Source organism: Euphorbia lathyris, chromosome 8, assembly GCF_963576675.1.
Source record: "Euphorbia lathyris chromosome 8, ddEupLath1.1, whole genome shotgun sequence".
NCBI lineage: Eukaryota > Viridiplantae > Streptophyta > Magnoliopsida > Malpighiales > Euphorbiaceae > Euphorbia > Euphorbia lathyris.
In genome coordinates this window covers 87023070-87095158 of record NC_088917.1, presented here as the reverse complement: position 1 = coordinate 87095158, position 72089 = coordinate 87023070, and the positions used below count along the sequence as shown (strand labels likewise).

Genomic DNA, 72089 nt, shown 5'->3' with positions numbered 1-72089 from the left:
CTTTTACGTAATTCGAAGACTTCTATTATTGGTGTAGACAGTTGTCGGACTTGTCCTTTAGCTAACGGATCAATCATGATGTCCTGTTGATCACTCAGTTTTTCTCCGATAGATACTGTCATTGTTTGCTTGCCAATTTTCATGCTGAGTCTTCTTTCACTCAGCTTCCTAGGTCAGCTTCGTTCTATAAGACTTTATTCTGAAGCAGAGTTCTCTTCTTTGATGCTGAGTTCCAATCTTCACTCAGCTTCATCTTTGTGCGTTTCTCTTTGAAGATGACTTTTCTTCTATGATGCTGAGTTGTGTTTTACTTCAGCTTGTGTAGTATTATCATGCTGTCTTTTATCCTGTCTTACTTTTTGATGTATTTAAACTCAACATTTGAACAAACATATTAGTACAATTAAATCAAAGCACTTAAATTTAATTGCCTCTTAATCATGGATTAAATTAAATGATTTTGTCAAATCAAAATCTTGTGGAAAGGTGTTTCAACAATCTACCCCAATGGGTACTGACGCTGTCCTTTGTGCTGATGAGAGAGGTAAGTCAGTGGACAGCAAGTTATATCGAGGTATGATTGGCTCTCTACTTTATCTAACTGCTAGTAGGCCTGACATTCAGTACTCAGTATGTTATTGCGCAAGATATCAAGCTGACCCGAGGGAATCTCACCTTATAACTGTAAAAAGAATTTTTAGATATTTGCAGAGCTCAGTTAATGTAGGTTTATGGTATCCAAACTCAAATGACTTCACACTCATAGGATACACTGACGCTGACTATGGACGAGATAAGCTAGAGCGTAAAAGTACTTCGGGAGGATGTCACTTCCTAGGAAGCTGTCTAGTATCTTGGCTCAGCAAGAAACAATCGTCAGTGGTCCTGTCAACAACTGAAGTTGAGTACATTGCTGCTGGAAGCTGTGTGGCCCAAGTCCTATGGATTAAGCAATAGCTAGAGGATTATGGAGTACAAACTGACATAATCGAAGTCAAATGCGACAATAAGAGTGCCATTGACTTATCCAAAAATCCAATCCAACACAGCAGGATGAAGCATGTCAGCATTCAACATCACTTCATTAGACATCATGTACTCAAAAGGGAGATCAAGCTGACCTACGTACCAACAGATGAACAGCTTACGGATATCTTTACGAAGCCTCTGGCTCGTGAGCAATTTAACATTCTAAGGGAAGCTATCGGTATGTCTAATCCTCTTCAATAAAATTCTATGTTTAATTGAATGTTGAGTGATTACCATGCTAAATTAGTAACTATTGCATGCTGAGTCAAATATAACATAAAATCACCTTATGCTGAGTAGACGTACATACTGAGTGATTATCTTAAGCTGAGTTACTAAGCACACGAATATTTCTTCTACGTAGAACTGAGCACTCAGAAAGACAAAAACGATTAATATTCTAGACACTGAGTAAAAATCCGTTGCACAATTAATGCTAGCACGCGTATTAAATAGCCACCTAGGATGACGTAAGCGCAATAATTAGAAAACACATGCGCCGAATGTGTCATAAATGCCAGGGATACCTGTCGATTGATCATCTCGATGTCAAACTGCCATTCTGACCTATCAGATATACTCAGCACTCCTATAAATAGTGGTCGAATTCCCACTTTTGTCTCTTTACACTCGAAATTTCTGGCATTCAATCTCTCTCTCTCTCTCTCTTAAATCCCAAAATCTCTCAAAATCTATCAAGAATCATGTCTGACGATTCACAAAACATCTCCGGTGCCGAATACGATAACAATCGCTCCGATGAAAACCCTCCGTCTCCTGCTCAGCAGGACTACGAAGAGACTTCAAGTGAGTCTCAAGGACATGGTCAGCATGACCAAACTAAGGGTTCCACTCCGAGTAAAAATCCTCAAGCTGACCAAGCAACTCCGTCAAAGAAACAGAAAAAGGAGAAGGGCAAGAAACCAAAGGAAAGAACCTATTCTCTGGTTTTCGATAGTGTAAGGGGATGCAAGGTCGACCGTTCCCGCTGGTTTTCTAAGGGGTTTGTAGAAGCTGAACAACCCTTTTGCGAATGGATCTCTAAAAATGGTTGGACCGAGCTATTTTCTCTCCATGAAGCCACCTATCCAGAATTGGTAAGGGAATTCTACGCCAATTTAAGAACTGCTGATGATGACAGTGACTACATGGTTACCAAGGTCAAGGGGAAGGAAATCTTCGTCAATCCTCCCTATCTCGCTACACTGCTCAAACTGAAGAATGAAGGAACTAAACTCAGGTGCACAAACGACTCCAACAAAATCAAATACCCTGTTGAGTTTTGTAAGCCCTCTGGTCACAAAGGAGAAATTACTAGCACCTGTATGGGTCAAAATCAGAAAATGGCCCACTATATTCTGACCAATTTCATATTCCCTAAGGTCAACTCCACATCCTCCGTGTCCAACTTTGAACAGTGCTTAATCTGGCACATGCTGACCTACAAGCCACTCAACATGCCTGTTTTTCTTATCGGCGCATTTCAATGAAGTACCGGCACACTCAGGCTGGGATCTCTTATCACCCGGATACTCGTGGACTACAAGGTGAGCTTGGTAGAGGAAATTGAAGTTTGGGGTACGGAAATTACTGCTGGCATACTATTCGGTTTGGCCTACGACCAACCCATCAAATCCAAGAAAGGAAAGAAGGTTGTGGTGGAAAAGGAACCCGCTGACCGCACTAGACAAGACAAAAAGTGGAAAGCTGACCAATCCGCAAGAGACATTAACACAGCTCCGAAGAAGATTCGGATTGTCTCCAGTGCGAAGAAAGTTGCTGCTGAGCAAGATAAAGGGGAACCTAAGTCGGTGGAGAAACAGAAAAGGCAAGTTGAGCCTGAGGAGGAAAGTGAGGAAACTCCGGAAATGCCCTTGAAGAAGAATAAATCTTCTGGGATGAAGCCGATCAATGCACCTCCTCTTGACTTTGTAGTCTCCGAAGACTCACACTTTATGAGAAGTCAAGAGATTGACCTTGAAAAGACTCCCACTGACCAGGAGGAAGAACTGGAAAATGCTGAGGGACAGCCTCAGGCTGATAAGCTGGGTGATGCTGAGCAAAATGAACAAGTTGATACTGACCAAGCTGAGCATCGTGCAAAGTCACCAGTAAAGGACAAGGTGGTGGAAGGCCTTGACACTGACCTCAACCTCTCCTCTGAATCCCTTGAGTCTATTCATGCTGATCCCTCTCCACAAACTAAATCCTCCAAGGAAGGTTCAGATAAGCGTTTTAAACGCAAGGCTCAAAAATCAAACCCTATTGACCTGATGGATGACTCCCCACTCAGAGACCCCATCACTAACCTTACCAAGCTCCAGTTCCAATTCATCTCAACTGTCACTGAGCCCTCTCCGAAGAAATTCAAGGAAAATCAAGCCTCTGTTTCTCAAGCTGAGGAACAAGCCGACCCTAAAACTCCCAAGGGTCCTATCTCTACCGAGCAAGTGCTCGAAGTTCCTGCTGCTCAAGACAAAGAGTTAGCAAAGGAAAATCCTGCTCAAGTCAGATCCGAACTGCCTCCACCTTCTGCAAGTACTCAGGTTCAGACTGACTCTGAGCAGGTAAACATCTCTGCTGATCCACCTCTTCCTCATCCTTCAACGCAGAATGATAACCAGTCAGTTCCTGCCACTGACCTGAATCAAAGACCAGCTGCTGACCAAGCTGGTACTTCAAATTCTGACCAGCACCAAACACCTCCTCCATCTGGTGCTAACCAAATTCCAGCCTCTGAACCATAAACTGATGAATCCTATGCTTATCTGCATGCTACTGAGTCTGGACGCAGAATCATTGACTCGGCTCAAGCTCTTCTTCAGGATATTCATCAAACTCAGGCCGATGCTACTAGGTCTGTTAATGTTGAGCCAACCCAAATCTCTTCTGTCACTCAACTTCTCACTGAAATCAAAGGTCTTAAAGACTTGATGAGTGTCATGACATCCTTTCAATATCAACAACCCAAGCAAGAGTCAATAGTGAAGCTGGATGAACTCCAGCTGATGATGGTGAATCACATAAACGCCATCCAAGGTCAACTCAATGCCTTCTCAGCTGCGAACTCGACATATGCAACCTCTGCTGAGGTAAATCAACACTTCTCCCAGCTGACCTCTGAGCTGACCGGAACTCGTGAGCTTATCTCCTCCTCCCAGTGTTCCATCGAACAGATTAGTGAAGCTGTTCGCCTACTCAATCTGAATAAACAGGAAATGGAAACTGACCTAGTCAAGACAAACGAGATTCTACAATGTACTCAATCTACCCTCAAGCAGGTTCGGTACACCAACGTTCAACGTCAACAATATGACACTACCCTGCTCAGGATGTATCATCAATCCTATGCCAAACTGACAGAATCTATCACTTGGATCGGGAAATCTCAAGAGTGTCTCTTAAGTATGCTCAGTGCCAACATTAAGATCCCCGCTGACACTATGGCCGATGGTATGGCAGTCTTCGACGGTCTTAGGGAAAGTCCGAGTCAACTCCAAATGTACTCATCCAAATTATCTCGTGCTGTTCAACAAGGAGTTTTCTTTCCTCCTCCTTCCAATCCCGATGCTGGCAAAACGAGGGAGAAAGAACGCGCTGCTGGAACTCAGCAGAGAATGGGGGAGATAACTCAGCCTGCCACCGAAACTCAGTAGAAGCATGGTTCAACTTCTGCTGTCCTAAGAAATCCAAGTCAGCAACAACGAACTGCCAAGGGCAAAGGCAAATCCCACCAAGTTCAAGTCAACATCAAACACTAGATTAAAAATAGTTTTTGACTTGTAACTTTATATTTGGCAGTTTCTATTTTTGTTATGCTGACTATCTATTTAAGCATCTGTTTATCCAAACTGACTTATCTATATGCGTTGCTTATATGCTGATCTGTCATACTTAGTTGTCCATTGAACAACAAATTAAAAACTTGTGAACATAAAGAAAATACAAGTAAAACATACTCAGCACATATTACTCTGATACCAATATGACAACTCTGATACGTATGTGCTACATTGAGTAATAACTAAATGTTCCAAGCATTGACCATCTTCTGTAAGCTGACCTAGGCTCACTTGAATTAGATCTTGGAAGGTCTAGAATTGAACTAAGTCAGTAAAGGCATGTCTTAATTTCACTCGATTAAATCTTGGAACGTTTAGAGTCAAATTGAGTCAATAGATGCAACCCTTACGGGGGAGTAACTTCAGAAGAATAAAAGGTATAGCAATCATGGGGAATCTCGATGACGAGTTCCATAATTAAATATTTTGCCAACATCAAAATGGGGGAGTTTGTTGAAACACCTTTCCACATGATTTTGATTTGACAAAATTATTTAAGTTAATTCATGATTAAGACAATTAAATTTAAGTGCTTTGATTTAATTATACTAATGTGTTTGTTCAATGTTGAGTATAATTATAAGTGAACAGAAATAAAAAGTACGACAGAAATACAAGTCAGCATGAGCCACGGAAGCTGAGTAGAACACAACTCAGCATGATAGAAGAAAAGTCTTCTTCAGAACAATCGCTTGAAGACGAAGCTGACCGAAGAAGCTGAGAAGAAAGTAACTCAGCATCATCAAAGATGAAGATCGAAAGCAACGTCTATTATGTCAAGCTGAGTATTCATAAGGACAGCACAAATGATCCGTTTACTAAAAGACAAGATCCGACAGAGATCTGCGCCAACTCAGAAACCTTGGAATTACGCAAGGATACAGTTTCGAGACGCATGGGTCAACTGGCCGTTAGCTAAAAAACGAAACTGGCGCTAGAAGACGAACCTGGCAGAAGAAGACAAGCCTGACGCCTGCTAATTTCAGACGACAAGATTGGCCTGCTATATCTGTACGCTGACCAGTGAATGACGTAAGAAGCCATTTGAATTCAACGGATACATCCAGATTCAAATGATTGAGGCATCAGGAATTCACTATAAAAGGACAAGTGCTACACTTGGATCTTTAGCCGAATTACAAAAAAAAAAGTATACATACAAAGCACACTCAAACAAGAAAAAGATCTTACACCAAATTTCTATCTCTGTGTAAAAGCTAGATTGAATTTGTATTCATCTAAAGTGTTCTTCATCTAGAAAGAACAAGTTTGTATCAATTGTAAAAATTGAGAGAGTGGTGTTGAGTACTCGGTTTTAGTACTCAGCGGTAGAGAAAATCTAGGTGTTGGGTTATAGCACTTAGTAGAGTTGAGTAGACGAATAGAGGAAGGTACGCTTGCATACTCAACTGCTTTGTAAACAGTTTGTGCTCTACCATTAAAGATCTCAGTATTGGATTGAAAAATCCTGGAGGGATTCTGGGAACTGGACGTAGGCGGAGAGGCCGAACCAGGATAAGTCTGCTGAGTAACTTCTAACTCTCTCTCAATATATATATGTATGTGTTGCTTGATTAAATTGCTCAGGATATAAATTGTATAAGCTGACACTGAGTAATCTTGGTGCTGAGTTGGAAGCTGACCTCAAGTGTTAATTCTCAACTCACAAGTAAAACGGTTCTAGTCAGCCTCTGACTAAAGCTGTCTTACATCTCTCGACCGTGATGACCTAAACTAAGTTAAGTAATTTAAAGAATTGATTTAGTCAGCATAATTAAGCGAAAAAGCTACATTAGTTCCTAACCCCCCTGGAACTAATTACACGGGACCAACATAGTAGGGTTAGCCGAAATTCTCATATAAGGGGGTATATATATCCTCTTGTATCTAAACCCTAGTTGGATAGAATTAGGTTACTTAAGTAGAGTTTTATTCTAAATAATACTCTATTAACATATATCTATATCTAAATATAATAGATAATATTTAGTTATTTGATAGGATAATAAAGATATAATCACATTAAACCTCCTAATTTATTTATCCCATAATTAATTTAACCATAACTATAATCTAATTATAATTATCTTAATAAATTAATATCTATGTATATAATGTACATGTAAATTTCGGCCCCCTTATAATGGGCTTTAAAACAATTTTAATCTTCCATCCATTAATTACTATCATGTCCTTTTTTAGTTCTAAGTCTTATGTGTGACCCACTAGGTTCTTATTGCTACTAGCCGTATATAACTATTGAATTCATTTCCCAAAATTACATTCAATCTTTGTATAACAGAATGAGTGCGCAGACTGTGAATAGCAGAACCATAAACATTCCCCCAGAGCTATTGATAGCTCTCATTTGTATAGTGTTTTTAGGATCGTTTTAGATCGTTTTCCCTTTGTTTCTATTTAATTTCAGTATCGTTTTATTACTTTTTAGTTAAAATTAGTAATTTCCTTTATTTATGGCATTTTTGGTGTTTTCATGGATTTTCAGGGACCTTTCGTGCATTTTCGAACCAGACCCAAGCCTATTGGAGCATTTTCGGATTATTCAGGGACCGTTACAGCACTTTTGGGATTCATCAGGGACCATTAGAGCACTTTTCGGAAGCCTAGGGACCTAAACGGATAAAAGCCGGAGCAAAATCATCCCTTTTAGGACATGTCTCGTCGAGACAATACCTGTCTCGTCGAGACAGGCCCTCGTCTCATCGAGACACTCCTTGTCTCGACGAGACGAGGCGGGGGAAGGCGCACCAGCGCCTTCCCCCTTGCTGAAATCCGCGGATTTGGGCCTGAAGCCCATTAAAACACTTTGTAAATGTCTGTTTTGCTCCTGGTTGCATTACGGTTTCTCCCTAACTCTATAAATAGGGAGCTAATCTTACTTTTCTGGGAGAGATTAGATTTTCAATAAATCAGAGAGCCGCTAGGGCTTCCTCTTCTCCACAATGTAGTTTTTAGCCTTTAGATTAGATTTTCCTGCTTTCTAGATTAGGTTTATTTTCAGTTTTTATTTCTTATTCAAGAACAATTGATGAGAGAAGCTCCAGATCTTCTATTTTTGTAATCAGAATCGACAAGCGGGTTTTGGATTTCTATCTCTCCCTCTTATCTTTTCCTTTTATATTCAATTGAAGATGTTTTTCCGTTATTCATGATTTCCTCCTATTTTGATTAGTTTGTCTATGAACTGATCTCCATCCAATTTGGGATGGGGATGAAATTGATTATATGAATATGTATGATTAGGGATCTAGAACCTTTGATTGATCAGTTTATGCATGCTTAATGCCTAGAAATTGTTAGGAACATGATTTATGCTAGAATGAACATTGATAATGATCAACTAGCATGTTTATGTATATAATGTGCCTAATGCCTGTGACCCTGACATTAAATAGGATTATAGATAGATGAGAACCTGACCATGGAATCGTCTATACCGAATTCGTATTAACCTGACTTCCCTAGAGACCACTAGGAATGAGGCTTTGTGGCTGGGCTACGGCTTTAGCCTTAGTTGTCAATGAACCTAATACTTTGCATGACCTAGGGTATATGCCTAATCAAGCCATCACCTGAATACATGTGAATAGGAAGGACAATACTGATCACATTAGTCTTTCACTTAGGACAATTACCTTCAATCACTGGTAAAACATAAATCTGAACTCCCTAAACCCATTCATAGGATTCAATCAAAGGATTCATCAGCCTAGGTTGTGCCATCCATTAATTCACCTTCTACCCTGTCAATTGTTCCCTTTATTTTGTTATCTTTATTGCTTTAATTCATTTAATTAGTTAAACAAAAACCCAAACATTTATCCAACCCTCTAAACAATTAGATCACTCTAGGTTGATTTACTAGTTATAACAAATAGTCTTTGTGGTCCGATCTCGTGCTTAGCACAATATTACTTGTTGCGATAGGATACACTTATCCTATTAAATGCTATATACTTTACGAGCATCAGCTATAAGAAGATAGGTTGATTCCGTATTAGGTCCAGTATAATTCAATTCTTCTTCAACTACATCCTCGAACGAATCTTATGACTATGGATAATTTCAAGTCATATATAGCGAGACGTTCATTTTACTTGTATAGGTAGATTTAACTCCGAATAGATAGATTAAATGAAATCTTCATTTCAACTCTTAATCTATCACTTTGCAAGGATTTAGAGTTAAGTCTTCCACAAGCGATCCTTGGACATATCTCCCATTTATCAGGAGTGACGAATGCTCAATCCAATATTAACTATTCTGCAATTACTTCTTGTGATACCCAACGCCTGCCTACACACACACCCCAGGGTCCTCCCTGTTATGGATCGTGTTTGAACAGAGTTAAAGTATCGCATTCCATAATCCAGAATCACTAATTAATATTCCTTTGAGTTTGAGGATTACATATACCTACTAATGCCAATGTGATGAAAGTGACATAGGATAAATCCATCCATCCTGTTATCTCAAGTCGGGTCCCCAATCCTAATGAACTCCTTCACCGTATCCATATAACTGTCCAGATATCTACATATCTGAAACTTGTGAGGTCAGATCTCTATTCATAAGAGAAGACATTATTACATGCAAGTCTCAACGGTATTATTGTTGGTGTGCCCTAGTTCTTAGGCATTGGTTCATGTATATTGTATTATGCTTTTTGATTATTCTTGCATAGATACACTATTTGTGTTACATTAATAAAGGCATTAATCTAGTTCATTTATATCTTGTGCTATAATATGAATAGAGAATCCATTGATTGATAATCGTAAAACCATATCCCAAGTCTATTCTATCATGGGAATGATTAGGACCACAGACTTGTATATTCGACGACTGTATGGTAGTAATTGATACTAGCCATAGCACTTGATAAGTCAGTTGTGAATATGGGTACATGTTGTATACATGTGACTGGATCGATCCGTCCGAGAAAACTACATGGTGGTTGTGTCATTAGTTTTCTTAAGTAGGTCTCTAACTATCTTCAGACCAGATTTCATTATAATATCAATATGGGATCCGGTTCACTTTGACATACGCCTAACAGGTCTGTAACAGGATGCTAAATACGGGTATGATTGGGTGAACAGGTGAACACGTTGGTATTGATAGTGAAGTGATGGAATTACCACTCATGTAATAGTGAGATGATATCACAAGCCACTTGATAAGTGAGATTGATAAGTGTGTGGCCACACCCTGATAAGTAGTCTACTTATCGGATTCATTAATCTACTTAAGATCAAGAAATATCATAAACAACAGAGAGGATGACAGCCGCCATGCCTTCAGTTTATAGTATCGATATCAAATGGTAAAAGAAGTTAAGAGATAACTACAGGGTCTCTGCATCTTTAGACTGCTGAAATAGTTGTATTGGTTAGGGGCAGTAATGGTTTGCTAGAACCCACTTACTGTCTGTGGGCCATGAGCCCACTACTAGCTAAGGACAGTCCCATAGGATCGTGCACATTGAACATCTGAGTTAGAACTTATAGAACGGTATATTGGAGAGATGAAATTAATTAATTGATTGACAATAAAATGTCAAGGTAATTAATTAGTGGTTGATTAATTGATTAATTGATACTTTATATCAATGTAATTAATTAATGGTTTTAGGAGTTGAGTATTTAATTGATTAATTAATTTGCGGAATGTAATTAATTAATTTATAAATTAATAAGATTGCATTCGGTGAATAATTAATTAAACTAATACGTTAATTTATTAATTAGTGTTGTTTGTTTAATTGGGGTAATTAAATTTAATCTAATTACAACTAATTGCGTAAAATAAATACTATTGGTATTTATTTAAATGATTAAATTAGAATTAGATTAATTTTTGTAATTAACCAATTAACCCTAAACCAACTAGGTTTAGAAATACACTATATATATATATATAAATTAAAACAACCAAAACCTAATTGATACATATTAATTTCGGTAGCATAGAATTTGAGTGGATTTTGATGATGCCGCCACTATCAACTAAATAGGTAAAGGATTTGGTAAAATTACGGAATCTCTCCAGTTTTTCCTCCATTCTTCGGCTAGCACCGGTTCTAGCTCAATAGCTGTTCGTGCACCTGACTACGGAGATCTTACTACCTTGTGGATTCTTCAGCCGTATCTAGAAGAGACAGTCCGGGTATGTTTATATCCCTAAACGGATCAAAAGGTTTTATTCAATCAATGGTTAACGGACAAAGATCAAACTAAAAGGGATTAGAAATAAATTTTAAACCGCAATTCCGCTGCGCTACAGTTGATTAACTGGCATTAATCCCTAACAATTATGTCAATCCCTATTCAAACATATTACTTGACTTGAGGTGGTTTTAAGTTTATTAGTTTATTATAATGTTTTGTCTCACTTCATGCTTGTATGAACACTTTATAATCACTTTAAATAAACTTAAGGATTTTCTTTAAATTGACTTATTTAGTTCTTAAAAATAATTGGATCTCCTCGTCTCGTAGGAGTCTCTCCTCGCGGTAGGAGTCTCGTGCTAGGTTATCATGGTTCGCCGATCCCATTACCGGAGTCTGCTATCAGTTTTCTTGCTAGTTTTCATCTTGCTACTGTTATAATGGAAGCTGCTCTCCAAGGATTATCACTGGAGGAAACCGAAAACATCGACTATTCTGTAGGCAGGGAGGGTACGAAACAGGGTTTACAATTACTATACGTGGGAAGATTTCTAACTGAGAGACCCGTGAATGCGGCCGCTATGAAGACTCGATTGGCAGATATTTGGATGCCTAGGCAAGGAGTTGCGATTGAGGAAATAAATCCTCACCTCTTTACATTCGAATTTTTTCATGTCGTGGATCGTGACAGAATACTCGCAGGAGGACCGTGGTCTTTCGACAATCACATGCTAGTAATGACAGCATGGTCGAAGGAAGTTCCGCCAAAACTAGTCGAGAACAACATGGTATCTATATGGGTGCAGGTTCATGAGTTACCTGCTGGCTGTATGAGTGACATCGTCGGGAGGCTATTGGGAGAGTTTATAGGCTGCTTCGAGGAATATGATGATAAAAACAACCAGGGAAGTCGTGTGTCCTATATGCGTATTAGAGTAACCATGGATATTCGGAAGCCTCTGAAAAGATTTAAAAAGATCAGAAGCTCTACAGTAGAAGTTGTCCTAGTACAATTCAAGTACGAACGACTCTGTAATGTCTGTTATTTGTGTGGATTGATAGGCCATACGGAACGGTTCTGTGAAAGGTTATTCGTAAATAATAAATAGCCGATTAAGTATGAGTGGGGAGAGTGGCTTCAGGCGCCTACTAGAAGGGGAGGGGTACCTGTAGTGTCGCGATGGTTAAGGAACTCCGGGGGAGGAAAAGCTGGTATGCCATGGAGGAGCCCTTCGATGATGAATAGTGATATAAGCAAGGAGAATATCATGCCAGGGAAGGATGTGATGATGGGGAATGGGGATCAGGCTGAGGAGGAGGTTGAGATGTTGTTGTAGGAAGATAGAAAGAGGAGGAGGGAGGAAACATAGAGGAAAGCTTTGGCAGATATATCTGGGGCAAAAGAAAGTGTGGATTTGGCATGCAATTCAGAGACGTTTTCTTCTGAGAAAGTAACGGATAAAAACATTCCCATGAACACTGAAACGGCACAGTCTGCGGGTCAGACTCGCCGATTGGCATGATTTACTTGAGCTGGAACTGTCGGGGTCTCAACAATCCCCGAGAAGTTCGAAGCCTATGTGAGTTGGTTAAATCTCACAAGCCGAATGTGGTTTTTCTTGTTGAGACATTTGTAGATAAAGCAAGAGTTGAAGGGATGAGAAGGAAGCTCAGGTTTGATTGTTGTTTCACTGTAGATGCAAGGGGTCATAGTGGGAGTTTAGCGATGATCTGGAAAGAGGAGGCAGGCCTGTCAGTTAATACATACTCGGAAAGACATATTGAAATCGCATTGAGGGATGTGGTTAAGGGGGATTGGCGGTTAATTGGTTTCTACGGATTTGCAGACCGGGGCAGGCATAAGGAGTCTTGGGAGCTATTGGGTAGAATTGGTGAGTCTTTTATAATGTCGTGGTGCATCATAGGGGATTTCACTTGCATTCTATCGCAAAAAGAGAAATGTGGAGGCCCAAGTTATCCCAATTACCTCATAAAGCAATTTTCTGATACTATCCTGAGGAATAATTTGACTGAAATTAAAATGAGTGGGAGTCGGTTTAGCTAGGAGCAAGGGAAAGGGTCCGACATGGGTCTGGGAAAAAATTGATAGAGATTTCTGATGTGCGGCTTGGTCGTTTCATTTTCAGGGTGCTCGCTTGTCTAATGTCATTGCGACTTACTCTGATCATGCGCCTTTGCTACTAGAGTTGGGAGTGGAGGAGGCTAGGCAAAAGTTGCATCGTTTTTGTTTTGAAAGAGCATGATCGAAAGAAGTGGATATGAAAGAGCTGGTTCTGAGATGCTGGGCGAAAACTGGTACTGTTTCAGTAATAAAGAGGTTGGACGCGTGCTGTAAGGTGCTTGGCAGATGGGGTTCGGCTTTCAAGGGTAAATTTAGACGACGGTTTGATGATTGTAAGAAGCAGCTGCCGGTCTTGTAAGATAAATAGGATGCTGTCTCGGTACAGCAATGGTTCGAGTTCAAGAAACAGCTGAATGTCCTGCTTGAACAGGAGGAAGTGTATTGGAAGCAGCGCGCCAAGACGCTCTGGCTTCGGGAGGGGGATCTTAACTCAAAGTAATTTCACGCGCGCATAAATATCAGACAAAAAGTTAACACGATTACAATGTTAATTGACGATACAGGATAGGAGAAATCTGATGCACTAGGTATGCGTGGTATTGTCAATCAGTATTTTGTTAACTTGTTTAATATTTCTTCAAGTGGTGATTGCTCGTCTATGAATGTGGTTCGAATGTCTGTAGATGAGGAGATGGATGAGGGCCTGGTCAGTCCTTTTATAGAAGATGAATTTCGGCATGCAGTGTTCGAGATACACCTGGATAAATCACCTAGGCCTGATGGATTAGGTCTGGGCTTTTTCCAACTCTTCTGGGCAGGTATTGGACCAGATATTGTGAAGGCATGTGTAGGCTGGCTTGATCGTAGGGAGTTTCCTGCTAATCTTAACGACACAGTTATTACATTAATCCCTAAATGTGATCATCCGAGGCGTATGACTGAACTAAGGCCTATCTCACTGTGCAATGTTCTGTACAAGGTCATTGCTAAGGTGCTTGCCAATCGGTTAAAATCTGTACTTCTGGAGGTAGTTTCTGAGTGTCAATCAATATTTGTGCCAGGTAGGTCCTTAATTAACAGTGTGCAGATTGCGTTTGAGACTCTTCACTGCATGAAAAGGAAGCAGAGAGGGGAGAAAGGGCACGTTGCTTTAAAAATTGATATAACCAAAGCCTATGACAGAGTTGACTGGGGTTTTCTCAAGGAAGTCATGGTGAAGATGGGTTTCCATGAGAAGTGGGTAGAGTGGATAATGCTTTGTGTTAGCTCTGTTAGTTACTCAGTGATGCTAAATTCAGAATTAATAGAGCCAATTAAACCTCGAAGCGGATTAAGGCAAGGTGATCCATTATCACCGTACTTGTTCATCTTGTGCTCGAAGGTCTTATCCAGGCTAATTACTACAGAAGAGGAGGAAAGTTTGATTTCAGGCTGCAAGATGTGTCCAGGAGCTCCTAGTATTTCACACTTATTTTTTGCTGATGACAACTTTCTATTTTTTGAGGCTTCTGTAGGAAAATAGACAAGCCTAGGCATAGCGGAATAATAAAATTTTATCTATTTTATCTATTTCCCTTTTCCAAGATCTGTTAACCGTTATTTCATATAAAGAGGGATAGAAGAAAATACCTTTTCTGAAGTTCTATCTACAGTTGCAAACGAAGTGCCCACAACTTCTTTTATCGAATCCGAGATCCACAGATGGTTTGTTCAACACAGAAAACAATAACCAATTAGTAATCAACCTTAATAACAAACAATCGCAATGATTGTCTCTAACGGAATCAATACGAGATCAAAGAGAGAGTTAGAAAGAATGTGAATTAGCCGAGATGGAGACGGAACGGTTCCTCTTCCCTTGTTCTTTTTGGGTTAGCCGAAATTTAGGTATAGAGGGTCTATTTATAGACTCCTCAAAACCCTAATCCTTGTTGTGTTAGTTAATTAATTAATTAGAATCTTATTCGGAATAGGATTACTAATTAGATAATTAAATAAACACTTATTATTATCTTAATCAATAACTAATTATATTTAGATAATATTACTAATCAAATTAGTAATTCAATTATTGTTAGGGATAATTAATTAGAGTTTCAATCTCATTAAAATCTCTAATTAATATTATCACATAATCCATTAATTTAATTTATAACTATAATCCAATTATAATTAATAATCAAATTAATTTATCCTTAATTACTATATAAATTTCGGCCCATGTGTAGTGTTTGGCTAATTATATTTTCGTCCTCTGGTTCCAAGTCCCATATGCGACCCATTAGGTCCTTTATTGCTACTAGCCGTATATATCCTTTGAAATTAAATCATCACGATTTATTCCAACACATACATAACGGAATACCGTCGCGAGTTGTTACTAGCAGAACCTATGATATTCCCCCAGAGCAATTAAGAAGTCAGGTTCATAACTAACGTTAACCTTTCTGCATTAGGTACAGTATAATGCGATCCTTCATCAACTATATCCTGTTGGTCAATTCCTTATAACCATGGAACGTGTCAAGGTTACATATAACGAAGAGTCTGTTTTACTTGTACAGGTTGAATTTACTCTGAAAGATAAGTTAAGTGAAATTTCTATTTCTACTCTTAACTCTATCACCTTGCAAGGATTTCAGTTAATTCGCCACAAGCGGCCATTTGGATATATCTCCCATTTATCAGGAGCGATGAATGCTTAATCTGACATTAACTATTCTGCAATCACTTCATGTGATACCCAACCCTGCTCTCACACACTCCAGGCTCCCACCTGTAGTGGATCGTGCTCGCACAGAATCTAAGCATCACATTTCATGATCCAGAATCACTAATTAATGAATGTTTAAGTCTGAGGATTAGTTATACCTACTAATACCAATGAGATGAACAGTTGACACATTTAGATAAATTAATCCATACTGTTATCTCAAGTCGGGTCCCAATCCTAATGAACTCCTTCACCGGATCCATGTAACTGTCTAGATATCTCTATATCTAAAGCTTGTGAGATCAGCTTTCTGTCTCGACAGAAAACACTGTTACATGCAAGTCTCAACAGTGATATGCCAACCCCTATAACATATCACTTGACTTGGGTTGGTTTTAAGTTTATTGATCTTGTTATAAAGTACAGTCTCACTTCATGCTTGTATGAACACTTTATAATTATTAAACAAACTTAGGATTACTTTCTTTATGAAAGATTTGTGCCTTATATATATAGTTACATATTAATGCTATATATCTGATTAAACAAATGACTAAATAAACAATTTATTCATTAATATTTATATCCTAAGACAATTGTCTTTTAGGGCACTAAACTCCAACAGCTTCTGTACAGGAAAGTCGGAAGGTAACTAGAATTTTGCATCAATATGAAATTGCTTCAGGACAGGCGGTAAATTTTGCAAAATCAGGAGTCTATTTTAGCTCAAATGTGAAATTGGAGCTCAGGAGTTCGATTGAGAATATTTTGGGGGTTACCAATCCGCTTGATACAGGACGCTACCTAGGACTTCCATCTTTGATTGGACGAAGTAAAAAGCAAATATTCAATTTTCTCAAGGATCGGCTGGCCAAAAAATTCAGTAGCTGGGCGTTCCGGTTCCTGTCAGCTGCAGGTAAGGATGTCCTGCTACGTTCTGTGGCTCATGCCTTACCTATGTTCTGTATGAGCACCTTTCGGCTTCCGCGTTCAAACACTGATGAATTACAGAAGATGATGAATTCGTTTTGGTGGGGAACAAAGGAGAATGGTAAAAAGAATATTCATTGGTGCAACTGGGATAACTTGAGTAGAAGAAAGGAGAATGGTGGTTTGGGGTTCAGGGACCTCAAAGAATTTAATCTTACTTTGTTGGGTAAGCAAGTATGGAAGTTTATTAACAGTTTTAATACATTGGTTAGTCGAATCTTCAAAGCCAAATATTTTGCTAATGTTTCTTTCCTCTCTTCCAAACTAGGAAATAATCCTAGTTATATCTGGAGGAGCGTATGGAGTTCAGTCAATTTACTGAAGAAGGGAGTGCGCTGGAGAATAGAGGATGGGACAACACTGAACACTTGGACCGATCCATGGCTAAATTCGGATCTGCAAAGAGTACCTTTATCGTAAGCTACTTCTGATAACCGGGAGGCTCGTGTTGCAGACTTATTTATCCCTGGTTCGTGGGTCTAGAATGAGAATCGTATCCGAGAGTGGTTTTCTCCATTTGAATCGGATTTAATTCTTAATATGGATGTCCCGTTCACACTACAGGAAGACCAAATTCTTTGGCATTTTAGCAGAGATGGGACGTTTTCAGTAAAATCAGCATATTGGCTTCAGTCTGCGGAGCGAGGGGCTGAAGAGGCATGGGAAGGATGGAGGAGATTGTGGAAGATTAGCGTTCCGCCTAAAATCAAATTATTTGCTTGGAAACTTGGGGCGAAATTGTTGCCGTTGAGAACACGCTTACGGAACCGACATGCCTGTACCGAAGATAACTGCATTATGTGTGTAACGGACATCGAACATAGGTGGCATTTATTTTTGGGTTGCGTATATGCCGCTGATTGCTGGACTGTTGCGGGATTACAAGCCCCGGAAGAGGAGTGGGAAGTCATTGAAGATTGGTTTCTGCCCTTATGCGCTACAAGTAGTTTAGAGGAGATTAGGCGCTATATTGTTGTTTTGTGGACTATATGGGCGCAAAGAAACTGTCAATTGTTGCAAGGAAAAACACAGCTCTCTGGAAGTAACTATTGTTGGTTCAGAGCGACTGATATCTGAGTGGAAAACAGCGAATAAGAGGCAGAGTGTTCCGTGCTCTGCGCAACTGCTAGGTGCTGACGTGAGGTGAAGCTGCTGGTTTCCGCCAGAATCAGATGGATTTAAGTGTAATATCGACGCAGCTGTGTTCGCTGAGAAGAGGCAGAGGAATAGGGGGCTGTTCTACGGGACTCACTGGGGATGTTGAGAAGTGGAAGATGTGCTGTAGCGGCTGGGAGTTTTGCACCAAAGTTAGCAGAAGCTTTAGCATTATGGGAAGGGATACAGTGGGCAGTAGAGTATCAGCATATGAAGGTTGCTTTCGAAAGTGATGCGAAGAATGTCATTGATGCGGTTAATTCAGATAGACAAGACTGGACGGAGTTCGGTGGGGTAATTGATAATATTCGAGGCTTACTTAATCAAAACCATGAATGGTTTGTGACGTTTTGTCCAAGACTAGCGAATGAGGCGGCTCACATTTTGGCCCGTCATTCTCGTTCCATTGCTAGTCCGTTTAGTTTTTCTGTTTGTCCTGAGTTTTTAAGCTTAATAGTCTGTAAGGATCGTTCTGCTATTTAATGAAGGTTTTCGTGTTGGGGTTTAGTGTCCTATAGACAATTGTTCTAGGATACAAACTTAATGTAAATGAATTGTTCTTTATATCATTTGTTTTAATGAGATATATGTTTTATAACTATATAAAGGCAATCCTCTTTAAGCACTAAATAAAGTCTAATAAAAGGAAATCCGTAAGTTTATTTAAAGTGATTATAAAGTGTTCATACAAGCATGAAGTGAGACAAAACTTTATAATAAACTGATAAACTTAAAACCACCCCAAGTCAAGTGATATGTTTGGGATTGATATATCACTGTTGAGACTTGTATGTAACAATGTCTTCTGTCCGACAGAAAGTTGATCTCACAAGCTTCATATATACAGATATCTGGACAATTACATAGATCCGATGAAAAGTTGTTCATTAGGATTGGGGATCCGATTTGAGATAACAGGATGGGTAGATTTATCCTTGTCACCTGTTCATCTCATTGGTATTAATAGGTATAACTAATCCTCAGACTCAAAGGAATGTTAATTGGTATTCTGGATTACGGAATGTGACGCTTTGACTCTGGTGTAACACGATCCTTAACAGAGATGACTCTGGGGTGTGAACAGTAGACGTTGGGTATCACAGGAAGTGATTGCGGGGTTGTTATATATTGGATTGAGCATTTATCACTCCCGATAAATGGGAGATACATCCAAGGATCGCTTGTGGAAGACTCGACTTAAATCCTTGCAAGGTGATAGCTTAAGACTTGAAATACAGATTTCACTTAACCTATCTATTTGAGTTGACTCGGCCTGTACAAGTAAAACGAACGTCTCGCTATATGTGACTTGACATCATCCATAGTCATAAGATTCAGTTCAAGGATGTAGTTGATAAAGGATCGAATTATACTGTAACTAATACGGAAAGGTTAACGACAGAATCAACCTGTCTTCTTATAGCTCTGGGGGAATGATTACGGACTTGCTAATCACATACTCTGTACATCATTCCGTTATGCAAAGATTAAATATAATTCTTTGAAAATTAATTTAATAACGTTGCATACGGCTAGAAGCAATAAGAACCTAATGGGTCACACATAAGACTTGGAACCTAAAAGAGAGATAGATGTTAATTAATTGATGGAAGCCCAATTGAGCCCAATAAGGCCCATGGACAAAGGGGGAGTCGAAATTCATGTAGTTAAATACATGAATAATTAATTTGATTTTGTTAATCCTAATTAGATTAGGATTATGAATTAAATTAATTAAGAGATAAATAAGTTAGGAGTTTTAATTAGATTATAATACTCCTATTATTATCCAATAAGGTTATTATTATTATCCTTAATATATTAGATATATAATGAGATAATAATTAGGAATTCTATTCCGAATTGAATTCCTATTCAGTAACCTAATTCTATCTAACTAGGGATTAGATACAAGAGATTATAAATACCCCTCCCCTAGTGATTTTCGAAATCCCCAAGAGTGCCAACCCTAGTGAGATTTTCGAAATCCACCTTAGTGCAAGAGAGAGAAAATTCGACACCCCTAGTTCGAGGACGAGATTTTCTACGGCTTCCTTCCGATCAATTGATTTCATCTATTTCTTTTATCCTTGATCTTGTGTTGATTAATTAGAGGCAATCTACTTTGGTTGCTATTCAACGGTTGACTCTAACTTAATCTTCCCGTGTTTTATTTCGTGCTTGGGAACTCGGAGAAGAGTTGTGGGCACTTCATTAACAACGGTAGATTGATCATCAAAAAGGTAATTCTTCTTATCCCTCTTTATATGAAATAAGGGTTAACGGATCTTGTGGTTTATGGAAATAGGTTAAAAAATTTATATTTTCGCTGCTATACCTTAGCCTAATTTCCAACATTTCGTTCTAAAAAAAAGTAACTGCCTTTATATAGTTTGAAAACTATATCTTATTAAAACAAATGATATAAAAGAACAATTCATTTACAGCTGGTTTATATCCTACAACAATTGATGTTAAGCCCAAAATATACCTAAAATATCATTAATATTTACATCAGTTTTGCTATGAAATCGTGTTATTTATATCTATTTAGAGTACTTTTATGTCCGAATATGTTTCTTTCATGCAAGGTACCTAAATATTTGGTAAAATCCAAATAGGAGCGAAAATGGATCAAAAACGAAGGAAAAATCCTAAGTTACGAGCAAAAAGACGAAGAATTTAGCGCACCGATACGAATGACAGGAACGAAGCCGGACTCGGGAAGAAAACCCCGTGTCGCGACCGAGATTCCCTAATCTCGGTCGCGACACGCCTTCTTCAGGCACTCCTCCCTTCATTTCGAAGACCAAAAATATCTGCCCCTAATCTCGGTAGAGATTCTTGAATCTCGGCAAGTTCAGATTTTCCTCCAACATCAATTTCACATGTTTTAATTCAGAAAAACACGTCCGTTCGGATGGATAGAAACGTCTCTTCGCAGCAGACACGACTCAATAAAGAGTTATTTTCAGAATCAAAGTTGGTTAGTTAGAGAGTTAGATTACTTAAGATAAAGTGCAGAATTTATGCAGAAGTTTTGAATCAGAAACGATTCAGAGTTAGATTTCATTCCTGTAAAAGCAATCTGATATACACAAATTGTTCTTAGATTTCTTACAAACACAATAGCAATTAAGTTTAGATTAAGAATTGTTCAAAGACGAGTTTATATTTTGGTAGTAGACATCTCATCTCTATTCCGAAGATTCAACGAGAAGATCAAATAGCGGATTCGACCCCGGAGCCTGACAAACTCTAACGAGGTTTGAGGAAAGGATTGACGATCCGGGACTTGAATGTCGTTTTGAATGCTTCCATGCTTCATGTTCTCTGTAAACTTGTATCAATTCATAATTCATTTAATAAAAGTTTATACACTACAATATATTTTTATGTAGTTACTTTGGTAATTGATCCGAAGTAAGGTTTTGGTGTTTTCATTAAAACGTATTTAATTCACATAGTTACAAGGAAACTTTGTTGAACACTTCAACCAGTTTGTATTTATGGAAGATATGATCGTTGGGTCGGCTTATTGGAAATAGGTATCAATATTGGTTAAGGTAGAAATCTACTCCGATCCAGAGAGATTTCTACGGTTCAAAGCCTTTTAATTGAAAGAATTTACATTTATTACACACTTATAATTTTTACAAAGTTTAAAGTTGTTTTCTTTGCTTAATGCAAACAAGTTCAACGCTTTTCTTACTTTAAACGCTAAATGTTTCTGTCTTGTAATTCAATCTCAAGACAGAATTGATTTCTAAACTTCTGACATATAATTCTAATATGATTCTCATTAACTTAATTCAATCTCAATCCAATTCAATTAACGACTATCTATAATATAAACCTAAAGACGTATTTAAACCGTATCAAAATAAATTTTTGTGAAAAAACGTTCCCTGTGGGATCGATATCTTTTTATTACTACAAGCGAAACCGTGCAATTGTGGAAATCGCTCAACAATTGACTATAGGGCACTAAACCCCAACAGGTAGATCAAAACACAGACGATTTAAACACAAGCATTGAACTCGTTTCGCCATGTTATTAGAAAATCTCGCTTTTATTTAAATTCTAAAAAAATTCTAAAAAAACGGATTTTTTTTTAAAAATGGACTCTTTCACCATATTAGTTTTGTGTAAAAATACATTTTGACAACATCACCCGACTAAATTAGTCGAACGAATCGACTATTAGAACAGAGATTCCAAACCCATGATTATACAACTTATTGATTTTAACATCTTTACCTTTTAAAACTATATCATTATTCCCTATTGTCGATTTTAGTTCTTTTATTAATAAGGATCAACATGCGTTTAAAACATAATAAATGTGAATATAAATCATTACAACTTTTGAATGGGGTATATATTTCATAATGGGATATAAGAGAAGAATAATCAATATAAAAAATATATGAATGGGATGAAATACGTAATATGTATCTATCGTTTTCCATCTCATCGCTTTTAAGGATAAACGATGGAATTAATCAAAACTCACATTTATTATGAAATCAAAAAGTTATCACCCAAGAATGTTAGATTCCCCTCGATGTATGCGGCTACAGGGTTTTCTCAGTTTCTAATCCAGCCAAGTCCTTAGTTTTGCTAATAACGAGAACTGTAATTTTTTTTTAATAAAAAAACCATACACTCATCTACAAATAAATAGACTTGTTCATGAGCTTGTTGACCCGTTCAAACCCGCCTTCCATGAATTGAGTTTGGACCTATATATTTAAAAATTCACTTGGTCCACCTCGCATATAGAATGGATTGGACTTAAGATTTATCTCAAAAGCCCGAGCTCAACTCGACCTTACCCGCCCTTATATTATATACATTTTATGTCTTTTTTTTGGAAGAGACATTTTATATATCTTCATTAGTCGAGTAAAATTATATTTATTGGGTGCTATTGAATTAATTAACTAAAATTTTGATTATTCATTTTTATAATTTAATATTATTTTTAATTAATTTTTTAATATAGATATATATTAGTTGGGCGGGCTAACCTGAGCGTGGAAAATAATTTTATATACTTGTTCCAGTTTGAACTCAATATAAATATAATGCATGCTGCGTTGAATTTCAACAAATTAATTTAGAGTGTTACTATTTACCGTCCTCATGTTACTAGTTAGTGCCCCTATTGGATAACTTTATCATTTTCATATTTTTCTTTCAAAAACAGTTAATTGGTTCTCTTTTCCGATCAAAAATGAAATTATAAAAATAATTGATGCATGACAACTCGAGAACCCCGTAAATAGATGATTATGAGTCAAAAATATTGGACGAGGTACTAATTTCGAAAAAATTATGTTAATTAGTTGAAAAAATGTCTAGCATTAGACCATGTGGTTCCTGTGACCACCTGGCCTATTGCCATGCATTTTTTCAAACCATCTATAATAAAGAAACACGTAAATTTTTCAAAATTGATATCTCATCCAATGTTACCGACTCGTTGTCATTCATTTCCACAGTTCTCGGGTTATCAAGCATCAATTACTTTCATAATATCAGTTTTTATCAGAAGAGAACACAATTAGCAGTTTTTTAAAGAAAAATATGGCAATGGCAAAAATATCAATATAGAAGCAGTAAACAGTAATTAGGAGGCGTTAAATATCAATTGACTTCATTTAACGTAAAATCCAATTAGGCACGCACGAACACTAGGCAACTAGATATATTGTGAATTTGCCCAAAAGATAATTATGTTAAGCATGGTAGAATTTTTTTGGATGCAACTCTGTAATCTCATAAAATGACTTCAGCCTGGAAATCCTTTCTTATTCATAGATTAACCGAAAGAAGCTTCAACAATGGAGGTCTTATGCATAGTTTCAATAATGGCCAGAATCAATTTTCGGCACCCTACAGAACTTCTCAAATTGAGTTAAAACTATAAAAGCAAATAATTTTGAGAAACATAATCTCTACCATATATTAATCAAATTAATCAAGTTATAACTCTCCTTAAACTCTTTAATAATCTTATTCTTTTAATACCATTTCTCCCAAATAAAGATTCACATCAACCCTTTCAAACCTTTCCTTTACTAATCCTCCTAACCCCTATTCCAATCACACCCTAATGAACTAATCATGTTACCAAGGGCCTTCACCAATCACAGGGCCTTCACCAATCACAGAGACGTTTTCACTCAAACTGGGTTTCAACAACCTATGCACTTTCTTCATCAATTGTTTAGACAACTGAGCACAACACTACCAGCAGATTGTAACAGGATCGATCAGGACTACGCCAAATCCCCGGGTGGCACCGAGACAATGGCAGCTTAAATTCCGAACATGCTCCTTGACTTCAACATCCTAAGCACTTTCTTCATCAAATTGTGAAGATAACTGAACTGACCATACTATGGACTGATGTTTAAGACACAACACTACCAGCACATCATCACATGGACAGATCTGGACTATGCCAAATCCCGTGTGGCACAGATACAAAATGACAGCTTAAATCCTGAACATGGCCAGACAAAAAATTCCAACAATCTAATTCAAATCAACTTCTTTACTTAAATATGAATTGGAAGAAAACTTAAGAAGTTAAGCCGAAACTAACCTACAATAAACAGGAATAAGGGTATTCTATCTATTCAACAAGATCATTGGTTAGTAGTAGTTTCAGTATATCACAAAAAAAAAAAGTCCAGGCAAAGTTTGCAATGGGCATAACAAAATGCAACCAAACAGTAAGGAGCTTTAATTTTTTTATCACAACCAAAAAAGTCCAGACTAATTATCTAAACAGTAATTTCTAATGTTCAACCTTTAAGTCAGGGTCGGAGTCACCGGAAAAACAGTAAGGAGCTTTAATTTTTTTATCACAACCAAAAATTCCAGACTAATTATCTAAACAGTAATTTCTAATGTTCAACCTTTAAGTCAGGGTCGGAGTCACCGGAAAAACACCAAAAATTCCATGAAAAACCGTGCAAGGAGCTTTAATTTTTTTATGCAGAAACACATAACAAATATCAATTTGGCACTCATAAATCACAAGAGACCACCACAAGCACCCCGGTGAATACTATAAAATCCACAGCTAAATTCCAAGGTGATTTGCGCAAATGCTGCAATATTAAATCACAGCCAAATACCAATGTGCCACCAAGACAAAATGGCAGCTTAAATCCCGAACATGCCCAGAAAAAAAATTCAACAATCTACTTCAAATCAACTTCTCAACACAAGTATGAATTGGAAGAGAACTTAAGAAGTTAGGCTGAATTAGCTCAAACAGGGTGAGATGTATTCTATCAATTCGACAAAAGCTCGTAGATTAGTAGTCTCATTATGTAAGAGAAGAAGTCCCAGCCAAGTTTGCAATGAGCAACACAAAAAGGGAAAATACAATAGTGTTCATGTTCAACCTCTAATCCACAGCTAAATCCTGTATTAAATCACAGCAATGTATCTATGCACTACAATAAAATCACAAAGCAGAGCAACAAACAAGGTAGAATTAGAGAAAGAAATGGAACTCTTGAAACCCAAAATATTATAATTTACTGCCACAAATGGAAGGAGAATTCAATGCAGAAAAACTAAATCAGATAAAAACCCTAAAATAGAAGGAAAAGTGATCCACAATTTTCTAAAAACATTAGATATCAAAAATAATTTTCTCAATCAAATTATCATACTTCAATCACCCTTCCTCCTGAATGAGCAACCTTCTGTAAGCCTCGCACGGCCACCAGTAGGCTGGCATAGAACTGTCTGGCAGTTTCCACACACCACCACTGTCTGGGAGTGACTGAACACGGTTGTTCTGTTACAAAATTACACAATCTCAGTTTACGCCTGAAGTAAAATAAGAAAACAGCTAGAAAATTGCTTGAAACTTACATGTTGAAACAGCCTTGGCATTTAACATCCTGCATCAAACATGTCGATCCAATCAAAATTTAATTTCTTAATCTCACAAATCAAATCACAAAGGTTCGTAAATAAACAAACAATACCATGAAAAAAGAGTTAGGAGACTGCACTAGGCGCTTGAGCTTGTGCTTCCTCTTCTCAATCTCGGCCGGAGGGTTGAGCAAATCGATATCGTTTTGAAGAACCTGCAAACGTAAGCAATGGTGGGATATTAGAAGATGATTAACAGCCGCAAAAATGGAAATCGATAACAAGATCCATTATCATCGATGAACTGACCATCTTGTGTTCTGTTAATGGTAAACCCTAGAAACCCTGCTGCGACCGCCAAAAAAAACCAGAGAGAAAGGCAATTGGACCATTACGATGAATATAAAGGAGAACAGAAGACATCTCAGCCGTTAGATCTTAAGCTTCTCACATCTAAGCCTTTCATCTTCCTAGTTCATTAAATCAACTCCAGCATTTAGGGCAATCTTTAATTAAGGTTATTATCGTCTTTCTCCTTGCTTTTATTATTATACTGATGATTTATCTATTGTATTTATGAAAATTCACACATTAACCCTTATTTTAAAATTGTAATACATTTATTCTAAAAAAAAAAATTAATAAAATTTATATATGAAAAATGTAGTAAATCGAATGTTAAAATAAAAAAATAAATCTTGTGCTTTTGTCGATTTGCAAAAACAGTTCCGTGGTTTAAAAGTTTACAAATACAAATTTTATACTTTGTGAAATTCGAAGTTAAAGAATATATGAGTTAATTTTTAGTCAAACAATATTTATGGTTTAGTTAATTTACAAAACCAACCCTTATATTTTGAGTAATTTGCAAAATCAATTTGTTTTTAATTTCCCTAAATCACTCCTTTTTAGGGTAAACTGCACAAAGCACATAACTCTTGTTTACAAACCTTTAAACCATATGGACAGTATTTGCAAATCGATCAAATCATAATATTTATTTTTATACTTTTTTCTAAATTTAATATGAAAAAAATAAAATTGTAACAAATTCAATAGCTTTTTTTTACAATTTCCTAAAGTGATTTAACATAATTATGCAAATTATGTGTTTGATAACTTTAAAAATCACTTAATTTAATAATGTGAGTTGTTATATACCGTAATTTTTTTTTCATCCACCGCACTCTTTTGACATTTATGCTCTTCTCATTTTATTTTTTTTTAAACTCAAATTTTTTTTTCTCTCTTTCTCTCCCAAGCCTAAAAACCCGAATTTGACGAAAATGGATCCGAGTATTCCCGAAGACCATAATTTCGAACACGAAGTAATCTTACTATATAAATTTAAATTAAAAATTCGTTTTTTAAATTTTAATTTTTTTTTTAAGGAATAAGCCTAAACGGATGCGCCACCCAGTTCCACCATACGGTGGAACGAGCGCGGAACCCAGTTCCACCTGATGGTGGAACGGGTGCGCCATACTTTCCACCTCGACGCCGTTGCCACCACGGGCGGAACGAACAGTTCGTCCATTCCGCCCGTGGTGGCAACGGCGTCGGAGTTCCGTTTAGGCAAAAAATAAAAACGGGTTCGCCTCCGATTTCGGAGGCGGAACCCGTGATTTCGGACATATTTAAAAAAAAAAACTTATCAGAAGATTCATTAAGCCTTTTCCCCTTCCTTTCTTTGGCGGTATGTTGTTTTAGTTCGGGTTTTATGAAAAGCTTCAAAAGCTAGAGAGGATTTGAGAGTTTTTGGTTATTAGTTTGAAATTGTGAGGAGGGCATAAATGTCAAAAGAGTGCGGTAGAAAGTATAACTTTTGAGGTATATAGCAATACCCTTTAATAATTTAAGCACTTATTTGCATTAAACGTGTTTGATAAATCTAATTTTTAGAGATAAATGCAATTATTCAACAACTTAAAATAATCAATTAAGTTAAAAATTACTTATTAAAATAAGTTAAAATATTTGACTTAAGGTTTGAAATTCATTATTTATTTGGGTAAATAATTATAAAGTCCCTGTGTTTTTACCTAACACGCTAGTAAGTCCATCATATTATTATAAGGTCCTTAAGTTTTATCTTAATCAATTCTTTAGTCCTTTCATATATTTTTATAAATGAATGTCCAAAATTACCCCTAGTTATATACATAAAAAAATTATCTTTTAGTATCAAATTTACTCTAATTAATTTTAATGAAGTTTTTGAAGTACATATAAACCAAAATTAATATACTTGAAAAAATATATTATTAATTTTCTTAAATTATAATTATTTTTTAATATAATATCTTTAAACTAACATTAAATATTATTATAAATATTTTATAATTGTTTAAAATTCATATTTTTTTTTTCTTCATTCGTAAAATTTATTAGAATTGTAAAAAAAATTTACTTCCTATTTTAATAATTTTTAAAATATTTTTTATTCATTTTTTAGTCAATAAATTTTACGTTATTAAATTAAAGTTTTATAATTATATAAAAATTATTAAATCACTTATTTTATATTAGAGTTTATATTGGAGAGATTGTGATTATGTAGGAAAAAAGAGAAAAAAATAAAAAATAAAAAAAAATAGATATTTTATTAATAAAACATAAAACAAAGGGTAATTTTGGTATTTTAAAATTTATTTAGTATAGTTTGACGATTGACCCAAGCATAAGGACTAAAGAGTTAACAAAAACAAAAACTGGAGGACTATATAATTATTTCTAAAAACATAGGGACTAAGTAGTGTATTAAGTAAAAACACAGGGACCTTATAATTATTTACCCTATTTATTTTTAGTATGTATCATCTAACTGAAATTGCAAGACGAAAATGGAAATTGATTCACTTAGAATGATGTTGATGTTGATTCACATAATATTTATCATTTTTAGTATTTTTTTCACTCTTTTTCACTCATCTAATCCCTCTGATGTTGATGTTGTAGTTCGAAAGATGATGAGTAGGGTAGAAACGAATGGAAAGGCAACGCTAACAGCACGTATAATCGAGAGAGGTGGAGGCAATTAAGGAGATTTCCCGAGCAAAGCTCATGGACTTGACAGGATGACATGGCTTTTTTATCAGGCAAACTAGGACTTCGTTGCGAGCGAGGCAATTTTGTTTTGAAATTCCTTAAGACAAGTGAGATGCCAAAAGATCTGAATCATACTCATATTACTCTTATCTCAAAGGTAAAACATCCCACTTTAGTGAAGGATTTAAAACCGACTAGTCTTTACAATTACTCATCTCATTCCATTAGCGGATATACTTTTTGAATCTCATACTAGTTCTATTTAATCCGTGGGTGCCCTTACCCATTACAAAAATAAATTACAAATTTAACAAAATATAACTTCAATAAATCATCCATAAATTTAACAAACATTCGAAATTCAAACATTGTTAATTATACAAAAGCTAAAAACATACTTAAAAATAGGCTTAAAGCACTTTTTGGCCCCTGACCTATCCGAAATTTGTGTATTTGGCTTCTGACCTATTATTTGGTCATATTTAGCCTCTAACCTATCAAATTAGATAAAATCCAACCCATATTGAATGAAAAATTAACTGTGTAGGAAAATTAATGGCAGTAACCAATACAAAAATAAGACATGACATATAAATAAAATTAATTTTCACTCTATCGAAACACTAAAAAAGTTTTTAGCATTTTTTTTACTGTGTAAAATAGTTACTATTGTCATCTCTAGTTGAAAATTAATTTTATTCATGTGTCATGTGTCGTTTTTATATTGGTGACTGATGTTAATTTTCTAACAAAGTTAATTTTCCATTCAATATGGGTTAAATTTTATCTAATTTGATAGGCCAGCGGCCAAATGTGACCAAATAATAGATGAGGGGCCAAATGTATAAATTTTGGATAGGTGAAGGGCCAAAAAGTGCTCTAAGCCCTTAAAAATAAATACTTCACTTTCATATCCAATGATAATATTCATTTTGATACATGGTAACGGGTAGCGGATACCGGAAGGGATAACATATACTCGTCTCATACCTGTCTCAAACCTTCTTACACAAAATTCATATAATCCCATTATAGTCGGGTAATACCGTGTTTCGCAAATACCCTTACCTGTTACCATCCCTAAAAGTATCTCATTAGCCTCTTAAAAAAAGACGGTCTGGTGCACTACGCGTCCCCGCTAAGCGAGGGTCCGGGGAGGGTCCCACCACAAGAGTGTAGTGGGATCAAGCCTTCCCCTGCTAAATTTTTTGGCAAGAGGCCGATCCTAAAACTCGAACCCGTGACCTCTCATTAGCCTCTTAATTTACTTAAATTGATCTATTGATCACTTGAATAGAACAAATTTCAAGAAACTCCAGCCAAGCTCACATTTCACCAAACCATGCGCTAACCCCTGCAATAGGATACCATCTATTATCAATAACAAAAATAATAGGCTTAATACATGTGTTGCCCCATTTAGTTGGTTCAAAACTTCAAATGTCACTTCGAATTTTCAAAAGTTCCAAATGACCCCTTTTTTTTGTCCAATTACATTCAATAACCCTCTATTCTTATCCAATTACATTCACTAACCCACTATTTTGTACTATTACATTCAATAACCCCAAAATTTCAATTGCCCATTGAACTTTTAAAGTTCACGTGGTAGAGTGTCTCATTTTCTGCATCCAATGAATTCTATTGAGAAATAGAAGGCTATTGAATATAATTGGACAAGAATAGATGGTCATTTGGAACTTTTGAAAGTTTAGAGGGCTTGAGCCAAGTACAGGGGCAACAGATATAAAAAAAAAAAAAGGGACGGCCCGGTACATTACGCGTCCCCGCTTAAGCGAGGGTTCGGGGAGAGGTCCCACCACAAGGGTGTACTCGGGGCAAGCCTTCCCCTACCAATATTTTGGCAAGAGGCCGTGATCTATCAGTCACACGACAACAACGTTTACCGTTACGCCAAAGCTGGGCAACAGATATATTAGGCCAAAATAATAACATCATTGATCATGTTAAAAGGGAGCTGAGCCTGATCTTTCACATTTTGAAGTACCTTATTTCACTCAAAATCACAAAATGTCTGCAAATCTCTAATCACAGTCCTCCTTTCTTTTTAACACCGATCTAACAGTTAATCACGTTATCCGTTCGTCAACGGTGCACTGCACAAGGATGAAACTGCTCATCAGTATCATGATTCTGACTAACAACTCGCACCAACAATGAAAGCCGTAATCTACATTCCGGAATTTCAAGGAGCTATTGAGAAACAATAGATAGCAGTCACGTCTCATTTAGCATACGTACTGTCTTCCCACAGGCTTGGGATATGAACTATCCTCGAAATATCTTTAATTTAACCTCCTTAAAGCATGTCCAGAAATGTAATTTCGAATATGTTGGCACCTGCAAACTACAGATTGTCATACAGAGAATGAAATGTAGCTAGCACAACAGATAAATCTTTGTGTAGCCTATGAAAAGGAAAAACTATTTTTATCATTCTGCAAATGACAGCTATGACTCAGTATCTGAATTCCCCATTCGATCCGCAAGATAGTTTAAGGTAGCACGGACATCATGTTCATTACGTAGTTAATTCGGTGAAGTCCATCTTACAATTCAGCAAAGTCTGGACAATAGACAATCTGGTTTCCTAGTAATGCATAACGGACCAGATTTCCTTTGCAAATGAACATAATAGTATATACCATTAATAAAAAGAGCAAGCAAACAGAAATTGGGAAAGAATGGTCATAATAAACAAAACAAAAAAAAAATCCACAAGATCAGAATAAAGGTATGGAATTAGTTACTTTTCTACTTAAATATAACCAGAGAAATTGCGATCCACAATGAGAAGGAATGTCTAGAAACGAAGTGCAGTGAAGGTAGCCCGCTGCTTAGGATTTTCTTCTGCAGACTGCAATTTAATTATCTTTGGAACATTTTTTCCCCTGAAACAGCAAGCAATCAGATTTCTGGCTTTGCGTAATCACATATCCAGAATCAAATTTCTTTCAAGAGAACCAAAATAGCTATCAACAACATTATAATAGGTATTTACTTGCTCTTCAACCCCATCAGATTGTTTACATTGCATATTAGATATGTTACATGTACCATTATTAAGACTCCAGCACAGTTCCCTTCCTTATTGTATATTATCTTGAGCCCGGTACTTATCTCAAGAATAATATATCTAATATGCAAGTTTTTTCGTCTTCCTTCTTTTCCCGCCAGTTTAAGAAAGCTTGAAGAGCATCCAGAGTGGTTGAGAGGAAAGCTACGTGATTATCAACTAGAGGGCTTGAATTTTCTTGTTAACAGGTTTGAATTGTTTATTTTGCATGAATGATGAAAAGGTATATCACATGCTTGTGGTGTAACATATGGTCATTTTAGTTGATGGCATGGGTCTTGGTAAAACAGTGCAGTCATTTTTTATGCTTGGTTTCCTCCATGTTAGCTTTCTATATCATATTCTTTAAACATGTGCTTGCATTTCTTTTTTTAAATATATAGCAATCATATAATGTCCTCCTGCAGAATGCACAGCAAATCACTGGGTAATACGTATCTTTGTCATTCAGTGGCCTGTTTGTTGAAGTCTTTTGCATATGCAAGGGCAATAAGTAGTTTGGAGAATCATATTTAGTAGAAATTGCAGAACAACTTCATCATACTTGACAATTAATGCTTATTCTATATCTAGTTTTATGCGCTATTGTTTAGAAATTTTGTATCTACGTGCCAATTCATTTGTTTTTTTATTATTCTCCTCTTGATTTTTTTTTCTTGGCTTCTTTTTCTTTCTATTCTTGTTAATTTCAGCTTCATTTTGAGTAAAATTTCATCTTTCTTCTCATTGGTTTGAGACTCAAAAGAAGTTTTGGCAAGGGTGGTCAATTATAGTGAAAAGAAGGTTATGGCTATGAGTATTCCTTTTTAGAAAAACCAAAATCACATGATGCAGAAAGAATAAGGAAAAAAAGGACAAAATCAAAGATTGGATGAGAAACGAGCAAAAAAGAAATTGATTTGGAGCTCTAATTAGCTTTATGATTTCTGTCAAGTTTCTTAGTCAAGATATAATGGTTTGGTGTTTGATCTACACCTTATGTATACACACATAGGGAGAGAAAACTCTAACTGGTTTATTTTTCTATAAAATTCACTTCTTTTTCTCATCACCATTCTTGAATAAGAAACTTGTCAGAAATCACAAAGCTAATTAGAACTCCAAATCAATTTCTTTTTTGCTCGTTTCTCATTCAATCTTTGATTTTGTCCCTTTTTTCTCCATATCCATAACCTTCCTTTCACTACAATTGACCACCATTGCATTAAATTCAATTGAATCTCAAACCAATTAGAATAAAGATGAATCTTTACTCAAAATGAAGTGGAAATTAACAAGGGAAGAAAAGGAAGCCAAGAAAAAAAAAATCAAGAAGAGGATAATAAAAAATGAATGAATTGGCACGCACATAAAAAATTTCTAACCAATTAATAGCGCATAAAACTAGATATAGAATAAGCATTAATTGTCAAGTATGTATGATGAAGTTGTTCTGCAATTTCTACTAATTATGATTCTCCAAACTACTTATTGCCCTTGCATATGCAAAAGGCTTCAACAAACAGGCCACTGATTGAACAAAGATACGTATTGCCCAGGGATTCGTTGTGCATTTTGCAGGAGGAATTATATGATTGCTCCATATATTTTTCAAAATAAAAAACGCAAACACCTATTTAAAGAATATGATCTAGAAAGCTAACTTGGAGGAAACCAAGCATAAAAACTGACCGCACTGTTTACCAAGACCCATGCCATCAACTAAAATGACCATATGTTACACCACAAGCATGTGATATACCTTTTCGCCATTCATGCAAAATAAACAATTCAAACTTGTTAACAAGAAAATTCATGACATCTAGTTGATAATCACAAAGCTTTCCTCTCAACCACTCAGGATGCTCTTCAAGCTTTCTTAAACTGGCGGAAAAAGAAGGAAGACAAAAGAACTTGCATTTTAGATATGTTATTCTTGAGATAAGTAGCGAGCTAAAGATATTATATGAAGGAAAATATACAATAAGGAAGAAAATTTGTGCTGAGTCATAATAATGGTACATGTAACATATCTAATATGCAACATAAACAATCTGATGTGGTTGAAGAGCAGATACCTATTATAATGTTCTTGAGAAATTAATGTTGTTGATAGCTATTTTGTAATGAAAATTAGTTATCTAAGAGGACATTGAAAATTAGTTAATGCTTCTTGATGAAGTCTCTCAACCAATACACTAGTCTAGTACTTGAGAAACTACTGTTGTTGATAGCTATTTTATAATGAAAATTAGTCGATATTTTATCGATGAAACATAAAAATTACAGCTAAATAAAAATTGATGTTCATCCTTTTATTATTATTATGAATTAATCTCTTCCAAACTTTAGTACTTTAGGTAATAGTTCGAGCTTCTAAGCTTTCAAATTGACAGTTAATTCAGCACCTAAATTGATATTTGATCAACCAGAGTGAATTAAAATGTGAGATTACCACAAGAGACTACTGTTTTTGCAATATACAAACTTGAAGCTGGAAATCTCGTATTTAACCATTTCAGCCAATGACGAATATAGGATTGCTTCGCTGGAGGCCCTAATTTTACACCTGCATGTGTAAAATTTCTTTTCCTTTTTTTTGCTAAATTCCGTATATATACGTGTTATCATCTGAGTGGTCCAGAACTTTTTCTGTACCACCGTAAAACGTTTCAAAGATATGGAATGTCTAGAAGAGAATAAGGAGAAAGGATGTGCAGTGAAGCTAACCTGCTGCTTACGACTTTCTTCTAGGGACTCTTCTGCAAACTGCAATTCAATTATGTTTGGAACATTTTTCCCCTGAAACAGGAAGCAATCGAATTTCTGGCTTTCAAACTTTGCTTAATCACATATCCGGAATCAAATTGCTTTCAACAGAACAAAAATTCAAGTCATGACTTAATTGATTGCAGGATAAATGCATATAAATAGATGGCTTACCTTTTCTTGCGTAATTCTCAGTAGCTGCAATGGTAAAATAGCGCCCACTGGTTGCCGGAAACGGTGGAAAATTCTATGGGAACCGTGAACGGGGCTTTAGTTTTGTTATGTAAAAACACTAAAAAAAATATCAATTTAGCATTAAGCACCCCCTCTTAGTGTATCCTGGATCCGTCACTGGAAGATATGTTAATCTTACCTGTTGCGTATACGTGTGTTACAGATTTATCAGCCTGCTACAATGTTTTCGTCCAATCCATAGTGTCTCAATTGATGTGTCATCTCTTCTAGCAACTTGTAAAGCTTGCTACTTTCGGGGTGTGACTTTTCACACTTACGAAATTCATGAACCATACCATCAATTTCAATAGAACTACAACCCGGAGTTTTCTTCAGTTTTTTATGTTTCATTGCCTTTCTCCACTTCAATGCATCCTTCCACCTATTCGCGGAGGAATATATGTTTGACATGAGTATATATGCACCATTCTTTTCGGGTTCCATCTCCAAAAGTTTTTCCATTACACTTTCCCCAAGTTCAACTTTTCCATGAATCTTACAAGCTCCAAGTAATGATCCCCAAACAAAAGCATCAGGTTGAACCGGCATCTTATTGATAAACTCGACTGCCTCACTGATTAATCCAGATCGACTCAAGAGGTCAACCATACAGCCGTAATGCTCTGTTTGAGGTTCAAGGTTGTAAAGCCTTGTCATGTCTTCAAAATGTCTTTGACCTTCTTCTACCAGCCCTGAATGGCTACATGCTGAAAGAACGCCTACAAATGTTACTTCATCTGGATGTACACCAACTCTCGTCATATCTGAGAAGATATCCAACGCCTTTTCGGGTTTACCGTGCATTGCAAAGCCAACAATCATGGCAGTATATGAATAAACATCTCTACATTTCATTGCTTGAAACACCTTGAAAGCTTGGTCTATGGTTCCACACTTGGCATACATATCAACAAGAGCGTTCCCGACATAGCCATCCGCCTTAATCTGATTTTTGTCAATGTAAGAGTGAACCCACTTCCCCAATTCAAGTACTCCAAGATTAGCACATGAATTCAATACACCAACTATAGTAATAGCATCAGGTTTTAATTCTAAACCCCTATTTTGCATCTCATGAAACATGTCCAATGCATCTTTGTATTGTCCTTGCTGTGCTAGCCCTGAAATCATGGAATTCCAGGAAACAACATTCTTCACAGGCATTTCATCAAACACCTGGTGAGCAAAATCCGTTTCTCCACATTTTAAATACATATCTACCAAAGCATTTCCTAGGAATACATCCGAATTGACATCAATTTTATGAAAATCAATGTATGAATGAATTTTCTTACCTAGACTCAAATCCCCCAATTGAGAACTAGCAGAAAGCACAACAACCAGAGTCATCTCATCAGCTATTAAATCCATGCGAAAAAAAGCAGCAATAGCTTCCGAAAAATAACCTAATTTGACATATCCTTGAATAAGCGTGGTCCAAGAAATCAAATCCCTAAGAGGACAATAATCAAACACCTTCTCGACAGCTTCAATGATTCCACAAACAGAATAGAGTCTAAGCAGAGTGTTACATACAAAAACATTTGAAGCAAGACCCATTTTGATCGAATGGGCATGAATCTGCTGACCCTCACTCAAAGCCTTGGATTCTGAGCAAATTTTAAGAAGGTAAGGAAGTGTATAAGTGTCAGGAAAAAGGCCTTGTAGTAGCAATTCTCGATAAACGCTAAATATATGCCTGAAATTATAAAGTGATTGCATAATAGAATTGAAGAGGTATACTTGGGTATGGTTTTGGTCGCAGAGGAATCGAAGGGAGCAAGCATAAGAGAGGCTTTCGCTGCTGGTAACAAAATCATCGTCGTGAAAGAGGGATGTGATTTTAGAGCAAACAAGGTGGAGCGGAAGTGGATTTGATTTGGTTTTGATAATGAAAGCATGAATTTGTTTGATTTCTGGTAGAGAATTGCAGGATTCTAGTGCAGAAAGTGGATTGAATTGTTGAGAATAGTTGAAATTGAAAGAAGATGTTGTCAATTTGTCCATTTTTATCATGGCGAGACAACGTTGAAGCATGATGACGATGAGTCCAGTTCCCAGACTCCGAGAGAGCCTTATCCGACTCTCTACTTGGGCATAGGGCTGTAACGGAGCCGAGCCGAGCTTTGGCATGTTCAAGCTCGGCTCGCTATAAAATTAACGAGCTCGAACCCGAACCGAGCTTGTTATAAAATTAACGAGCCGAGCCCGAGCCGAGCCCGAGCCAAGCTTTAAGCTTGTTTCGAGTCCAAAATTCTCTTTTGGACTTGGTTCATTAAGAAAATTATCTAACCATAAATTGTTTGTGAGTAAATTGTTAATTATATTTGTGAAGTTTGCTCGCAAATAACTCTTTAAACAAGCTCACAAGCAAAGTTCGTGAATAAATAAACAAGATGCTTACAAATAGTTCATCTATTACTCATTTATTATGTTTGTGAACGAACTCATCTAATAGCAAATGAAATCATATTAAGTTTAGATATTTGTGAACTAACACAAAACTATATAGTTTTCTACAAAACTAAAATTTGTTCATAAATGTTCTAATCGAGCCTGCTCGCGAGCTTTCGAGCCGAGCTTTGGCCTGCTTAAGCTTGGCTCGTTTATGAACCGAACCAGTAAATCGTGTTCACGAGCAGCTCGTTTACAAATCGAGCCGAGTCGAACCGAGCTTTTATCGAGCTGATCATCGAGCCGCTCATGAGCGGCTCTGTTCATTTACACCCTACTTGGGCATGAATGAATTCATTGTACAGTATCAACGGTCAAATTTTCATACTTATATGATGTGATTTCTTCAATGTATTTCAATATTGGTAAAAAGCATAATTAAGCTCACATACTTTGACTGTTTTAAGGATTAAGTCTTTAATCATTTATTTTTCAGTCTTTGACCATTGATTCTATTATGGATTATGCCCTTTATTTAACTTTTTCGTCGAGTTTGGACTGCATATATCGTTAGGCGATTCGGCTTGTTGACATTGACAAATAAAAATAAAAATTCCTTGACATCGTGAAGCTTTTTAAGTCTAAATATGAGACAAAAAATATTTTATAAAAATTCGAAATAACTACTTTTAATTAAAAAAAATCAACTAATATATCTAACAACAAATAAAAACAAGCGAAACGAACGGACTCTTACTTTTGTAATCATGTACCCCTCCTCTCGCCCCTTTAAAAATAACAGTCACCCACTATTTTTACTTTTTATAAGCCTTGATAAAAAAAAAACAAGGCATAAAGTTCATATGGTCCCTAAACTATTAAGTCATAGTCAATCAGTCCCTCATTCTCTTCAAATCAGCAGACGAATCCTTAACTTCAAAAATCAACAAACAAACCCATAAAAATAGAGCAAGCAAAGAACAAATCCTCCTCAAAAATCAACACTATTTTTATATACCAGGACAAAAAACTTGAGCTTCCAAAAAGAACTCATTTGTTCCAATCCCCATATATAGATGCAAATGGGACCAGGATTCCCCGTCCCAATCCGTCAGTGACCTGTCCTAGCGGGGACGGGGAATCACCGATAGGAATCCATATGAGACGGGAATGTGGATAATGTTATCCCTTATAATAGCGGGGATGGAGAATGGTATTCCCACCCCGTTAATTTCACGATGGAGAATCTCTGACGGATCCTCAATTATTTCCCATGATAATTAAATTTATACTTTAGATATTATAATTTATAACTTTTGAATTAAATTAAATGGACTTATCTTTAAAAAAAATATATATGTGGGATAAACAAAATATTAGTCAAGGACTAAATAGTAGTTTTTTAATTGTGTTTTTTTTTGATGTTAAGTACATTTTAATTGAGTGAATGGTTGTTTTCAGTTTTTAGTTTTTTGTGATTTTAATTAAGTGAATGTTTGGTATTTTTTAGAAGTTTTAGTTTTAGCATATACTGATTTTCTTTTTAAACATAAATAGTGGTTCACTGCGAGGTTAACAGGGAATGGGGAATAAGTAAAAGAAAATTAAACGGGGATGGGTCTATCCCCGTCTAACTCGCGGAGATAGGGATAGGAAATGCATTCTCCGCTCCGCCCCGCTTACATCCCTACGTCTATAACATACCTAAATTTCCATCAAAAAAACGATAAGAGAATATCCTTGTATATAGTCTTTCAACAACCATGTAAGTTGCAGTGAGATTACATGGTTATATTCGGATTACTTAATAAAAGTTAACAATTAAACACAAATTAATAGAGTAATTGGAGTAGGCGAGTTAACCTAATTATGTAGTGTGTAAAGCAAGGTACAATGTGATTAGTGGTTGTCATTCTATTGGCTCTATTATTCCTTCACATGGTCTACGCTAGGGAGATCCAATTTCACCTTATATGTTCATTATTTATGTTGAAGGCCTCTCATTAGCTCTCTCCAATTTGGAAGAAATGGGTATCATTCATAGTTGGAGTGTTGCAAGGAATGCTCCTTCAATTTCATATTTATTCTTTGCAGATGATAGTTACTTCTTCTTTAGAGCTTCTCATTCTGAGGCTTCTGCTATTAAGCATTATTTATCATGTATGAAAGGGCGTCAGGTTAAAAGATCAATTTTGACAAATCCTCTATCTCATTCAGTAAGCGTTGTCCAACCAATATCCACAAACTCTACTTTAGGCATTACCATGTTTTCTTTACCTGATAATTATCTAGGCCTATCTTCGATAATTGGGAGGAATAAAACTGACTGTTTCTGTTACATTGAAGGGATTGTTTAGTCTTGTTTGCGAAGTTGAAAAACTAGGTACTTATCTCGATCTGGGAAAGAAGTAATGCCCAAATCGGTTATTCAAGCCTTGCCCTCTTATGCCATGAGCTTGTTTCTTTTACCTGATATGTTGTGTTCTGAAATAGAGAAAATGATGAACTCTTTCTGGTTGGGTTCCGTTAGGAATGGAAAGGGTGGACTTCATTAGCAATCATGGGATAGGCTTTGTATCCCTAAGAAGTTTACATGAATGGGCTTTAGAAAACTCCATCATTTTAATATTGCTCTTTTAGCTAAACAAGGTTGGAGATTAATTCCTAATTCATATTCTTTAGTTACTCATGTGTATAAGGCTTGTTATTACCCAGATAGCACTTTCTTGGAGGTTGGAATTGGTGATCATCCTATTTATATTTGGCAAAGCTTACTTGTTGCCCAACCTTTGTTAGTCTCAGGTTCTCGTTGTATGGTGGGGGATGGCAAAAATATCAACATTTAGAGTGAACTGTGGCTCCCTGATGATCACAATTCGTGTGTAAAAAGTACTATGTTGGATGATTTGGAGATCGAAAATGTTGCAGATTTATTCGAAGTTGGTAGGTGTTTTGGGGATATGGATCTAATTGCTGGACTTTTATGCCGAGGGATCAGATGCTTATCCAAAAAATTAGTCTCGGTCGAAGATTATTGGATGACTCTAAGTACTGGTCTAGGGATGGAAAAGGTGCTTACACAATTAAGAGTGGTTATAAAAGCCTTATGTCTCAAATTGATGTTAACAATGCTCAATTGTAATCAGTTTGGATCTCGATTTGGAATCTTCATGTTCCTTCGAAGGTCAATAATCTGTTGTGGAGGTCGTTGGTCGGTTGGCTCCTGTCAATGGTTGATTTGAAGTACCATCGGTTTTTGGTCTTAAATGTTTGTCTAATTTGCTCGAATAGTATTGAGGATACCTTTCATGCTCTTGTTTGTTGTGGTACAACTCAAGGGATTTGGCACCTCTCTCCCATCAGTGACATTAGTTCCCAATTCTCTATTTTTTTTATCGATTTTTGGGTCTTTATCTCCTTCAAGCCACATTCTATAATTGAGTGTGCTGCTATGATTTGTTGGAGTATTTGGGTTAAAAGGAATGACATTATATGGAACAAAAAAAAATTCTACAACTTCTATCTTACTTCATAATGCTGTCCATTTTATTGCTAATTGGGAAGCTGCTCAAATTGCTTGTAAGCCTCATATTCCTCTTGCTGATTTGTCGGATCTTCATTAGTCTCCGCTGGCTCCCGGATGCTTAGAACTCAATGTCGATGCCGTGATTTTTGAAGAACTAGTACAGTTGGATTCAGGTGTGTCCTTAGGGGCTCTTTGTGTGAATTTATAGTTGCTACCAATGGTTTAATTGAAGGAACATTTGATGTTGCCCTAGCAAAAACATTATCTATTAGGGAAGCATTGAGTTGGATCAAGAATAAAGGTTGGAACGATATCTAAATAGAATTATATTCCCATATTGTTATTCAGCCATGGCTCACACATCACATGCTTTATCGTCTTTTCATGTCAAAGTCAACAATTGTACAGTATTTACATGCCTAACGAACTTGTTAATAGTTTTGTTCATTTTGTTAAGAGATTGGCAAACGGTTCAACTCATGTTTTGGCTAGAATTGTCTCTGATGTCTTTAACAGGGGTGAATGGTTTTCTGTCCCTCCCATTTCCTTTGTAATGCGCTTCTTACTGATTTTTAATACAATCTTTACCTTTTTTTAAAAAGGTATTGATTTAGTTTAAGTTCCCGTTTGTTTCCATTTTTCGGAACTACCTTTTGTCTTTTAATTTTAAACATGAGATAAAAAGTGTTTGGTAAAATTTCCAAACAACTACTTTTAGCAAAAAAAAAAAAAATCAACTAACATATACTACCTATTAGCAAAAGCAACAAACAGGAACATGTAAACCAAATAGGCCATAAATATGTTTGATAATGATTTTTATTAGCCACTTAAATTATTCAATTAAGCTATTATTCACTTAAATTGATAAGTTCAATTTTTTAACATAAATTCAGCACTTAACACGATGAGATGCACTACTTAATTATGTTTAAACTATTTTCTATTGTACGTATTTTTTTATAACAGATACCAATATTTAATCTTTCCTTTGTATAATAGATGCCAATACCCATTATTATGTTTAAACATATTTCCTATTAATGCCTATTTTTTGTTAACATTTTTAGTTTTCTTTTAGAATTTATATAATAGTTGAATTAGGAAAACATATTATTATTCTTCCAAAATGAAGTGGCAAAGCTACAATTTTTTTAAAAAAATGAAAGTCTCTCCTTAGCTCTTCTCCCACCTTATATTCTTCATTCATAAGGGTTTTGTAACTACTTCTCCTTAGGATCTGAATAGACATTACATATGATTTATAACAATTTATCAGTCCCATAATATATCAACATCAATCCATATCATATTTATTACCCACAAACCTCTCATTTCCTTGCGATTTACAAGTCTGATTCGCCAACCAATGCCCTCCCCACCGGAGCGATTTCATTAAAAAGTTGGTTGTTACCACAAACCTCTCCCTCCCTTACGATCTACAATTTCGAATCGGTAAGCAACAACCTCCTCGCCAGATTCATTTCATCAGAAAATTGAATATCTTCGAGATATTAGATCTTCCAAAAATGTCAAGTTGTCCCGATTCCTTACCTTTTTTTACTATTAGCTGATGTTAATTGAATATCTTGATAACTTTGATGATTTGGGGATTGATGGTTCGACTTTCCTTCTACGATGTGTTCATCATTTGTGGGTTTTCTAGGTATTTGTATATCCCCCTCCAATGAACGGGTATACAACTAGCCAAATTCATCATAAAATACATATTCTCATAAGGTTGTCCCAATTCATTACCTATTGTTGTGCTTGTTGTTCCTCCGCTGATTTTTGTTATTGCCTATGTTGTGTTGTTCTACTCCAGTCAAAAGTTGTATAGAAGAGATAAAAGAAGCAACCGAAAAAAATGGGGTAAATTACATACATGATGTATAACCTTTACATGTTATCACACTTTGGTGTACAACCTTTAATTTTGCACACTAAAATATACAACCTTCTGTTGACTTCCCACTAAAGTGTACATCAGGTAAAAATGACCGGTCAACTCTGTTAACCACTTGGTCAACATGACACCTCATCAATTTTCACTACTTAAAAATTAAATGTGATCCCTACATATTATTAAATTACTTTTATACCCTTGATAAAAATAAATTTCCCAATTCCATCTTTTCTATTTTTTCTCACATTTTCTCTCTCATAAAATTTATTTTATCATTACTTCTCTCAAACCTCCCTCCTCTCTCTCTCCACCATTTTTTCATATCCAGAACTATCTTCCTTTCTCTCTCTAACTAGCCTTTCTCCTTTTTTTAAATTTTTTTCTCCCTTCTCAGTCAACCATCTCCTTTCTTTCTCTCTCTAACTAGCCCTTTCTCTCTCTATAGGTTATTTCTAGTAAACCCATCACTTCACATATTAAAGAATTGTAGTTACATAAATACTTCCGCAGCCCTGTAATTCATTAATTAAATACAACTCTAAGCTCCTGTAATTCATTTTCCTTACTGATTTTTGGTTTTATAAGTCCTTGCTTAATAAATTCTTCGCTCTTTAACGCAATTGCTTTATCTATTTCACCAAACAAATCATCACCAGAACTCTCACCGGTTATAGAGTCCTCAGTCTCTGTAATTGCGTTAAGATACGTCGACTGATTTTTTTTGAAGTCGTCTTCTTCACTTTTCCGGGCACGATCAGCTTGGATGTATATTTGTGCGAACTTTGAAACTCCATGAGCAGAGTCTTCCGGAGCTTCGGGCGGGTCGTCGTCCGAAGGGGTAGGGTAAAATTTTCCTTGTTTGCCTACGGCGAGTGGTGGATGTGGGCGACGGGTAAAGGAAAATTGAAGTTTCGAGAGAGAAGGAATAGATGTAAGAGTGAATGGTTTAAGAGAAGGAGAGTTAGGAAATGAAGAGAAAGAGTGTAATTGCAAAGTGAAAGTGAAAGCCATTAATGGAAGGGGGAAGTTACAGAGTGGAAATGAGGGTTTAGTGTTGTGCAGGAGATGAATGAAGGGGATAAGGGGGTTTTGCATTATAGGGACCACATTTAATTTTTAAGTAGTGAAAATTGACGAGGTGTCACGTTGACCAAGTGGTTAATAGGGTTGACCGGTCATTTTTACCTGCTGTACACTTTAATGGAAAGTCAACAGAAGGTTGTATATTTTAGTGTGCAAAATTAAAGGTTGTACACTAAAGTGTGATAACAGGTAAATGTTGTACACCACGTATGTAATTTACCCAAAAAAATGACTAATAAAAGGGAAGAAGTTAGAAAAATATTTAAGGCATGTAATCTTTGTATTTTGAATTCGGTAATCTTTGAAAGGTACTATTAAATTTTATCATATAAACTTGTTTATGTAAAGTGGTGGATCTTTTTTTATTTATTAACATGGTCATGGCTTATGTTGGGTTGGTTAAATTTACGCCAAAAATGTCAACCTCTTCTGCCGTATAACCATGTATACCTTTTATTTTCATTACTTTAATATTTTTATATTCTTTTGATAAGTTTTCAGATAACTTTTGGTATATTAATTTGGTTAGAAGTATCTTTGTTGGCATAGACCAATGATATTTAGTTCATTTCAATGAACTTTCTAAATCTAACAAAAAAAACAAGTAGATAAACTGTAGGCCTAAATCATACGCATCCCCCTGAACTTGTCACTTTTAGTCATTTTGCCCCCTAAACTTACGGGACGATCCATTTGCCCCTTCAACTATTTAAAAGTGGTATTAGCAACCCCCTATTTTCATTATAATGGAAACAATTATGACATTTCTCATTGCAAGCCCCAAGGTCATAATAAAAAGGGTTATGCACTACTAAAACAAGCTAACCCTACTAAAACAAGCTACGAATGAGGTTAGTATAGACAGTACACAAGTTCTCTTGTAAAAATTGCATATACGGTTATGCACTACTAAAACAAGCTGCAAATGAGGTTACATATATCAGGCTATTCCAATACTTTCATGAACATTTGTACTAATGTTGGAATTTCATTTTGTTTCCGTTATAATGAAAATAGTGGGTTGCTAATACCACTTTTAAATAGTTGAGGGGGAAAATAGGTCGTCCCATAAGTTTAGGGGGCAAAATAACCAAAATTGATAAGTTCAGGGGGCTGCGTATGGTTTAGGCCTAAACTGTAACTTTTAGATTATTACATTAAGCTAAATCAACTTTCAATTAATTAAAGAGGAATTTGTTTTTGTAATTGTTAATTATTTTATCTGATTTTTACAAAATCGCAAAAATTTGACACATCAACGTGTTGAATTAATTGATATTAACTCTCTTTATATTCTTGAAGTATCGTCTTCTTGACTTTTTTCATTTCATATTCCATCGATTAATAATTCTGCAATAATTTTATATAGGTAGAAAATCTATGTCTATCTATCTATTTGTATATCTATATATCTAATAAAAACATAAATGAATAGTATGTCTAAAATTGGCACGTTGGATTTTTATGATGTGTCAAAATATAAAAATCCTAATTTATATAATTCTTTTTCCTCTATTATTTCATATTAGATCTAAGTTTGACACCTAAGATTTTTTAATGACGTGTCAAAATATAAAAAATCTTAATTTATATAATTCTTTTTCCTTTATTATTTCATATTATATTAACAGTTTGTCTAATTTAATAAATAAAAAATTAAAGTTTTATCTAAATATAAAAAATCATAATTTATATAATTATGTTTCCTTTATTTTTTTCATATTATATTAACGGTTTATCTAATTTAATAAATAAAAAAATTAACGTGTTGTCTAATAAATAACAATTGAATGTCATATTAAGGTATTTAAACGAATTCCTTTTAAATTCGAGTGGTGGTTACTAGAGAATTAAATCTTATTAACAAATAAAATTAATGGTCATTATTAATTATCTAAAAGGTTTTAATGATTACAATGGTTTAATTGTCATTAAACATGGATAAATTCAGTAAGATTAATTGTTCATTACGTGAATTAATTGATAAAAAAAACGTTCCAACGGTTTGTCTATATAAAAGTGATTTTTTCATTCAAAAGAAATAGGCAGTGCATCTGAAGGAAATAGAGAAAAATTGAAAGTTTTTGTTTTAGATGTTATACATTTTAATTATATAAATTCTTAGAATTTACTTAATTCCTACCAATAACACTTATTGCCATTTAGGTTTCCTATAAATAGACGTTTGCCTTCTTCAACAACATCAACATCAATTCTCCTAAGTTTGTTCTATTAAAGCCTTTCCAAATTTCTATTGAAGCCTTCTTCCAGTTTGTGGGAGACTTGTTTGTTGGTAAAAACATGGAAAAAGCTATAACTTCCAAGAAATATTGTTTATCTGATAAAATTCTTCCAGTTGAACTTTTATGTCCTCTGTGCAAACAACCAATGAAAAATGCCACCTTTACTAAATGTTGTTTCTATAGCTTTTGTGATAAATGCATCAGAGATCATTTATTATTTTCTAACTTTAATTGTGTTTGCGGGACATCTCATATGCTAACTAATTATCTTATTCCTAACGTCACTGTTAGAGCTTTGATTCATAGAATGCTCCAATCTGGTTTTACAATCCCAGAACCTGAGGCATCTGCCAATATTCAGATATTAGAGCCTCAAACATCAATATCATCATCAAAATCTACAAATATTCAGGTAGCAGTTGATGAAGAAGCAAAAGTAGTAGTCGCCCATGAGACAAGAAAGAAGAAGAGAAATAGGGGAAGTTCTGAAAATGTTGAAGCACAACCTCAAACATCTGCCATTGTTCTACCAGTGGATCCTCAGATTTCAGCATCTTCAAATGTTCATATAGCCTCAAACATTGATATCACCATCAAAATATGTAAGTATTCGGGTAGCAGTTGAGGAAGAAGCCCATGAGATAGGAAAGAATAATAAAAGTAGGGAAAGTTCCAAAAGTGTTGAAGCAATAGAGCATTACTTGTGAGTCAAATATGAGTTTGTTTCTTCATATTCAACAGATGAATCTCCAAAACTTGCAGTTTGTTTTTCTACATGTATTCTCATGCATTCAGTTCATTCTCATACATTCAATTATCTTCACACTTAAGTTCATCCAAGCAACATTTGATTATTTAATTGTTTTCATTATGTTGTGTCTAGTGTAATCAAGAACAGAAAAATGAAAAAGTAAATAGTAGTTTCAGCATTGTGTCTAGTATTTATTAAATTTATAATATATGTTTCCAATTTATTGTATTTTTTTCATTAAACTAATTAAATTATATAAAATGGTAATATTTTCCTTTTTATAGTTTTATAATTTTTCATATTATAGTTATCAAACATATTAATTACACCCAACACTTAATTTTTAGTATAAACCAAACAACTTCAGAATTTAACATTTTCGGTTATTATAATATTCAACACTTAATTTTTCAGCACTTAATTTTAAGTTTGATCAAACACCACTTAAAGTGTTGCAAAAAAAAACTCTCTTAATCCAGATTTCGTTACTAGTGAGGCGAACGAAGAAAAATTCATTATTGCAAAATCCTAAATTGTGAAGTTTGGTGTTTATTGTTGATGATAGTTATTTAATTAAACAATAAATTGAAACAATTATATCCTTTATCTCATATCTGTAATTAGCTGTAAATAAGTTAAATTAATTAGTCCAAGATCAGTTAGTTTAAATTCAAATACGATTTGTTATATCATGTATAACAACTAGATTGTTCTTTGTATTTATATTTCTCATTATCTGTAAAATACAATTAGGTGGAATACATATAATTTATCTCTTCTTTCTATCTCATACATTCTATAACATGGTATCAGAAGCTAGTCTCGGTTCTAGCTCCATCCCCACTTCAATCCTAGCCACCACTACTCTACTGCATTCTGCCTTCATTTTCGATTCGTCAGAATATACTGATAAATCCTTAATTTACATATTTATGCATGCATATTCATATTTATATTAATGCAATTTAGCTTAGTTTAGGATAGGTTTTGGAAAGATTTCACTTGTTTGTTCATGATTTCTCCAGAGATAGGTTTGAAACACTTAAAAGCTCAATATGAAGGAATATTAGCAAGGAACAGATCAAAGACGGATGAAAAGAGCCAAATTAGCGCAAAAGTATCAGTCCCAATCGTGACGCCCCAGTCCCATTCGTGATCGTGCCCAAAAGTTCACAAAAGACAGAAGAACATCTATCGCGATCGTGACAGACAGATTCGTCAACTTTGCATAGCAAAGCAAAGTCATGGACATTATACCATTATCTCGTTTGTGACCAACGTCTTCACTGCAAAAAGACATGATTCTTCAGTCTAAATACATCTCTTTCATCATGAATCATCATCTTTCTTCACCACAGGTTATGACTCTCCATGACAACACTTGAAGAGTCATCATCTTGAAGAGACATGATTCTTCATCCACTATAAAAGGATAATCCTCTCACAAAACAAACATATAGAGAGAAAAAAAGAAGAAGAATACAAACAAGATACAGAAAGAATAGCAAGGAAGATTCTACAGTTTCTAAGCTTCTATTTCCAACATTGAAAGAAGCAAGATCGAGAGATACACTTCCTCAAGATACAAGTTACAAGATACAAAGAAGAAGACGCCCAAAGGCCTGACAAACCTTACAGAGATAGTAAAAGGATTCACAACCCATATACTCTCATCTGTACGGTCTTTATTCTATGTATTCTTTACTTTTGATAAATCATTAACTCTGTCAAACACTTGTTTATCAAAATTACAATTAAATCAAAATGCAAATTATTCTATGTTCATCATCTGATTCTATTACTGCTTCTATGAATATTCTAGGGAAATCCATTTAAGCAAGACATAGGAATAGTTATCATTTTATGAAGTTAGAAGAGATTAAGTTTATAAAAAGGATAATTGTATCATATGATCCACTTGTTTCGTTTTTAATTCTTAATTCTAATTCACTACGATAGGTTGAGGAATTAGAATTATCTATCTAAAAGCATCCAAGTTATTTAATCCTGGATCGAGAGATTGGATTAAATATTTCTGCCTGATACAACTGCAGTAAGTTTGAAAGTGTTTTGGGTTTAAACTTATAAAATTTGTATGTATCCCGAGCTATGCATGGAATAGAAACTTAGGAAATATAATTTAAATATTATTATCATTCTCTCTAAACAAAACCATTTTACAAATCAAATTTATTCTATGTAAACCAAGAGAAAACAAATTTATAAGTTAAATTCGCTATAGTAGATTAATCAACGTTCCCTGTGGGTCGATATCTTTTATTACTACAAGCGAAACCGTGCACTTACGGAATTCGCCTAACATATACTATGATATCAGACAACACCTCTTCATTTGTCTATCAACCCTCTAGTCAATATATCTTCTAATCTCCATTTGGTGATCCATCCGATCATAATTCATTTGTCTCCTTATGACAGTCTGTCGAGCACTACTATGCTCTACCGCCACCATTCTCATTTGTTATATTACAGTAGCTAGGTACCCCACATCACGGGTGGTGCCCAATTCTTAGGGCAGTTGATTTATACTCCATCGTTGCATTCCTAACCGTTGTCGTCCTCTTTACCGGGATAAAATCATAGACAATCTCAACTCAGATAAGTTATGGGTCCTCTACCCCATCCACAATTCCATACGACATGTTATATATTCCTCATACCACTTTTGAACCCCGTAGTAATCACAATGAGGTATTATTCAATCACAGTCCTATTTCTAGGAATGTTGTTTTTTTGGTTCTGATGTTATTCATCACATGCCTATACCTACTCATATCTCTACAAATATTGTTGTTAATATAAAATTAACATCTTGCAATTATCATTCCTAGAAAATGAATATCACCACTACTTTACAAACTCACCGTTTATATGATCATGTTTTAAGCTCCATTCCAGCCCCACCCAAATATCTTCATGGTCCAAATAAACTAATGGATTTTATTATTAACTTGGGACACAACTGAGAACACAACTCGTTCTTTGTTGCAAATTTCGTTGATCACCCCTCGAGGGGTTTGGCCATCTTGCTTATTCTCCTCTACATTTTTAGATTCTTCCCCGTACGTTTGAGAAATCGATCGAGCTTGCCACTTTCGGCCAACTTTTCCAATCCAGTGATCAACTGCCTACAATCTCCCATTTCATGACCTTCGCTTTTGAGTTTGGGTGAATATTCGATTCACATCTTGTTATCCTCTACCCAAAAGGGCATTTCTTTCCTGGGAGTGTTAAAGGCGTGCTGCGACTTATGCCTATGCTCCCGAGGCATCTGAGAACTTTTATCCATTCGGTCTTTGTCTCTATATGGCTTGTCATTGACGGGACCATAATCCTTTTTCAGCAAGGGGTCTGGTTTATGCTCATCCCACCTAGTGTAACGTCTTGCCCGCTTTATGAGCTCTTGGAAATCCCTAGGCCTAGATGTAATAATAATGCTTTACTGAAGTCCTCAATTTCGGCAATTACTTACCATAACATCAATGGCTCCTTTGACACTGAATTCCTTGATTCGGATGGCCATGACTTGGAATTTTAAATTGGGCCAAAGTTTCTTCGGCCTGAACCATTCAGTTGAGATCTTGCATGGTCTTTCCCTTCGGTATGGAGGTTACGAAGTGATCTACAAATGATTTGGCCATCTGATTGAAATTTTAAATGGACTCAATGAGGAGTTGGTCATACCAAAAAGTTGTCGATTCTTTCAAGGTCGTTGGGAAAAGGAGGCAAAGTACTACATCTAAAGCGGTGGTGGCTTTCATGATTTGCTTGAAGTTTTTGACGTGATTGGCTGGATCTCCGCTACCACTGTACTAGATGAAGGTAGGAATTCGAAATCCCCTCGGTGTCGGCTGGCAGTGAATCGCTTTAGACAAAGGTGTGCATATGGCAGTTAGGACAAAATATCCACAATACGTGTCTGGCCTGTCTAATGCCTCCTTTCTAAGAAGCTAGGATATATTTTTCTATCTAAGTGGTTTTCATCATCCTTATTTTTTAGTTTATTTTCGTCTGAATGTTTATTCTGGTCAACTGAGGGTTTTTAGGGAGATCGACATCTGCTCCTACCTTGCTCTTTTGAATGGTTTCTCCGTCTGTTTTTGGGGCTTTTTGCTTTTTCTCGACATCGGTGAGGTGTTCTCGATCAAGAATATCTTCTTATAGGGGATAAACTTTGGGAACAATCCTTTACGGTTTTAGTGGATTCCTGACTGGACTCCGCTGCGTGAGTGAGGTTGTTTCGTAAGTCTTTTTTAGCTTTTTGTAATTGCTGTTTGAGGTCAACGATCTCCTTTTCATGAGCCGCTTTTGTGTCATCCATCTCTTTCTGCGTCGCCACTAAGTTCTGACCAAACCTTCGGGAGACTTCTTCTACTAAAAGTTGGTATTGAGGATCTAGCTTAGGGTTAGCTCGATGTCTCTTGGTTGGCCTCATCTTCATTATTCTGATGAACCTCCGGCTGGATTTTACTAGATGTTGCCATCTTTGAATGATCTGATTTATCATTATTTTACAAATCCACGCACATCGCACCAATGATAATCAAGTATCTGAACTTCATGTATGTGTCCAAACTGCTTGCCCAACTTCCTAGGTATCAACCTATAAAACAGAATCATAGGTTAGACGGGGTCAGAGTCCGGCGAACCAGCTCTAATGCCTAAGTTAATTGATGATTTAGGAAGGGTTGAAGAGTATGGACTAGTTGTGAGATAATAGTTGACGTACCATATCTTGTGACTATACCTGTCTATATTTTAGATCGAGACCTTTATTAACTACCTTATGAGCTTAGGATTTCCTTTGTCTTAAAACACTATTTGGTTCTTGATTTATCCAAGATTTTGTCATTTGGCCCCCGACCTATTATTTGGTCACATTTGGCCCCTGATCTATCCCAATTGGTGAAATTTCACCCAATTTGTATTAAAACTTAACCGAATAGTTATCTCATTGACAAGTAACGATATTTTGACACTTGAACTTAATAGATTTTAGTTTAGGATTTGTTTTTTATTTTGTTAATCTAATTAATTATTTCCACATAATGTGGCAAACAAAATTTTAAGAAATATCACGTGTCAAGTTCAAGTGTCAAAATATTGTTACTTGTTAATGAGATAACAATTCTGTTAAGTATTCATACAAATTGAGTGAAATTTCACCAATTAGGATAGGTTAGGGGCCAAATGTGACCAAATAATAGGTCAGGAGCCAAATGATAAAAATTTGGATAGGCCAGGGCCAAATAATGCTTTAAGCCGATTTCCTTTTCATGTAAGAAATCTTTGTCCAATAAGGAATCCTTTATCACGTAGAACTGTATTTATTCTCGAATATTCCTTCATTAACGGAATCGAAGCTTCTAAGGCCACTATTAGGCATGCTCTATGGTATGTGATGTACTCGTATAAGGGATGGTGCTGATGTCACATGCATTATGTCTTTTTGAATGATATTATGACCGAACCGAAAATTTTCGGTTCAGTTACCAACCAAATAACCAAATTTTTATATATATTAATTTAAAAGTGTTTAAAATGTTATGAATTATGAAATTTGAGCTTTATTGATTTGGAATTTGGAATTTGCATTTTCAAACCCAATTAACCAAATAATTACATATTACAAATTAATTCAACAATGTTTAAAACTAAAATTTTGGGCTTTCTTGTACAAATAGAAGTATGAAGAATATATAATATAAGTAAAATTACATTTTTTTAGTTAAACATTAATTTGGTTCGATTTTTGGTTAAACCAATATTTTTTCGGAATAACTGAACTGATAATCGAATACCAAACAAGGAAAAATTAACAACCGAACCGAACGAGATTATTAAAATAACCGAACCAAACAAGAATTTTGGTTTGATTATTGGTTCGATCGATTTTTGGACATTTTGCTCACCCTTAATGTCGATGGTTCTTATTTCACTAATATGCTACAATTCTAGGGTTTCAGCATATTTATGAAGTTGCTTACTATTGTATAACTATTGTTGGTGAGGTGGAGGTTGCTTGGAAGAGTGTCTTGCATTAGAGAGACAATGGTTGCTTGTTTTTTTATAGCAATGTTGCAACTTTTTGACACCATTGCTATATTTTTTTAATATAAAAAGTGATTTAATTGCTTGCTATTGGTGCATTTTCATAACAATATTTTTTATTAAAATAAATTAAACATAAAATAATGATTTGTGAGACCATAATAACAATGTTTGGAGTTGCTTGACATTATAACATTTTTTTAAAATTGATAAAAGTGATATGGATGAGAGAAAAAATAAAATATTATATTTTTGGATGATGTATTAAATTTTGATAACTTTCGAAGTTCTTTGCATTGGAGATGCTCTTAGCGCCTTGTATCAACTTACATTCTTGAGATGAAAAAATATAAAACAAAGATCTAACTAGGTTCTTTATTCCCACTAAAATTGATTGGTAGAATTCTAATGAAATTATAAGTTTATTATCATCAATATATATATATATATATATATAGTATAGTGAGACTATAGAGCTGGATTCTCTTACTTTTTTATTCTAAGGGAAGAATGGAGTTGTTCTAATTACCAAACAATATTAGAGTTATTAGATTAAACAAATTCAATTAAATTAAAATCCTAATATGTCTCTCTCCTCTTAAATACGATACAACTCTCTCTCTCTCTCTCTCTCTCCTCCTTCCCTTAAACCATTCATGACTCCGGACATAAATCGGCGAGAAGTAATTGCAGATCCTGTATTTTTTCTATGTCGATTGCTCAAAATTTATTGCCTTTTCTGTATTTTATCGATTTTTTATATCAGTTGCTCAAAATTTATTGTTCACGACTCCGAGCAGAAAATTGGTGAGAAGCAATTGCGGATTCTGTATTTTTTCTATGTCGATTGCTCTAAATTTATTGTCGGTTCTGCATTTTATTGATTTTTTATGTCAATTGTGCAATATTTATTGCCTTTTCTGCATTTTATTGATTTCTTGCATTTCTGCAATTCATAAATTTATTTGTGGATATGTTTATCGTTTGATTTATTTTCTGTTATTAAGGTCAATAATCATTTGATTTCTACCAAATTTATTGCCTTTTCTGCATTTTATCGTTGTATTTCTTGCCTTTTCAGCAATTCAAAATTTAATGCCTTTTCCGCAATTCAAAATTTATTGTGGATATGTTTATCGTTTGATTTATTGTCTGTTATAGTGATCAATATTCATTTGATTTCTTGTGTTATTGAGCTCAAATAATCTATCTGATTTTTTTTTCGGTTATATAGAGATGAAAGATGACAATGATTCTGCCTTCCAAATTCATGATTTGAGCAATAATATTATTAATTACAAAGAGTCTGACGGAGAACAAGATCTCGATAACGAAATTATAAGTGATCAACTTAAGCCAACAAAAGGAAACGAATTTGAAACATTAGATGATGTTTATAAATTCTATAATGCTTATGCCAAAAAAGTTGGATTTAGCGTTCGAATGTCTTCGTCCAAGATTAAAAATAGCACCAGAGAAATTGTTAGGAAAGAATATGTATGTTCAAAAGAAGGAAAATCTAAAAAGTTTAGTGATGTTGATGCCAAAAGGCGTCATGGTCAATACAAAGCTAGTTGTAGCGCTAAATTGATGGTCGTGAGAAATAAAAAAAATATTTTTTATGGTGAAAATATTTTACAAGGATCACAATCGCGTTATTAACCCCATCAAAAACACAATTCCTACTGTCTCATCGCCAAGTTTCATATGTTGCAAAATCATTGAATGAACAACTATCGATGGTGAATATACCTATGCATCAGCAATATAATTTTCTCCAGGTACAAGCAGGGGGGGATGGAAAATCTCGGGTGCACACAAAAGGATTTGCATAATCATGAAACAAAAAAAAAAGCGGTTGAAATTAAAAGGATGCGATGGAGATATGTTGCATGAATATTTCAAATTAGAGGTGTAAAAAAACCCTTCATTTTATTTCAAGATTGATGTGAACGATGATAAAAAAAAATTACACGTTGTTTTTGGGTTGATGCAACGATGAGACAAAGTTACAGATTTTATAATGATGTTGTCATTTTTGACACTACGTACAACACCAATCGGTACAAGATGATATTTGCGCCTATTTTAGGGGTCAACAATCACATACAAACTATTATTTTTGCTTGTGCTTTATTGAATGAGGAATATTTTGACAATTTTGTGTGGTTATTTAAACAATTTTTGGAAGCTATGCCTGGTGATGCGCCAAAAATGATAAATTACTGATCAAGACCCAGCAATGACAAGTGTTGTTGGAAATATTTCATGGTCAATCAAATCACAAAAACATATTTATATTTGATTGAATCAAAACATAGTAATCGAACATATCAAAGAAATTGATTACAATTATAATGTGAATAACATCAATAAAATAACAATTAAATTAACACCAAGGTTTAGAATAGCCTGTAGATATGTAGATTGAAGCACGCTGAATTGCGTTGTCCTTTGAGAGAAAACGGCCCATCTGCACCAAGTAATTATCAACCACGTCTCTCTCACAAGATACATTTCAATCTGCCGAAATTCTTATGTGTGACTAAGAATCTCCCGAACCGATTATTCTCGATGCTCAAACAATAATGAGTATGAAAGAAAGTTTAAAATAATATCAGAGGGGCTATTTTTGTTTATAACACAAAACAATAAGGATGGACAAATACTTTTCCAATTTCATCTTTGTAATTGTTTGACATATTAATCTATCAATTTGAACAAGCTAATATATAATGGGATTTTCGGTTGAAATGTTTGTTTAAAATGACATTAAAGTAGGAAAAAGATTAGGAAGAAAAATAGCTATTTGAAAGATTCTTGAACTAATATTTCAGAATTAGTTTTACCAAGTCAAAATAGCAATAAATAATAATAATAATAATAATTAAAATTATAATCACAAAATTCCAACATTCCCCTCATGATTACAATTTTAAAATTATTATTTTTTGAGCATATAATACCGTGTAATAGGTGATAGGTACCTTCCGGGTTTGAACCTACACTTAGTGTTAATGAATTTATCTTGAGGAAACCATAGTAACATATAAATGTTTTGAACTAGGCTCTTTAGACCAGAATAAAATTCACCACACACCACAGTATGAGAAATCATCAAGGTTCTATCGGTTTTGCGCTTTTCGGTCATGCGCACGTATCTATCCATGAGTGTCTTTAGAAACTAACCCAATTTTTCACAGTGGCGACCCCACCACCACACTCAATAGGTGAATCCTCCAAGAGTGATCTGTGATCATCACCCCGCAAATCAATGCCTTTGGACTCATTTAGAATTATGTTCTTCCTATACATCAGAGTAGAGAGCATAACACTATAGGAATGGAACTTGGAATTCTCTCACATAATAAGACAAACTTGCTCTCCCAAGTTACCAAAAGTTTCGTTATTACCTATTGAACTTTATTTTCTGGGATCGCCATATATATAAAGTTAGGTATCCACTTTGATAACTAAATAATAGGTTACAGTTCCATTCCCCTCAATTTAAAAAATAAACGTTCACTGATGCATCAATCTTTTAGCACATGTAGGCTTTGTCAATTCTTTGTTGAGCGGATCCGCTACATTGTTTTCAAACCTGACAAAATCCAAACAAATAACACTATGTGTTAATAAATGATATATTGATTTATACCACCTCCGTTTAATGTAAAATTTAAACTTACCCCTGTCATTTACTGCTTGGCTATCAGTAAGTAAGAAATAATTTCAATTTTCAAGACCCAAAAAACATCAAATTTTAACCCAAAGATTATTACACCATGAATGGCTATTATAAAACTACAGCTCTAAAGAAGCTTAAATGAACAAAGCTCATTTAGACATTTACCACCATGCTACATCATCTGAGCCGTAGCACTTCACATTTTTCAAAATAAATAAATAAATTAATAACATGAGATAATTGGAGATATAGATTTAGTGAAATTTATATATATATATATATATATATATATATATATATATATATATAATAGAAAACCTCATGTTTTCTCCCAACATCTAATTCTAGCAATTGGTTTGATTTGATGTCCACCATTTAAGCAACCTGATGGACAAGCCATAACCTCCACAAAATGATAATCACATTTCCTAACAATATTTTGCAGGTTCTGAACACCATAACAAACTGCAAATTTCAACACAACATATGCGCATCTATCTGCCATAAAATATTCCTTGAATTATCAAATAAAATTAGTGCTAAAAATTGATTCAGTAGCAAAAGCTATATGTTAGAAAATGACTCGATTATGATGAAATATGAAACTGAAAATGGGTATAACTAAGAGCATCCATTAAGCAATCAGACTGTGAGAATTTTCTTAGCATATCACATAAAACAAAAGTGAAGAATTAAGCTTTAACCAATATAATCAGTACCATAACTAGTATAACAAAGAGATAAAGCCAAATCATAGCACAATATTTATAAAATAAGTGCAATAATAACTTTAACAACCTAAGCAGGAATTGGGTTAAAACCAAAAGAGCTAAAGTATCAAGTTTTTGCTATTTCTATATCAGTAGCAAAAACAACAAAATCTATATATCAGTCTCAACTATCACACACTATAGTAGCAAATTCTACATCGGGACTAATAAATTCCATATCAGAACACTCTTAGATCATATCCGTAAACTCTTTCTGAAGCATAGTATCAACAATTTTCATGTTAGCAAACTTTATATTAGCAAATATAAATTAATTAAGAAGACAGAACTCCCTGCTCAGTTAAAACCAATAGAGCCCTTCTTAGAAAGGTCCAGATCCCCATTAGTTATCTTGGTCTCGCCTTTCACTCTTTCACTCGAACAAGTAGAATTCTCTAGTTGAGATTAGATTCATCCACCAAAGATACTATCAGATAAAATATATATAGAGTAAAAATCCTTAGAAGAAAGAACCAAGTACACCATGAGATACAGTGCAGAAAACCTTAAAAGCCATTGAAGCAGCAAGATCACGCCAAACTACAGAAAGACAATCACAAGAGAAAGGAATAGAAATTCACTAACACAGATCAACCCAATAACTACAGTATAGAAGCTTTCAAGCAATATACTTTTGACCAAATACAATCAACATCAAAGAAATAAATATCTCAGATTCAAAATTGAATCTCTTGTGATAAAAGATTTGAGAATCATTTAAAATCAAAAACAAAAACCATTGAATCAAAATTTTAATTATTTGACCCAGATAAAATTTAGAACTTGCTGGAAAATTATTTGATTGGATTAAATATAAATGGGATCAAATATAAACAAACAATTACAAAAACCTAAAAATTTTAGCTTCTAGTAAAAAAAAAATTATCATTGGATCATTTAGATTCACAGAAAAGGATCCGATCGAATAACCAAAAATTTCATTTATTTTTATCCTAAAAAAATTCGACTTAATGTAAAAGGATTTGATTGAACCAAATGTAAAGACACAAAAATTTTTCTTTCAAAGATTGTTGGAAATATTTCATGGTCAATCAAATCACAAAAACATATTTATATTCGATTGAATCAAAACATAGTAATCGAACATATCAAAGAAATTGATTGCAATTATAATGTGAATAACATCAATAAAATAACAATTAAATTAACACCAAGGTTTAGAATAGCCTGTAGATATGTAGATTGAAGCACGCTGAATTGCGCTGTCCTTTGAGAGAAAACGGCCCGTCTGCACCGAGTAATTATCAACCACGTCTCTCTCACAAGATACACTTCAATCTGCCGAAATTCTTGCGACTAAGAATCTCCCGAACCGATTATTCTCGATGCTCAAACAATAATGAGCATGAAAAAAAGTTTAAAATAATATCAGAGGGATTATTTTTGTTTATAACACAAAACAATAAGGATGGACAAATACTTTTACAATTTCATCTTTGTAATTGTCTGACATATTAATCTATCAATTTGAACAAGCTAATAACACTATTTATAATGGGATTTTTGGTTGAAAGGTTTGTTTAAAATGGCATTAAAGTAGGAAAAAGATTAGGAAGAAAAATAGCTATTTGAAAGGTTCTTGAACTAATATTTAAGAATTAGTTTTACCAAGTCAAAATAGCAATAAATAATAATAATTAAAATTATAATTATAATCACAAAATTCCAACAAGTGTCATATCGACAACCTTACCAAATACCTTCCACAGGTTCTTTTTTTTATACTACTTGCATTTGCATTTGGTTTATATACTATTTGAATGCATAGAATTCTCAACTTGCTGAACTGTTGATTTTATAATACTTTCATCTTTTTTTTATTGATGGTCCCATTGGTAGGCATATGATATTATAATATGAGATAAAAAAAATTAAATAAAGACAACAATTGCAAATGTATAAAATTTAGGCTGCCATCAAATATGAGATAAAATTATATAAAGACAGCAGCAAAATCGTTTTAAGGGAAGCCTACTACATACAACTTTTAACTTAGTGATTAATTAACCTTAATTTTTTTAACTTTGATATCAGAGTTTCGTGATATGTAATGTATGCCTTGGGAATCATGCTTTGCTGACATTTTTTATCACTTCATTTTAGTATCCATTTTTGTTGTACTTTTAAATTATGAAAGTAATTTCAGAGTAATCTTTCTCCTTTCCCATTAGAGAAAACTACTTCTTTCTATTTTTTCTTGCGGCTTGTGCATAGTATTTTGTGTACCTGCCTTAATTTAAGTTTTGTTGATGGGTGTAATGAACACTACAAAATATGAGATAAAATTATATAAAGACAACATCAATAGCATATCAGAAACAAAATGAATATCCACACAAAATGAAACCTAACTTCTAGCCTGTTTCCGATTAAAAACAAAATGCAGCAAAATCATTCTATCTCCACCTACTGTATATAACTATTTAATGACTTATTTGATTGATGTAGTCTAATAAAGATAAAATTAAGAGTTGTTCTTAGAAATTTCATACCGCTTACAATTAGGAACTTAATTTATAATGTATCTCATGTATAGTTAGGAACTTCATGAATAAATTTCTTGTTGCATTATTCACAGGTATTGTATTTGGCATATTGTGTAAATTTTCAGAAAAAAATTGGTGCAAGAAAATATGCAACACATGAGGGAAAGTTTCATGATTGCATATGGAATTCAGAGAGTCCTAAAGAGTTTGACCTGAAATGGATGGAACTTGTGGCGGAAGATGGATTAAACAATAATGTGTGGTTGGTAAACATTTATAAAATTCGGTCCAAGTGGATTCCAGCATATGTTAATCCTGTTTTCTCAGCGAACATGTCTAGTAGCCAACTAGCAGAGACCAACCACACATTTTTCAAGAAATATATCAACAAAAGCAACTCTTTGTTTGGCTTTATGGTGAGGTTTTATAAGGGGCTCGTTAAGCAATCCTAGGGGAATTGGTTGCAGATATCGAAGATATGAATTAGAGGCCTAAAATAAAAATGAATCATGAATTTTTGGATCATATGTTTAAGATTTATACGAATGGAATCTATTATATATTTGAGGATCAAATGTGGGTCTGTTTGAAGTATAAAATTGAGCTTATTTGTGAAACTGAGGATCAGCAGCTGTTTACGGTTAAAAAAATAATGGAGTAGATAGTAAAGGCCGCGAAGTTTTATATAACAAGGAGCTTAATTTTGCTTCTTATAGTTGCAGAAAATTAGAGAGCTTTGGCATCCCATGTGGGCACATATTGAGTTATCTAGCTAAATATCAAGATTTCATCAAGTTACCAGACAAATACATCCAAAAGAGATGGACTAAGGAAGCAAAAGCAGAGGTCGTGATTGACAATGGTGGTTTGATTATAAATGATGACAAAGAATTTATCTTGAAACGAAGTCAAGTAGTGAAAAGGTTGTGCAGATCTGATTGACAAAGCTTTCACATGTGAAAAATCAAAAAAAATTTAAAAGACGGGCTTCAAACAATTTGCGAGAAAATTAATAGTGACAAATTTTGAAGAAAAAATAGCTCTTAATTTAATCTTGCTACAAGTGAAACGATTTGAATCGCCTTGAACATGTTTATAATGATCCAGATAAAGTGCGAGCAAAAGGTGTGGAAAAAGACTGAAAGGAGGAAAAGAAAAGGCAATGGTGAAAGCAAAAAAAGGGAAAAGTACAAAAATAAACCTTGTGGTTACACCTGTTTTTGATCGGCACCCTTGTGGTTTAAAAGTTTATAAAATGGTACCTTGAGGTTCATTCCATTAGCAAACACAAGCCAAATTGACTAACGGTGTTAAAAGTCAAAGGGAAAAGAGTTAATTTGGTCATTATATTTATTTATTTTATAAATTAACCCCTATTATTATCTAATTATAAAAAATAAACCTCAAAATAAAAAATAAAAATAAAAAATACACCATCTTCTCCATCTTTCTTTAATTTCTTATTTTTTTATTCTTTGTCTCTCTCCTCTTTGTTAATTTATCTCTCTAAAATCAATTGAATTTTCATATCTTTCTAAATCTAATCATTAATTAAAGTGTCTACTCTCCGAACTTTTCTTCAACCCTCTTCTTCGATGAACATTGTAATACAATAATAAGCAGAGAAGACCGATCAACAACGTCATACTGAGTACTATCGGAATAACCAAAACCTTCTTTTTTCTACTTTCAGAGCCATCTTCATCCCTTTGGGAAGCGAAGGAGCCATTGGTTCTAACCATGACGAACAACGTCGAACCTGTGTCTTCATATCGGCCGAAATCCAAGCTATTAAAAAAGCCAGCAATAAGGCTTCTCATCATCAAGCCCATAGACAGAAGCTACACAATCACAATCCGATAAACAAGCATCGCCACATTTAGTCACTGTTTCAATATCCTGTAATTCGCTATCACTGAGAAATCAGGAAAGTAGTAATTCGTTTGTTGAACTGCTGAAATCCCAATCTCAGATCTAGAATTGCATTTCCCGATCACCGGCGAATTATTACCCGAGCATTAACCAAGCAAATATGTACACGAAGCATTAGTTTTGGTTTTCCCTAATTTACATATGCCATTCCCGCAAACACCTGCAATGTCGCAAGGATTTGAAAATTCAATTGATTTTAGAGAGATAAATTAACAAAGAGGAGAGAGAAGAGAGAAAGAAGAAAAAATAAGAAATTAAAGAAAGATGGAGAAGATGGTGTATTTGATTTTTATTTTTTATTTTGGGGTTTGTTTATGATAATTAGATAATAAAGGAGGTTAATTTATAAAATAAATAAATATAATGATCAAATTAACTCTTTTTCCTTTGACTTTTAACACCGTTAGTCAATTTGGCATGTATTTACTAACGGAATGAACCTCAAGGTACCAGTTTGTAAACTTTTAAATCACAAGGGTGCCGATCAAAAACAGATGTAACCACAAGGTTTATTTTTATACTTTCCCCCCAAAAAAAAAGCTAGAAAGTGCAATGCTTGCGGTCAAGTTGGTCAAGCTCATGATAAAAGAAATTGTTCATCACTTCAGTAAGAAAATTTAATGTTCTTTTTCATTCTTCTATTATTTTTGTGTATTAGTATTTGACAGACATGTATATAAGTATTTATCGAGCGAGGACGAAGATGAAGTCGAGAGCAAGTAAAATAGTATTGTTGGGGCAGTATATGGCTATAAAGTCAATTTAAAATAGGATTTAGAGATAAGGATGAGGAGTTCAAAGTCTTGTTTTAGTGCTTAAATAATTATATTCCATGTCAATTGTGTAAACGTGATGATTATATGAATATGTGTTTATTCGCAGTGTTCTCTAATGGCAGAATCAAGCTTTTAGATGTTTTTCTATATTAAACCTTCATGAAATCTAGCTGAACTCATCCCGAAGAGTATGGTTTTGTTCTGGCTGCAATTGTTGTTTGGCATACTCATAGGTGGGAGAGCCCCGGGGGTTCTTGTATATCTTTAGATGTCATACATGATTTTTTTTATAGGTATGAAATGTTTTTTCAAGTTTGCTGTTAAAAAAAATCATGTCTAAAAAAATGCACCAACTCTGCCTTCATTTAAATAAGATATTGTATAATGTTGTGGCTTCTGCTAAAAGATATGTTGCAGACTAGAAGGAGTCGAAATATAGGTCACTGCTATGCATTATGGTCGACGAGAACATGGCAAATGCAAAAACCAAAAGGGTGGTTCGATGGGAGATGCCAGGAACTAGGTATTACTCTTTTGTTTCTCTGCTATTTTTTGTTATAAAAAAATGAAGGGGTATTTCCAATTTATAGCCATGGCCCTCAAGATCGTAGAGGGACTTATGAAGTTAATTACATATTGATTCACCTATGTGGATTCCAACAACATCAATGAGAAGCCAACTAAGGTTGGGGTACCACAAATTATATTTTTTTTTACCATTGAGTCCATCCTTAATATATAAGACCATCATTTTTGCTAACATATAAATTCAAGATTACATTAGTTAAAAACATTGTCACCTGAGTTAAGATCCATTTAGATTTAGATTAAGTGCATCGAAGATTTTTTTTATCTATTCATTTTTAAACTGATAAATTATAATTCATCGACAAAAATGAAAGAAATGACTATGGGATGTAATATTGAACAAAAAACTTTTATTTTTCTTGACTTGCTTTGACTTCATCGAACATCAAATTTCAACAAAGATAATATTTTTTTATTATTCGTTTTTCTATTACAATCAATAAAAGTCAAAGGCAATAAAAGTCATCTCTAAGTATAAAAAAATGGAACACTAATACCACAAAACTTAATTTCTTAATATGAAAATCATTCAAATTTACATTTGATATAAATTGCAGACCTTTTATCTCGAGTCTAACAAAAACAATCACGGGAAAAAAACACTTGAAAGTTGATGAGTATAACTCGTAAAGTGCACCTTAACTTTATGCAAATTTACAATCTCATAATATTTTGTTAAATAATAATTTAAGTGTACAAATATATTATCATATGAAATTATAACCAGTGGCAATATTGTACTCTATCAATAATCAAGTTGATAATTTGAATATTGTAATCTATCAATAATTAGGTTGACATTCAAATTGAGACTTTTAGATTAAGTAGCGACACTTGATTAACGATAAATGAATTAGAAGAATCGTTGATTTTTTTTACTCAATCATACATTAAATTATGTTTCAAATTTAAATGGAGTCAATATTTCTTGGTTGTATGTTTCGACATGATAATACTTAATAGCTAATGACGACATGTCATATTATATTTTTTCTCTCTGTATGTCACAATTTCAAGAGTTAAAAAGCAAAAAAAAAAAAAATTAAAACGTATAATTATAATTAAAAAAATTGCTGATAAAGTTTTAATAGTATAAAGTGAATCGTTTATTATATTTAATTACATCAGTTCAATATAAATATTAAATAATATTTCATTACTTATCCAATTTCATATTTTCGTTGAAATTTTTAATGTTTTCGCAAATCGGTATCTGTGATTTTTTTGCTCTAAAACAAACCCTGTTATTTGCGTCATTAGTAGAATCAAGGCAAATGACTTGACACTGTTAGATTACTGACGTGACAGAGGGTATTTTTGGAAAAAAAGAATTTTGACTTTGAAAAGTAAAAAAGAAAGCACTTATGTTTTCTGGAATTTCATAATTTTTTGGAATTCCAGGAAAAAAGAAGAGGAGAAGAGAAGAAAAAAGAGAGTAAAAAAATCAGTCAAAAAGCGACAATTGTTTTTCCTGAAAATACACATTTCTTTTAACATTATCAACTTATTGCCTTGATTTTGCTAACGGCGCAAACCACAACGGCTATCAATCAGCGAAAACGTGAAACCACATAGTTTTTTAATATCCCTTTTTTAATAAATAAATACATTAGTCAAAGATGGAAAAAAAATATATACATTGCACGACCCTAAAGCTAGTTATGTGTGATAATAGTTCAACAATTAAGTTATCTAAGAATCCAGTTATGCATCGAAGGACAAAACATATTGATGTATTTGTTTTGAAGAACAAAACATATTGATGTTAGATATCATTATTTGCACAATTTATTAACTAATGAGGATGTAAAATTAGTTTATTCAGCGACTAAGCCTATTAAGTTGGATCAATTTGTGAAGCTCAGAAATTTGTTTGGTGTTCGACGACTCGAGGAGAAAACTGATGCTGTTTGAACATATTTCAGTTTGAGGGGAGGAATTTGTTAGAGTTATTAAATTAGCCTATAAACTTGTAGGTAAATAATAGGAAGAAATATTCGTTTTATTTGCAAGAATAAGCTAGTTTATAAGAATTGAATAATTCAAAGTTTTCATTTTTGTGTTTCCTTATTTCTCTCTTATTATGCTTGTAAGGTTTTTAAAAGCTACTTAAATCTTTTGAATAATATATCACGTATTATCAATTTCTTTTAATACTAACTTAAATATAAAATAAAAAAGTTTTTACAAAGTATATCTAAAAGAAGGAAGACACGTCGGAAAATGGTGGCTCGTGGTGGAGAGCAGGGAGGACGAACGATAAAGACGAAAACCAAAAGAAAAAAAAGACAAGGGTGGGAAAATCAGTCTCTTAGATTCTTTGAATTAAAAGGATAAAAGAAAAACATAAAGAAAAGGATTGGGATCAACCGGTCTTGACCGCTTTCTTTATTTTGTATTGAAGGTGCCCACTGAATTAGATAAATTTTTTTCTTTAACTTATAGTATCTCCAAATATTGTCCAAAATTAACATATCATATTAAAATATAATATTTTATTTTCTAACCCATCCACATCACTTTTGACAACTTTTATTAAAAAACACTCAAATAGTAAGCAACTTTAAAAGTTGACACTATAACCCAACAAATCATTACTTTATATATAATTTATTTTCATCATAAACGTTGTCATAAAAGTGGACCAATAGTAGGCAATTAAATCATTTAATTATATTAAAAAAGGTAAGCAACATTGTTAGAAGGTTACGAAAAAGTGGCAATATTGGTTGAAAATTTCAAACACTCACCATCATTTCAATAGATGATATTCTTCAAGAGTTGACAGAGTTATTACCACATCACCAAACACTCTTCTAAGCACTCTCTATTGAAAATACTTTTAAGCTCTTTTCCCAAACGACGTCGTTTGGAAAATGAGCTTAAATTAACAAAAATAAAGCGCAATCCATGAGATTTATAGGAAGGTGGAGGAGCTTTGACACTATGCTACTCTTAAGTAGCGTCGGAGGTTGTGGAAGGCATCGCTTCACCAGGTCCTAGGTTGTTTCCGCTGTTGGTGATGCCCAATGGTTCAATTTGTGTTAAAGATGACAGTATCATAATATTGGATCGTATTGTTACATATCGACAATGAAAAATAATTTGAACTTTAATATCATAAATAATGCAAATATTGAGGAAACCTCTCATATACATATCTATTTATTATCGCAAATCATAACAGATCATATATAGACATATAAGAAATCAAAATTTAAAAAATCAAAATTCAAGTATTTTATTGTACTTAAAATATTCATTATCTAAATCTATTCTAAAATTATAAGAAAAATGCAAAATCACAAATGCTCCCATGTAACAACTGCACAATATTTTTTTATAAAATGTAAAAATACCTCTAACGTTTACAATCGGAAACAATTTTATCTCTAACATCTAAAATGATGTAATTTTACCCCTAACATTGACAGCCAAAAACAATTTTACGCATAACGTTATCAATTTAAAAAATAATTCATTAAATTGTCTTTTCGGTTATGAATCTTATTATCTACATTTCACATTTGCGTCATTTTATCACTAATTAGTAACAAATCACAAACATATGCTTATACGTGGAAAAAAATTAAAAAAATATACCATATTTTGTACAAGTTGGACAAAAAAAAATCAAATATTTTACCGAATTTAAAACTATTAATTTCTAATTCTATTATTAAATCACAAAAAATTCATTTTTTTTAAAACCAATAAATGTACAAAATAAAAAACAAAATATCTATATTTTATAATGATATCTGAAATTGAACCAACCTCTATGATAAAATTGCTCTTGTTTGTTGATGTCAGGGGTAAAAGTACATCATTTGCTATTGTAATTTGTATGTTGATGTTAGGGGTAAAAGTACATCATTTTAGATGTTAGAAGTATTTTTTTTTCTTTTTTTTACATTGTCCTTTTTCTTTTATTCGGAAGGGAAATAAAAGAGAAGTTAAATGAAAGTTAAAATTAATCTTATTTAGCCATTGTTTGGGAGAGGGTTAATGGAAGTAAATGAGAGTCATGGAAGGTTAAATATGAAGTTAACCTTGTTTGAGAGTTGTTTTAGAGTAAATAAAGGTTAATGGAAGTTAAATGTTTACTTCCTCTAACCTCCAAATTACAGCTTGTTTGGATGAGGGTATTTTAAAGTAAGTGAGGGTAAGTGAGGGTAGCTAATCTTGTTTGTTTTGAGGTGTAATTGAATGTAATAGTAAGTGAGGGTAGGTGAGGTGAAATTTGGCTGATTTTCTTTACACCCCGAATTGGAGGGTAGGGAGGTGACAAATTTTTCTTTTCCAAAATTACCTTCTATGTTTTATTTTAAAATAAGACATTGTTTGGATATAAAAGTAATTTTGTATATAACCTTACCTTAACTTATTTTACCTTACCATCAAACTAAACACAATTACATTAGTAAACAATCACTTACATTACCTTCTATCCAAATACAACAAGTTATTTCATTCATCTCACTTATCTTATCTTACCTTACTTTACTTTAAAATACCCACATCCAAAGTTAATGAGAGTAACATATAGTTTTTTATTTTATTTTTTTGTTTCTGCAGAGTAAATTTAACTTTCTTTTCGCTCCATATTTAAACTCCCAATCGGAGTTAAACATTTAACCATCATTTATATTCTATAAACTCTCAAACAAAGGTTAATTTTTAACTTTCATTCCATCACTTTTCTTTCATTTCAATTACCTCCTTTTAACTCTCACCTCCACACTCCCAAACAAAGGCTTAAAGTTTATAGAATTAAAAGTTTAATTTCCTTTTAAAGGTTCTAGGCTTAATACATCATTTGCCCCCTGAACTTTCAAAGTGTCCCGATAATCCTCTGGACTTACATAGAATGTTCAATTAGCCCCATGAACTTGCATAAAATCTAATCAATTAATCACTCGTTTGCAAAAAAGGTAACTTAAATTTGAAAAATGTATTCTACGTGTCTTAGAATATTATTACATAATTAAAAAATAGAGTAAAAATAAAGTTATTGCTTGCTCAAATATAAACTTTATATTTTATATTATTATAACCGTAATACCACGATCTTGATTGTTTTACTTTTTTTTAAGACGCGTACAATACATTTTTCGTATTTAACTTACTTTTTTACAATCGGGTGATCAATTGATTACATTTTGTCAAGTTCAGGAGGCTATCAGGATACTTTGAAAGTTCAAGGGCCAATCAAGTTTTTTGGATAAGTTCACGAGGCAAATGATGTATTAAGCCAAGGTTCTAATTACTTCCAGGTTAACTTTCATTAAACTTCATTTTAACTGAACGGCGACGCGTGTGACGTGAGAGTATCTCGCCGTCGCTCGGACGAGAAACCGGAGCGTGTGAAGAGCGACTGAGAGACAGAGACACTCGAACTTTGCAACTGGAACTGGTAATTGCAATCTTGCTAGTTAACTGGCAATCTGCGGGACTTCTTATTGGATTAATATACAATTGAACCCTAATTGCTTCTTCAAATGGAGAATCCGGAAGCTGCTGAAACGAAGGTAAGTATCTTATGCTCACTCCGTCTGCTTCTCATAATTCTTGTGAGTTTTCAGTTTTTATTTATGTGAAATTCTTAACTATAAGGAACAAGCAACTGTCACTGCCGTGGATAAGTACAATGCCGAAGCCGCTGAGATTTTAGCAAATAACGCGCAGGTTTGAATTTATGATTAGCTTAGGTGCTCTCGATTATTTTGGATTTTCTTTTTCTTTCGCTAATTTGTAATTTCTAGTTTAATCTCCAAATTTCAGCGTTTGCCTATCATCCATGCTGCACCGATATATGAGCAACTGCTATCGTTGTTTCCTACGGCTGTGAGTTCCTCTGCCTGCCTTGGGCTTTTTTGAACTGAATTAGGATAGCAACTTATATAACTATTCTTTGTTATGTAGCCAATATATTTCTCATTGTCTGTCGCTACAACTGTTTGCTCTTTTGTTTGTTTTTCTTTCTTTTACATTTGTGATCTTAATGTGTAGAACAGAGACAAATCTATCTGTCAGGAGTATATAATGTTTGGCTTAGGCGGCTAATTTACCCTTTATTGATGTTGAACACAGGCAAAATTTTGGAAGCAATATGTTGAGGCGTATATGACTGTGAATAATGATGATGCTATAAAGCAAATATTTAGCCGGTGTTTACTGAATTGTCTTCAAGTTCCACTTTGGTATGTGCTTTTGTTAATATTTTCTTGTTGCAGAATTTCCAAGTAATTTCATATGAGACTTGTTTGTGGTTTGAATTTTCTTTTCCTAATGGTGGGAAGTTCTCAGAAATATTATTCTTAAACATATATCTATTTTCTGCAAACATTCTTTAGTTTTGCACCCAAAAGCTCTTCAACTCAATCTGTTCATTGTTGCTGTTTTGCATATGCTTTTTCCATGATAAACAACAAAAAAAAAAAACTTGCTAATTTATTTTATTTTTGAATGAGTAGGTTTCAGTTCTTCACTGCTAAAATTTCATTCTTTTATAACTCAAAGCAATAACTGAAAAATATATAAAATAAGGGCTTGGATCAGGTAATTGCTAACACTTAGGGGGCTTGTATGAATTGAATAAGTTTTAGCTAAAGTTGACTTGGGAAAATGAAGGGGATCATGTTGCCAATCTGTCTTTTGATGGTATAATACAAGTCTGGCCAAAGAAAAGGAAAAAGTGAGAAACTATAGTAGTAGAAATAAGAAGGAACCATAAGGGACAACCACAACAGTAAGATGTCATGAACAAGCTGTTGCTGTTTAGAGTCCTAATTAGCATTATGTTTTAGAGTTCTAATTAGAAGTCATGCATTAATTAGTTTCCATCTAGGATTCTTTTCAGTTATAGTAGTTTCTGTTTATTTAGGATTCATGCATTAATATTGATTGTTCTCTTTTCCTAATTAGTTGTTGTTCCCTATTCCTAATCAATTGCTGCCTATGCAGCCCTAGCTAGCATTATTCCTATTTTGTAATTCTGCCTCTTCTATTTAAAGGGGAGATTATTAATAAAATAGCATCAGTTGAAAATCCAGTTAAAATCTAAAGAGATAGCGGAGTTCTCTCTTAATGAGCTCCTAACAATTCTGAGATCGTTGGGTTCTCTCTTAACGAGCTCCTAACCGTTTCAACAAGATAGGTAATGGAAGGAAGACTTTTAAGCATTCCTTCCTAGAGGATTTTAGGGTGCAAGGTCCCATAACAAGATCCCAAACCCGTGTTCATTACATAGAAGAGGGAAAAGATTTAATCATGATGGCAGGAAAAAGGTTGTGATTTGGCTGTTGCACCAGCTGGTCACAAAGGACACATTGCTTTTTCCCTTCCTACTTCTTACAATTGTTTGTTTGTGTAGAGCTCTTGGTCCTAAAAGCTCAAGCTTATACTCAGGAAAAAGAAAACTCGTGCCATGAAAGTAAAAGGAGGTTCACCACCCACGATCCACCATGCATTTTTCACTATCATGTCTATAACTTACTTCACCCTGCTTTTTCTTTCATTTTGGTTTCATCGTGTTGCTAGTGTTTGCTTTGTATTTATAGGGAACTATATGCAGCATTGTGCTGCAATTTCAGTTTTTTGCTCTTAAACTTTTAAGAGCCAATTTGTGACTTTACAATAAAATGGTTCTTCATTTTTGTGTTTCTTATGTGTCCTTCTATAGAGGTTCGATGGAATATATGTAGCTAACATGCTTAGACTAGAGATTATAAGATCACTTATGGTTTTAAGTTCTTTGTGTTAACATTGAGAGAAGGTATCTCACTCTCTTGTTGGTGTTTTTCCTTATTTTCTTTTGAAACATAATTTTCACAAAAGAAAGGTTCTTGACTTCTTTAGGCGCTGCTACATTCGATTCATTAGAAAGGTCAATGACAAAAAGGGCATGGAGGGCCAAGAAGAAACAAGAAAAGCTTTTGATTTTATGCTTGGTTATGTAGGTGTGTTTTCTTTATCATTTTGATATTATGTGAAGATTTTGTTTCATATTTTATTTTGCAATTCTTTTGAACATTATGAAACCTTTATGCTCAGTTAATAATAGGATCCCGTTCAAAAGATTATGTTGCCATGTCATTTTTTAGTTATATTTTAGCAGTAACTTTTGAATTTATGCTATTTTTTAAATTTCATTTCCACCTTAATTGTATAGGTTCAATCATGAAATGAATTCCTTAAATAGAACATAAGAGAATGGAATCTAATCAAAGAAATTGTTTTTGATTTCTATTCCTTGAGCAAACCAAAGGTGACCTAAGATTCTAACTGACTTTACAGCAAAATTCTTTACATAAAGCATATTTAGAATTTTCTGTTGATTATACATGGAAAATGAAAACCTTACTCTTTCATAATATTATAAAACTAGAATTCATTATGCATCTGAACTTGAAAATAATCTTTGAGTCCTGATTGATTTCAAGTTTCGTGTTATTTGTTGTTTTCCATCTTAAAATCTCTGAAAATAACCACTGATGTGATACAGAAAAGAAAAATGTAGTCCTACTTGGTATTCATCTCTCTCTCTCATGCAGCTAGACCATTAATTGGGTGAGAGTTTGCTAATGATTTTTTTTCCCCTGATGCATGTGCTACCAGGAGCAGACATAGCATGTGGTCCTGTATGGATGGAGTACATAGCCTTTCTAAAGACGTTGCCGGTTTGTTGAATTTCTGATATCCTCTTTCCATTTTGAGCTACATACAGATGAATTGGGTGTCATTGTACTTCTATTTATTATGTTTAATTGTTTATTTCCTTATTAAGGATCACTATAATCTGTCATTTGTTTC

At 34.4% G+C, this 72089-nt stretch overlaps 3 protein-coding genes and 1 long non-coding RNA gene across 11 annotated transcripts in view; 1 reads left to right on the top strand and 3 right to left on the bottom strand.

Annotated features, from left to right (window-relative positions):
• Positions 1-25523: 25523 nt before the first annotated feature.
• Positions 25524-26356, bottom strand: LOC136204145 (small ribosomal subunit protein eS27y). Its single transcript, XM_065995345.1, has 4 exons — positions 26222-26356; positions 26026-26127; positions 25910-25938; positions 25524-25832 (listed from the first exon to the last, which is right to left on the bottom strand). Exons 1-4 carry the CDS (start codon positions 26222-26224, stop codon positions 25706-25708), a joined length of 261 nt encoding a protein of 86 aa, XP_065851417.1. The 5' UTR covers positions 26225-26356; the 3' UTR covers positions 25524-25705.
• Positions 26357-29847: 3491 nt separating this feature from the next.
• On the bottom strand, positions 29848-34755 carry LOC136202354 (uncharacterized). Of its 2 annotated transcripts, XR_010674414.1 has the most exons (4): positions 34492-34755; positions 31223-31872; positions 30969-31077; positions 29848-30314 (listed from the first exon to the last, which is right to left on the bottom strand). It is a non-coding gene; the product is annotated as an uncharacterized lncRNA (long non-coding RNA). The 2 variants fall into 2 exon arrangements; XR_010674413.1 differs by having other exon boundaries at positions 31223-34755.
• Positions 34756-34766: 11 nt separating this feature from the next.
• Positions 34767-37101, bottom strand: LOC136202353 (pentatricopeptide repeat-containing protein At1g08070, chloroplastic-like). Of its 3 annotated transcripts, none has more exons than XM_065992919.1 (3): positions 35179-37101; positions 34980-35097; positions 34767-34838 (listed from the first exon to the last, which is right to left on the bottom strand). In XM_065992919.1, exon 1 carries the CDS (start codon positions 37074-37076, stop codon positions 35208-35210), a length of 1869 nt encoding a protein of 622 aa, XP_065848991.1. In that variant the 5' UTR covers positions 37077-37101; the 3' UTR covers positions 34767-34838; positions 34980-35097; positions 35179-35207. The 3 variants fall into 3 exon arrangements, with proteins under 3 accessions (XP_065848991.1, XP_065848992.1, XP_065848990.1); XM_065992920.1 differs by having other exon boundaries at positions 34980-35052; XM_065992918.1 differs by having other exon boundaries at positions 34980-37100.
• Positions 37102-68562: 31461 nt separating this feature from the next.
• LOC136202875 (cleavage stimulation factor subunit 77) overlaps positions 68563-72089 on the top strand; it is a 19146-nt gene continuing 15619 nt past the window's right edge. For all 5 annotated transcript variants that reach the window (XM_065993833.1, XM_065993831.1, XM_065993830.1 and 2 more), the window contains exons 1-6: positions 68563-68806; positions 68892-68963; positions 69060-69122; positions 69369-69478; positions 71136-71236; positions 71895-71956. In XM_065993833.1, the coding sequence (XP_065849905.1) occupies positions 68777-68806; positions 68892-68963; positions 69060-69122; positions 69369-69478; positions 71136-71236; positions 71895-71956 (438 nt within the window). In that variant the 5' untranslated portion in view covers positions 68563-68776. The remainder of the gene's footprint in view (positions 68807-68891; positions 68964-69059; positions 69123-69368; positions 69479-71135; positions 71237-71894; positions 71957-72089) is intronic.

Coding starts and splice junctions, on each gene's coding strand:
- LOC136204145 (XM_065995345.1), bottom strand. Junction 25,939..26,025: donor CTCCTAACTCTTTTTTCATG/GTATTGTTTGTT, acceptor TGTTTGATGCAG/GATGTTAAATGCCAAGGCTG. Junction 25,833..25,909: donor TGCCAAGGCTGTTTCAACAT/GTAAGTTTCAAG, acceptor ATTTTGTAACAG/AACAACCGTGTTCAGTCACT.
- LOC136202353 (XM_065992919.1), bottom strand. CDS start 37,076: ATGCTTCAACGTTGTCTCGCCATGATAAAAATGGACAAATTGACAACA.